Here is a 72,089-nt window from a genome sequence, read left to right on the forward strand (position 1 = left end):
TTTTTGAGGAATCTCCATATTGCTTTCCATAGTGGTTGCACCAATTTGCATTTCTACCAGCAATGTATGAGTGAACATTTTTCCCAACATCCTGGACAATATTTATTGTTAATTGTATTCTTGATAATAGCTATTTTGACTAGAGTAAGATGGAATCTCAGCGTAGTTTTAATTTGTATTTCTTTAATTTTTAGAGATGTTGAACATTTTTTCATATATTTGTTGGCTATGTGTATTTTTTCTGTGAAGTGTCTGTTCAGTTCCTTTTCCCATTTATTGATTGGGTTGTTTGTATTTTTACTGTTAAATTTTTTGAGTTCTTTATATATCATGGAGATTAATGCTCTATTTGAGGTGCAGGTGGCAAAGATTTTCTCCCATTCTGTAGACTCTCTCTCTGCAGTCTTGATTGTTTCCTTTGCTATGAAGAATCTTTTTAGTTTGATAACATTCCACTTATTGATTCTTGATTTTACTCCTTGTGCTTTAGGAGTCTTGTTGAGGAATTTGGTTCCTAAGTCAACATGATGGAGAGTTGGGCCTATATTTCTTTCTAGTAGGTGCAGGGTCTTTGGTCTAATGCCTAGGTCCTTGATCCACTTTGACATGATTTTTGTGCAGATTGAGAGATAGGGATTAAATTTTATTCTACTACATATGGATTTCCAGTTCTCCTAGCACAACCTGTTGAAGAAGCTATCTTTTCTCCAATATATATTTATCTATCTTTGTCTAGGACGAGATAATGTATTTATGTGGGTTTGTCTCAGTATCTTCTATTCTGTTCCATTGGTCTTTTTGCCTGTTTTTGTGCCAGTACCATACCATTTTTGTTAATATAGCCATGCAGAATAATTTATTGTCTGTTATTTTGATGTCTCCTGCTTTGCTTTTCCTAACAAGGATTGCTTTGGCTATTCTGGGCCTCCATGACTGCCTTTTCTGTACTAAGAAGAATGTCATTGGAATTTTAATGGGAATCACATTAAATCTGCATAGCACTTTTGGTAGTATGGCCATTTTGATTATATTAATTCTGTCTATCCAAGAACATGGGAGATCTTTTAATCTTCTAAGGTCTTCAATTTCTTTCTTTAGTGTTCTGTAGTTTTTGTTGTAGAGGTCTCTCACTTCTTTTGTTATTTTGATTCCCAAGTATTTTATATTTTTTGAGGCTATTGCGAATGGGTAGTTTTCCGAATTTCTCTTTCAGCTGATTCATCATCGGTAAATAGGAATGCAATTGATTTATGGGTGTTAATTTTATATTCTGCTACACTGCCTAATTCATTTAGGGGGTCTAGAAGTTTTTGGTGGAGGTTTTGGGGTCTTTTGAAAAATGTCAGCAAATAGGTATGGTTTTACCTTTTCTTTTCCTATTCATATCCCTTTAATTTTTATCTGTTGCCTAATTGCTTGGGCTAGGTTTTCAAGGACCTCATTGAATAGAAGTGGTGGAGATGGCACCCCTGTTCCAGAATCTAGAGGGAATGCTTCCAGTTTTTCTCCATGTAGAATGATGGGTCTAGCATATATAGCTTGTACAGTGTTGAGGTATGTTCCTACTTTCTCTAGTTTTTCTAGTATTTTGACCATGAATGGACACTGTATTTTGTCAAATGCTTTTTCTGCACCTTTCAAGATAATCATATGATTTTTGTCTTTAAGTCTGTTGATGTGATGAATTATGTTTTTGATTTATATACGTTGAACCAACCTTGCATCCCTGAAATGAACCCCACTTGATGATGGTACACTATCTTTTTGATATATTTTTGTTTGTGGTTTTTCAGTATTTTATTAAGAATTTTTCACCTGTGCTCATCAGGAATATTGGTCTGAAGTTTTCTTTCCTGAATGTGTCTTTGTCTGGTTTTAGTATCAGGGTGATAGTGACCTCATAGAGTGAGTTTATAAAAGGTTTCCCACCTTTTATAATTTCATGGAATGATTTGGAATAATTTGAGGCGTATTGGTGTAAGTTATTTGAAGTTTTGGTAAAATTCAGTTGAGAATCCATCTGGTACTGGACTTTTCTTTGTTTGCAGAACTTTGATGTCATTTTCAATTTCATTGCTTTACATCATTCTGTTTCAATTTTCTATGTTCTCCTGATTCAATTTGGGTAGGTCATATGTCTCTAGAAATTTGTCAATGTCTTCATGGTTTTCTATTTTGTGGGAGTGTAGATTTTCAAAATAGTTCCTGATTATCATCTATAGTTCAGTAGTGTTTGTCCTGATATTTCCTTTTTCATCACAAAAATTAGAAATTTGAGTTTTTCTTTTTTTTTTTTTTTAAGATTGGCTAAGGGTTACAATTATATTTATTTTTTCAAAGAATCAAGTTTTTGTTTCATTGAATTTTTTGAAAATTTTTTTGTTTCAATTTCATTGGTTTTGATTCTGATTTTAATTATTTCCTTTCTTCTACTGCTTTTGGTGTTGGTTTGTTATTCTTTTTCTATGACTGTGAGGTGTAATATTAGGTTATGTATTTGGTAACTTTTTATTATTTTAATGATTGCTCTCAGTGCAATGAACTTCCTTTTTAGAACCATCTTTGTAGTGTCCCAGAGACTTTGATATGTTGTGTCACTATTTTCATTTACCTGTATTTTTTGTTTCATACCTGAGTCTTCTGATATCCATTGGTCATTTAATAGCATATTATTTAGCCTCTAGATGTTAGAGTAGCTTCCATTTTTATTTTATCATTGATTTCTAATTTCATTCCATTATCATCTGATAAAAACCATGGTATCATTTCTATTTTTTTGTATTTGCTAAAAGCTGTTTTGTGGCCTAAGATATGTTCTATTTTAGAGAATGATCCATGTGCTTCTTAGAATAAAGTGTACTCAGTCATTGATGGATGAAATAGTATACATATATATATATATATATATATTTATGTGTGTTAAGTCTAAATTATTAATTGTATATTTTAGTTCGATAGTTTCTTTATTTATTTTATTTGTAGGATCTATCCAGTAGTGACAGAGGCATGTTAAGTCATCCAGTGTTATGATGTTGTGGTCTGTTTGATTCATGAAATTGAGAACAGTTTGTTTGATACATGTAGATGCTCCATTGTCTGAGGTATAAATATTTATGATTGTTATGTTTTGTTGACGAGTAATTCCCTTAAGCAGTATGCAATGGACTTCTTTGAACCTTCTGATTATCTTTGGTTTGAAGTCCACTTTATCTGATATGAGATATCCCTGCTTGTTTATGAGGTCCAGGTGAATATGTTTTTTCCCATCCTTTTACCTTCAGTCTGTGGATGCTTTTACCTATGAGGTAAGTTCCCTGGAGACAATATATTGCTGGCTTTTGTTTTTTAATTCAATCTTCTAGTCTATTTCTTTTTTTTTGTTTGATGAGCTTAGGCCATTTACATTCAATAGTATTGAGATATAATTCTTATTCCCTGTCATTTTGATTTATTTCTGGTTATCACTTTGAGTTAGTTTCTCCTTTGGTTGACTACTCTTCTAGTGTAGTTCTTCCCTTTTCTGTTTTTCTCTTCTATTTTTCATTTTTACTTCATAAAATATTTTATTAAGTATGCTTTGTAGTGAAGGCTTCTAGTTGTGAATTCTTTTAACTTTGTTTATCATGTAAGATTTTTATTTTATTGTCAATCCTGAAGTTTTTATTTTGCTGGGTATAGTATTCTTAGTTGGCATCCATTTTCTTTTAGTGTTGGGTATATAATATTCTAAGACCTCCTAACTTTGAGGGTTCAGGTTGAGAAATCAGCTGAGATCTGGATTGGTTTCTCTCTAAATGTAACCTGCCATTTTTCTCTGTCAGTCTTTAAAATTCTATCTTTCTGTATGTTAGGCATTTTCATGATAATGTGCCTTGGTGTGAGTCTGTTATAATTTTGTATATTTGGTGTCCTATGTGTCTCCTGTATTTGATTTTCCATTTCATTCTTTAGGTTTGGGGAATTTTCTGATATTACTTTATTGAAAAGATTGTTCATTTTTTTGGTTTGTGTCTCTAAGCCTTCATCTATCCTGATAAATCTTAAGTTGGTGTTTTAATGTTATTCCATATTTCTTGGAAGTTCTGTTCATGACTTATTAACATCTTTTCTCCATGGTCAACTTTATTTTCCAGACTATATATTTTGTCTTCATTACTTGAAATTGTAACTTCTAAGTGGTCTACTCTGATAGTAGACTATCTGCTGCTGATAATTTTGAATGAATTTTTAATTTGGTGTTTTGATTCCTTCATTTTGAGTATTCATGCTTGATTTTTTCAGAATCTCTGTCTTTTTATTGAAGTGATCTTTCACTTCCTGTATTTTCTCCCTGAAGTCACTTCCTACATCATCTTTTACCTTGCAGATCAATTTAACTATGAGAATTCTAAATTCCTTCTCTGACATTTATTCCACTGTGGTGTTGATGGATTTCTTTATTGAATTATTAAGTTTATTTGGGGGCAATTCGTTCCCTTGCTTTTTCATGTTGTCTGTGTGTCTACCCATTTAACAGTTGATGTGAGTCAGGAGAGTTTATGCCCTGTGGATTTATAGTGCCCCTGAAGGTTTTCAGTACCTCAGAATTTATGAATTCATGGGAAAACAGATAATAATAACAAATCCAAGCAATTTACAGCATTAAATGAAATAGTTTCTGATTTGGCATCTACACTATGTTAGTTTTCACAACAAACATAAATGATATGATCAATTTTTCCTCATTGTTAAAACAGTAAATTTACATAGGAATTTATATTTTAATATGGTGTATTAGAGAAAAAAGTAATGATGTAAGATTTTATGATTGTGATGGAGAAGGAGAGAAAATAGAAGTAAAAAATAAAGGAAGCATGAAAGTGAGATAAATTAAGTTTGGCTAGTAGAAGAGAAAAAGAGAAGAAGAATCAAGGGAAACAGATAAGGGAGAGAAAAATACATAAAATAAAAATGTAAAAAAAAAATAAAAATAAAAGAGTAGCCTGGTGTGGTGGCACATGCCAGTAATCCCAGTAGCTTGGGAGGCTGAGACAGGAGGATTGTGATTTCAAAGCTAGCCTCATCAACTTAGTTAAGTACTTAACAACCCAGTGAGACTTTATCTCTAAATAAAATATTTAAAAATGGTTGGAGATGTGGCTTAATGGTTAAATGCCCCACGTTCAATCCCTGTTGCCAAATTAAAAATAAATAAGTATAAAACAACACTGTTTTGTTGGAATACAGATTTTCAAAGTAGCCAGACAGATTGTCAGCCGAGTTCTACAAGACCTTCAAAGAAGAACTCATTCCAATACTTCTCAAAGTATTCCAGGAAATAGAAAAGGAGGGTACCCTATCGAACTCATTCTATGAAGTTAACATCACCCTCATACCCAAACCAGGAAAAGACACATCAAGGAAAGAAAATTTTAGACCAATATCCTTGATGAATATAGATGCTAAGATCCTTAACAAAATATTGGCAAACCATATCCAAAAACATATTAAGAAAATTGTGCACCACGATCAAGTGGGGTTCATCCCTGGAATGCAAGGATGGTTTAACATCCATAAATCAATAAACGTAATCCATCATGTCAACAGACTTAAGGATAAGAATCATATGGTTATTTCAATTGATGCAGAAAAAGCATTTGACAATATACAGCACCCCTTCATGCTGAAAACACTAGAAAAAATAGGGATAGTAGGAACATACCTGAACATTGTAAAGGCTATTTATGCTAAGCCCATGGCCAACATCATTCTTAATGGAGAAAAACTGAAACCATTCCCTTTAAAAATGGGAACAAGAGAGGGATGTCCTCTTTCACCACTTCTATTCAACATTGTCCTCGAAACTCTAGCCAGAGCAATTAGGCAGACTAAAGAAATTAAAGAGATACGAATAGGAAAAGAGGAAATTAAGCTGTCACTATTTGCGGATGACATGATTCTATATTTAGAGGATCCAAAAACCTCCTCCAGAAAACTTCTAGACCTCATCAATGAATTCAGCAAAATGGCAGGCTATAAAATCAACATGCATAAATCTACAGCATTTTTATACGCAAGTGATGAAAAATCTGAAAGGGAAATGAGGAAAACAACTCCATTTGCAATAGCCTCAAAAAAAAAAAAAAATACTTGGGTATCAATCTAACCAAAGAGGTAAAAGATCTCTACAATGAAAACTACAAAACATGGAAGAAAGAAATTAAGGAAGACCTTAGAAGATGGAAAGATCTCCCATGTTCCTGGATAGGCAGAATTAATATTGTCAAAATGGCCATACTACCAGAAGTGCTATACAGATTCAATGCAATTCCAATTAAAATTCCAATGACGTACCTCACAGAAATATAGCAAGCAATCATGAAATTCATCTGGAAGAATAAGAAATCCAGAATAGCTAAAGCAATCCTTAGCAGGAAGAATGAAACTGAACTTCAACTATACTACAAAGCAATAGTAACAAAAACATCATGGTATTGGAACCAAAATAGACAGGTAGATCAATGGTACAGAATAGAGGACACGGACACAAACCCAAATAAATACAATTTTCTAATACTAGACAAAGGTGCCAAAAATATGCAATGGAGAAAAGATAGCCTCTTCAACAAATGGTGCTGGGAAAACTGAAAATCCATATGCAACAGAATGAAACTAAATCCCTATCTCTCACCCTGTACAAAACTCAACTCAAAATGGATCAAGGACCTTGAAATCAGACCAGAGACCCTGCAGATTATAGAAGAAAAAGTAGGTCCAAATCTTCACTTTGTTGGCTTAGGATCAGCCTTCCTTAACTGGACTCCCATAGCACAAGAAATAAAAGCAAGAATCAATAACTGGGATAGATTCAAACAAAATAGCTTTCTCTCAGCAAAGGAAACTATCAGCAATGCTAAAAGAGAGCCTACAGAGTGGGAGAATATCTTTGCTTCTCATACTTCAGACAGAGCGCTAATTTCCAGAATATATAAGAAACTCAAAAAACTCCACACCAAGAATACAAATAACTCAATCAACAAATGGGCTAAGGAAATGAACAGACACTTCACAGAAGAAGATGTACAAGCAATCAACAGATATATGAAAAAATGTTCACCATCTTTAGTAATAAGAGAAATGCAAATCAAAACTACACTAAGATTCCATCTCACCCCAATTAGAATGGCGATTATCAAGAACACAAGCAACAATAGGTGTTGGAGAGTATGTGGGGAAAAAGGTACACTCATACATTGCTGGTGGGACTGCAAATTAGTGCAGCCACTCTGGAAAGCAATGTGGAGATTCCTTAGAAAACTTGGAATGGACCTACCATTTGACCCAGCTATCCCACTCCTCAGCCTATACCCAAAGGACTTAAAATCAGCACACTTCAGAGATATAGCCACATCAATGTTCATAGTGGCTCAATTCACAATAGCCAGACTGTGGAACCAACCTAGATGCCCTTCAATTGATGAATGGATAAAGAAACTGTGGTATATATATATATATATATATATATATATATACACAATGGAATATTACTCAGCTATAAAGAATAATAAAATTATGGCATTTGCAGGCAAATGGATGAAATTGGAGAGTATCATGTGAAGTGAGATAAGCCAATCTCAAAAATCCAAAAGAGGAATGTTCTCACTGATAAGCGGATGATGACACTTAATGGGGGGTGGGAGTGGGACAAGAATGGAGGAAGGAGGGACTGTATAGAGGGAAAAGAGAGGTGGGAGGGGTGGAGGGAAGGAAAAAAAACCAACACTGTTAAATTCAAATCAAACATTTTAGTCCTCAAAATACTGATCTATGAAAAATAACTGCCTTCAAAAAATGCTAGGAATGAGAAAAAAAGAAACATATGAATATGTATAAGTGTCCAGGAACTGTTCAGTTTACAATTGAACAGATAGAAGAAAAACAAAAAAAGGGATCTTGATGAAAATTTAAGGAATTGTTTCAGGTACATAATACCATCACAAACGACAAGATTTCCTTCTGTTTTAAGTTTGAATAGTATTTGATTGTTTTGGATACTAAAGTCCATCTATGTATTGGGCAGATCAGTAGTGCAAAGGTAAGAGACTGAGCAACAAGTTGAAGGGATGGGTAAGAGGAGGCAAAGTGAAAGTAATTCCTAAAAAATCATGTTACATGCATATATAAATATATTACAGGGAATTTCCCCTTTATGTAAAGTAAATAGAACCAGTCAAGTATAAAGAGATAAGAGAAAGGAAGTCCAGCGTAGTAGAAGAAGGGGAATGGGGGGAGGGGAGGGAAGATGGGAGAGGAAAAGGGGAGGTAAAAGGGGGAGTTTGTCAGGATGAAGCCAACTACTATGTATAACTATAAAGCTGCAATAAAAAATAAAGATATAATAAAGTCCATCTACATGTTGATGGACATTTGGGTTGTTGCCATAACTTGTCTATCATAATTAGAGCTGCAATAAATATAGGAGAGCAGATATCTCTTCAAGAAGCTGAATTCAATGTATTTGAATTGGTATTTCTGGATCATATTTTAGTTCTTTTTTATTTTGTGAGGAACACTATGCTCTATTGCACAGTGGCTGTAGCACCTTACAATATCATTACCAGTGTTGGGAATTTCCTACTTCTCCATATCTTTATCCACACTTGTTATTTATTTATTTATTTATTTATTTATCTATCTATCTATCTTGGGAATAAAAGATATCCTCACTGGTGTGAGCTGGTATCTCTTTGTGGTTTTGATTTGCATTTACTTGATGACTTGTGACGCTGAGCATCTATTTTTTATACATGTTGGTAATATGTGTGTGCTATTTGAAGTCATGCCTCTTTAAATTCTTTGCCCATTTGAATACTGGGTTATTTTTGATTTTTGCTTTAGATTATAAGGATGTCTTATGAATTTTGGGTATTAATCTCTTATCACATGTATGGTTTGTTTGCAACTATTTTCTCTGAATCTTTATGTTGATTTTTTATTTTGTTGATTATTTCTTTGGCTGTGCAGAGGATTTTTAGTCTGATATAATTCTAGTAGTGCATTTTTTACTTTTGTTACAGATGCTTTGTGCATTATAACCATGAAATTTTTGCCAAGATCAATGTCAAGAACTTTTCTCCAACTTTTCCTGAATTCTTTCCAGGAATTTTTTGGAATCAGATCTTATGCTTTATTCTGCAATTCATTTGGAGTTGGTTTTTGTGGATGGTGTAGGATAGAGCTCTAACTTTTTATTTTATTTTATTTTATTTTTTGCATATGGACATTCCAACATTTCATTTGTTTAAGAGACAAGTTAACATTATTTAATAGCATTATTTGTTGTTTTCCCATCATTACTTGTTTAAGAGACTCTTTCCCTCATTATATAGTTTTGGCAGTATTTTTGAATATCAATTGACTATATTTACATGGATTTAATTTTCCATTCCTTTACATTGGACTATATGTCTTATGCCAATACTATACATATTTATACACACATATACAAATACACACCTAATGTCAACATATATATTACATTTTCTTTATCTATTGATTCATAGACACTTAGGTTGTTTCCATGTGTCAGCTATTATGAACAGTGCTGTAATGAGCTTGGGGATGCAGATTTCTCTTTCAGATACCCAATTCTATTCTTTTAGACATATGCCCATGCTGGGGCCTCTCATGTCTCTGTTCAGCCTGACTACCATGGTCCTCTCATCTCTGCTCAGTCGTGGCCATTAATTAAGGGAAAGATACTAGACAAGGGGTGATGGGGAATGAAGAAAAGACAAACAAGACACACATAGAGAGAAAAAGGTGGGACCAGGTGGGTAGCCAAACTCTGATGAAGTTTAACCCAGAGATAGCTCAGTATGTTTATTATATGGGTTTCACCAAAAGGTTATTTGTGGGAAAGTTTCAACAAAGCAGGCAATCTGAAGGATGCAGGGTTGGCAAGATATTAGGGTTATCTTGTTGTGTTCAGAATTCTTTATGCTAGAAATTTCATGCCTGAACTCAAGGTTCCTACTGATAACTGCTGTGCGCCTTTGCACGTAGCCTCCATGGGCAGGGATCACCATAGCAACTGGGTTATCTTGATCTCCACTTTGCACATGCAGTTCCCAGTGCAAACGCAGCCACCAGAGAGTCAGATCATGATTCAAATTACCACTCTCCACATGCCCAGAAGTGAGATTTGCTAGATCATATTGCAGTTCTCCTTTTAAATTTTCAAGGAAATTCCATATAGTTTTCCATATAGCTGTCACAAGTCCCACTAATAAGCATTAAGTGATTCTAATCCTCATTTAAAGGTTCCTTTTTCTCTGCATCCTCATGGACAAATTTGGTTTCTTGTAGTTTTCATAGTATTCATCACAACAGGTGTGAGGTGATATCTCATAGTGGTTCTGTTTACATTTCCTTGCTGATTAAAGATGGTAGGTCCTACTATTATTGTGCAAAAGTCTACCTCTCCCTTCACATTTGCTTTTTTTTTTCAGTGCTCTGTTCTTCGGTGCATATATATTTACAATATAAAAATACATCTTTGTCTCATTGCAGCATTTGACCTAACAATTGTTTCATCTGATAAATATAGCCACTTGCTCTCTCTAGGTTTCCATTTGCATTCCATGTATTTTTCCATTCAGTCAGTTTCAGCTTATATGTGTCCTTAAAGTTGAAATATGTTTTGTAGGCAGTTTATGGTTGGGCCTTGTTTGTTAATTCAGGCAATATCTTTGGAGAATTTAACCCATTTATATTTAAAGTACTTATCAATGGGGAAGGATTTACTATTGCAACTTTGTTCAATATTTTTCTGACTATTTTCTGTTTCCTTCTCTTTCTGCTTTTATTTGTCACTTGATCATTTTCAATAGTCATGTGCTTTGACTTATTTCTATACCTTTTGAATATCTACAGCAGATTTTTGCTTTGTCATTTCTTGAAGTTTGTAGAAAGCCCTGTTATGATAACATTGGCTGATAGCAACTTTAATTATCTGAGAAAGTACACCTTAAAAGTCCTGCCACTTTGTTTTTATTATCACAATCTTCCTATATTGTGTATCCATTAAGTTACTATAATTAAAGTTACTGTCAGTACCTTTGTACTGACATTAAACTGATTTATGCACCACCACTATAGTATTATGTACTTACTTTACCAGTTAGTTTTATAACTACATATCTTCATATTAATTATCTTCCTTTTATTTCTGCTTGAATAAATCTCTTTAACATTTCTTGTAAGACAAGCCTAGAGGTGATAAACTCTTAGCTATTTTTGATCTGGGAAAGTCTTTATCTGTCCTTCAATTCTGAAGAGCAGGTTTGCCAGGTAAAATATTCTTACCTGGCATTATTTTTCTTTCATCACTTTGCATATATCACTCCATTCTCTTCTGACCTGTAAAGTTCCTGCTGAGAATCTGCTAAAAGTCTTATGGAAATTCTCTTACATCTGCTGTCAAAATTGTTCTTTGTCTTTGATTTTTGACAGCTTGTTTATAATATGATGGTGAAGCCCTATTTGGGTTGAATATTCAAATTTGGGAATTTGGAACTTTATGTATCTGGATGCCTGAATCTCTCCCCAGGTTGAGAAGTCTTCAACCTTTATTTCTTCAAGTAATTTTTCTTCCCTTATTTTTGTGTTTTCTCTTGAAACTCCCATAATCCATACAGTATTTCCATAGATCCCTTGAACTTTCTTGATTCCTTTTCATTCTTTTGTTTTTCCCTTCTGAGTACATTGTTTCAACTGACTTGTCTTTCAGTTTATGGGTTCTTCATTCTGCTTGATGAAGCCTACTATTGTACCTCATTGAAACCTTCATTTTATTCATTGTATTCTCTAGCTACAAAATTTTACTCAAGGACTTCATCATGCATTCAGTTATTCAATCCAGGCTTGCTGAAGAGCTCAATACATTTGAATCCTTTGCCTAAATATCTAGTTTTCTGAGGATTGTCCACACTGCTTTCCAGAATGGCTGCATCAATTTGCAAGTCCACCAGTAATGTAAAAGTGTGCCTTTTTCCCCACATCCACATCCACATCTATTATTGTTTGTGTTCTTGATAATAGCCATTCTAATTGGAGTAAGATGCAATCTTAGAGTTGTTTTAATTTCCATTGGATAGAGGAACTATAGTATATATACAGAATGGAATATTAATAAGCCATAAAGAAGAGTAATATTATGGCTTTTGCTGATAAATGGATGGAATTGAGAATATCATGCTAAGTGAAATAAATCAATTCCAAAAATCCAAAGGTCCCAAATGTTTTCCCTGATAAGTGGATGATGATATATAATGGGGGTGGAGGATGGGGTCTGAGGGAAGATTGGAGGCACTTTAGATTAAGTAGAGGGAAATGAGAGGGGGGTATGAAAAATAGTGGAATGAGACAGACATCATTACCCTACATACATGTATGATTACATGAATGGTATGAATCTACATCATGTACAACCATAGAAATGAAATGATGCACCCCATTTGTGTACAATGAATCAAAATGCAGTCTGTAAAAAGTAAAAAGAAAAGATAGGAAAAGTCCAAAGGGAGGGAAGAAGACTACACTGAGATTTCATCTCTCTCCAGTCAGAATGGCAACTATCAAGAATACAAGTGACAACAAACTGAGAGGACGTGGGGAAAAGGGAACACTCATACATTATTGGTAGGACTTCAAACCGGTGCAATCCCTCTGGAAAGCGGTATGGAGAGTCCTCAAAACACTAGGAATGAGACCACCATTTGATCCAGGTATCCCACTCCTTAGCATGGATCCAGAGGATTTAAAATCAGCATACTATAGCAACATATCCACTTCAGTGTTTACAGAAGCTCAATTCACAACAGTTAAACTATGGAACCAACCTAGGTGCCCTTCAACAGATGAATGGATTAAGAAACTGTGGTATATAAAGAATAATAAAATTATGGCATTTGAAGGCAAATGGATGAAATTGGAGAAAATCAGGCTAAGTGAGATAAACCATTCTCAAAAAGCCAAAGGGCGAATGATCTCACTGATAAGTGGATGATGATACATAATGGGGGGTGGGAGGGAGGCAAGAATGGAGGAAGGAGGAACTGTATAGAGGGAAAAGAGGGGTGGGAGGGGTGGGAGTGGTGGGGGATAGGAAAAAATAGCAGAATAAATCAAATAGCATTGCCCTATGTAAATGTATGATTACACAAATGGTACGCCTATACTTCATGTACAACCAGAGAAACAAGTTGTACTTCATTTGTTTACAATAATGAAAAAAAAAAAGCAGCCTTATCCCACTAAAAAAAAAGAAAAATGAACTGTGGTATATATATATGTAAATATATATATATATATTTATATATATATATATAAATATACAATGGAATATTACTTAGCCATACAGAAGAATGACTTTATAGCATTCGCCAGTAAATGGATGGAACTGGAGAATATCATGCTAAGTGAAATAAACCAATCTCCAAAAGCCAAAGGCCAAATGTTTTCTCTGATATGCAGATGCTAACACAGAATAAGGGGCGGGTGGAGAAGAGAAATTCAGTGGATTAGACAAAGGGGAATGAAGGGAAGGGAGAGGGGATAGAAATAGTAAAGACAGTAGAATGAATCTAACATAATTTTCCTATGTGCACATATGAAAATACCCAAGTGAAATTCCCCATCATGTACACCCTCAAGAGTGGGGTCCTAATTACAATGAGATGTATTCCATGCTTGTGAAATTTAATCATAATGGATTTCACTGTCATGTATAACTAAAAAAACATAATAAAAACAAAACTGAGGTAATAATGGGTTTCACTCCACTATGCTTCCTATAAATGCATTCTACTGTTATGCACAACTAATTAGAACAAATACAAAATTAAAAAAAAAACAAAATTGAACAAAAAGAAATATCATGATACATGTACACATCATGGGATAATTAAATCAGGGTGTTTAACATATCCATCGCTTCATATATTTATTTTCTTTGTTATGAAATATTTAAACTCTGATTTTAGCCATTTTAAAATTTCAGGCAAAAACTGCTACAAGCACAAAATGAACACCAATAAGAACGTTTATGAGAGCTTGTCATTTCAGGCACATCACTACAGGGTTTTATAGGCAGTGTCCTTGAGAAAAACACAAATTCAGTGATTGATGTTAGATGTTCTGCCATTTCAATAGCATTCAATGCTAATGCAGCGGATATGCCAACCAGGTAGTAGGCACCACTCTAGGTATCGTGAAGAGACAGGCGAACAGAAACAGGAATACGACTTTTATGGAATTTGGGTTCTAGTGGCTGTAGCAAAAGAGAATGCAAACAAGGGAAGCCTTGGGTAATCTCTAGGAATCATAAGCACTACGGGGAAGATAAAATCCTGCTGAAGAACAGTGACTGAGGGGAGGCTTAACCTCAGTCATACGAGGCCTTCCTGTAGAGGCTCCTCAGCAGGAAAATCAAAACCAAGTGAGGCAGAAGATGATAAAAATCTTTGAAGCAAGAAAGAGAAAGAGCTCAGTTTGTTGGTGTTTTCTGAGGATAAGAAAGCAGGCTAAAGGGACCAAAGGGGAATGAGTATGTTACATGTTGGATCTGAAACCCAGATAAGGGTTTTGATGAGGAGGCTGGATTTTGTTCTGTGTTTGACGGGAGGCATAATAGGACAACTGGGGACGAGATGTTGTACAAATCACTACAGGAGACACATCGTTCTTGTTGCGGGTTGAATGTAGATTATGAGAGCTAGAATTGATATCTGGGTGTCATTGGTGGGGTTTATGCAGCCATCCAATTGAGAGACAGCAGCAGCTGCAACGAGGGTGGTGTAAGTGAAATGCAGAGAGTGGAATTTGATTTCACTACTTTGAGAAACAAGAGTTTATGCTAATTGCTTTGGATTGAATTTAAGAAGTGAAAGAAATGAAAATTGACTCTTGATTCTTGTTATAATCAATTGTGTGGCTAGTGGCACCTTTTAACTGTGATAGAGAAGATGGAAGGAGTGGGTTGAAATAAGGTGCAGGAAAATCAGACATTAAAACACACACACACACACACACACACACACACCACCACCACCACCACCACCACCACCACCACCACCACCACCAGTAAATCCAAGTGTCAGTATAGTAGAAACATGAAATATATTATGATAGGCTTACAGAGGGACTTGCCCAACGTTTAAAATGGTGAAAACTGCTAATGGAGGCAAAGACTGGTTCTGCTTCCTTTTTGGGAATTCCTGAGTGGAGTAAACATTCCCATGGAACACCCCTCTGCCACGTGGTGACCCAGACAGCCTGATGCAAAGGCAAAGCTTTAGCCTACCGGGCCCTCTGCTTAAATAGCCTGAAGAAGACCTGCTGGAATCCGTCAGATTGAGGTTAGCTGGGCACTTGTCAGCCTCATGCAGGCAGGAACAGCTGCCCTGTAGTGAGTCCAACAGCTTTGAGACAGTGGGAGTAGCTGGTCCCTAGGAGCCTTCATCCCCGGAAATCTATGACCTATCATTGAGGCAATGTAAGTAAGATATATTGATCCTTTCCCCTGAAACATCCACTTCTTTTTTTTTTTTTTTTTTTGGGGGGGTGCTGGGAATCGAACCCAGGGCCTTGTGCTTACAAGGCAAGCACTCTACCGACTGAGCTATCTCCCCAGCCCCAAACGTCCACTTCTTATCACCACTTTATCCTGTTACACACAGCCCGAGAGGCTCCCCATGAGACGGGGCTCTGACACTTCTTCTCACCTTCTTTGTGTTACCTGACATTATGCTTTAGCTCTCGATTCCTGAAACATCTTCCGATGGGTCCATTTCTTGAGCTAATAATAGCTTCATGAACATTGAAGCAGTTCCATGAACAGAGAAAGGTGACATTTATAGTGATCTTTAGACAATTTTATGCAAGTTTTCTGGTATCCAAAAGGATGGATGCCTCATGATTTCTACAAGACCAAGACATTTTGTTACAAAAGGTGGAAGGTTCTCTATAATTCAGTCATGCAGCAGCTGCTTGTGGAGCACCTGACTTCGTCCCTGCCCTGCGCCACACTGAGGATCTGGCAGTGAACAAGAGACAGTTCTTGGGACTGAGGGTGTGGCTCAGTGGTTGAGCACTTGCCTAGCATGTGTGAGGCCTTGGGTTAGATTGCCAGTGCCACAAAAATGAAAATATAAATAAGACAGTTTACATGCTGGCAGGGAAGACATGTGAATACTATTAAAGTTATTAATAAAATGTGAGGACCTGTTGAAGATCTCCCAGATCTATTGGTATAAGATAAGCCATCTAGTTATGAGACCTAGTAGAATATTAGACCTAGATGAAAACTTAGGTATTTTCCTGTATAAGTGCCTTTTTAAATTTAGAGCATGAGAAAGATTTGCCTCCAGTGCTTACTCATTCTATAAAACGGCATTGACCCTTCCTTAGAATTTGTAGGGACTGTAATTCTTGCCACCATTATTTTTGATGCATCCAGAGACCATCGTCATTTTCTCTTTGTGTTTCATTCTGTGTTGGTCTTATCTCCTTAACAAAATGTCAACCCCTGAGGGCCGGACCATGGCATGCCCATATTCCACATGCTTGCAGTACGACTTAGCTGCCATATAGGATCTCTACAGTTTGCTGATTCTCTGAAGACAGGTGTCAGAAACGTTTCTTCAAGTATCACTCTATCTATACTCTAGGAACACTCCAGGAAGACCTGTCTGTGTACCTTTTCAGGGTCACCATAAGGTGCGTTTGTGTCTTAGAAAGGAAACAAATCAGAACAAATATTTATTAAGGACTCAACCTAGGTCAGCACTGGTGCTAGAAATATAAACAAATCTGTCAAACATCACTGCTCTCAAGGAGTAGACGTTATTGTCTTACTCTTATTTCCCCTTCTTAACGACAAGCATATACTGATGTTAATTAATTAATTAATTATAAATCATTTGTCAAACATTCTTCCAGGTTTATGTATTGGAATTTATATTCCAGTGAGATGAGATGACCATCAAATAATTTCCCATGGGGTTAAATATTACGAAGTGAATAAAATAAGTTACTGGGTAGGGAATGATGGGCCATCATGGTGGATGCCTTGATCCAATTTGTTTGCTGTAACAGGATTCATGAAACTGGGTAATTTATGAAGAATGGAAGTCTGTTTCTCTCAGTCTTTGAGCCTGAAGTTCAAGATCAAGGTGCCAGGAGGTTTGACATCTGGCAAGTAGCCCGTCTGTTTCTTAGGTAGTACTTCAGCACTGCGTCTTGCAGAGGGGAGGAACACTGGTAGGAGCAGAAGAGAGGGAAACTCACTCCCCTAAACCCTTTGTATCATGGTGTTAATCCACGAATGAGGAGGGAGCTCTTGTGGCCTAGACACCTCCCCAAAGGCCACGCCTCCAAACTCTATTGTATTGGGGGTTAAAATTTCAATTCTTGAATTTTGCGGAACACCTTTCAGATCTCAAGCCTTGTGGGAGGGCACAGGGGCTTGTGTCTAAATTAGAATGAATATTAGAGGATTGCTATTTATAGGAGGTATCTAAATAATAAAAAGAATCTTCTCATACAAATGTCTGGACTGTCCAGGGAGAGGCAACCATCGTACCAACGTTTCCACATTTTAAAAATTCAAAATAGTCCCTTGTATGTTATTCATCATCTGTAGACAAAGGAGATGGTTTCTGGAGAAGCAGCACCAAACTTGTGGCCACATGATGATTCAGGAGCATTAACTAATGTCACTACTAAGAGAATCCACTTTCAGGGTTCTGGTCACTGAACCCCGGTGGCTACAAACTCCCCATAGAGCAGCCTTGCTTTCCTGTCTCTTCCACCCTGCCAGGTTCTTCACTAATAAAGCAGATGTCAGGACACAAATTTCCTAGGTGTGAGTCAATGTTTGGGTTTTTCCCAAAGAAAAGGGAACCCAGATCTCTTTTGTGAACTACTTCTCAATTGACTGGGCAAAGGATCCAAATTACAGGCTTTCAAAATTCTGTACACTCAGGCATATTTTTGGTCCTGCGGAACACAGAGCTGAATTCTGGGAAGCAATTACCAGGAATTTTTGGAGTGCTTTATCATGAGGGAAAAAAAAAAAAAAAGATTATTGTTTTTCTCACTGTGTTTTGACATTTTGCAGTTTGGGTTTTTGCCTTTCATTAGGAGGTTTTGTAGGTTATGTTATGTGAAATGGTCAAGCTCTAATCATCCAAGACCTGGAGTTTAAATTTGATTTTTGATGGGATATTTTTCTTTGATAAATAAACTGCTTTCCCTGTACTTTAAATAGGAGCTAAAAGGTATGGAAAATTACCACCCATCCCTGTTCTTGGGCAGAATGGGGTGGAGGCTATCTTGGCAGAGGTCATGTTGTCAGGGAGCAGGATTTGTGGAACTTTGGGTAGTGACCATTTACCAACCGACATGGTAGTAGTTCAATATTTTAATAACTGATACAGGTGAACTTCAGAATATTCCTAGACATATCCGTGAAATCCAGACGTGTGCCTTTGCACTGGTGTGCAGACCAGAGGTGTGCAGCCAGTGTGTCGGGACATCTCATGAGCTGTGGTCCTGCTCCTCATGTCTTTCAGATGAGCTGGGTCAATGGAGCAGCATGGGTCCCAGACGATCTTCTAGGGGGTTGAGTGTCCTCTTCCACTTACCCTGATATTTCCTATGAACTCCACAATTTTGTGTTATTTTGTGTTTGGACCAAATACAGTATTTTCATCTATGCTTTCCAAAATGATGGCAAACTTCCAAACATTGACAAAATAATGACTTTATAGTACAGTACAACGTATGCAGTGCACAGTCCTCAACCTGGGTGTTTAGTCCTTTCTTGCTAGGAATCCTATTCAGCTTTCCTAAACTGAAGGGCGTTAGTCACACATGACAGGAAATGGATTGTCTCTCAGCATTTTTCTTTATTTATTACCTTTCTCGTCTTTTGCATTATTCACTCTTGCGTTTCCTGCTAAATCTCAGCTCATCTTCTTTATCTTTGCTGACCCTTTTTCTATCCTCCTCCTCCCTGAAGCAAAATTACCTTTTTTTTTTCCAGTGCTGGGCCTTGAACCAAGGGCCTCAGACTTGCTAGATTAAAGTGCTCTACCACTGAGCTAAGGCCCCAGACAACAGCAAAACATCCTTAAGATTCTCTTTCAAATCAAATCTTTTCCTCTCCTCTTTCTCTTGGTGAGTTCCTTGGACATTGCATCCAAGTTGGTGTACATCCAAGTTGGCAGTTTTTGTCCTTATTTCCTTCCAAGGTCCAGAGGACATTTTCTCCAATCACTTGCTAGCTATCTCCACTTAGGTTTTCTTTTCATACTGTAAACTGAGTGTGTTGAGAAGCAACCCTTTGCTTCTGCTCCCTTTGTTAATAGAACATGAATAATCCAGTCTTTGGATTCTATTTATGTTTCCCCCAGTGTTTAATCATTTACCATCTTCTGTGGGTCTAGGACCCACAAAGTGCCCCTGTTTGTTCCTTTTCTGTCTGCATTTGTGTCAGTGTCTTGTGGTTTCAAGATGGATCTCCCTAGAGCCCGGTTCCAATCATAACACTCCCAGCTCAGAGGTCTTTGCACTTGGTTCTGATGATCTAACCCATGAAGATTGCATGGGGGAGGTCCCTTCATGTTCTTCTGTGTGAATCCATGTGCTCTACTAAGCCGAGCACAGTCTAGCATTTTAGAATCATTTCAATATGAGCTCAATTTACTTTCCAGGTTAATCTACCACTGTTCCACACATATGGAACACCACTTTATGCCAAGCAGTGAACTGAGGCTGGTGATGAAAGGTCAAGCAGCAGCAGGCTGGTCACTGCCCTCACGGAGTTCTGGATCTAGTCAGTCTTGTTGGCAGAGATCAATCACGTGTCAGGAGCACCGGGCACAAAAACTTACAAAAGAGAGAATTAACCTGATTGGAATTTCTCTGGAATTCTTCCCAGAGAAAACGATGCAAATACAAGTGGTAGAAAATTACTTTGAAAGCTGTTGAATAGCCAAGGTGCATCGCTCTCATGAATACATGAAGTTTCAGTGATTTGAGGAAATGACCTTCGCGCCATCCCACAGTCACACAGGCTTCCCACTCTGGTCTTTGAACTAAAGCTTGTTCCTACCTCAGGGCCTTTGAACTTGTTTCTGAGGCTTCTGTTCATCAGAATATCATGATAGGCTGACTTCAATGTTTCTCTCAGATTTACCTTTTGCTGATTTCCTAAACTGCCCTGCTCATCATCACTTTATTTATTCTCATATCACTTTATTTATTTATTTATTTATTTATTTATTTATTTACTTATTTATATGTAATCATCTTGGATTTTATTCCATTTACTTGTCAACTGATAGAGTTCTCCACTAGAGTAAAAGCTACTGGAGTTTTCTGCCTCTCTTGTTCATATCACCTGGTCTGATCCTGACACATGGTGGGTGCTCACAAACATTTACAAATGAAAGACAGTGGTAATATAAAATGAAAGATGTGCATAAATGAAAAATAATAAAAGGCAAACATATGTGCACGTGTGTGTGCATATGTATACATGTGCATGGATAGATGGATTGTTGGATAGGTTGATCTGCTACCGATTTTTCAGAGAAGGTAACTACATTATATTTTCTTGGGTAAAGCAGCTACACAATTTTAACCAAGACTATTCAAAATGAGAAATGTACTTCGTTATCTGTATAATGTGAGGTTTATTTTTAAAATTAAACCCCTAGAAATTTACTTTTAGTAGATAGCAAAATCAAACAGATTAATGGGTAAGTAACTAGAGAGATGGTATTTTAGTCAGATTTTTTTCACTGCTGTGACTCAAAGACCTGTCAAAAACAATTTTAGAGGAGGAAAAGTTTATTCGGGGGCTTACAGTTTCAGAGGTCTCAGTCCATAGTTCAAAGTGAGACAGAATGTCATGGCAGAATGGTGTGGAGGAAGGAAGCATCTTACCTGGTGATCAGGAAGCAAGAGAAACATGTCTCCACTAGCCAGATACAAAATATATACCCCAAAGGCATGCTCCAGGGATCCACCTCTTCTAACCACATCCTACTTACCCTCCACTCAGTTAATTCCCATCAGGCTCTTATAACCCAATCATTTCACTTCTGAATGTTCTTGCATTGTCTCATACATGAGCTTTTTGGGGGACACATCACATCCATTGGGGGACACATCACATTGGGCATGTAAATAGAGGTGGGATGAAGCAAGATTACTAAAATATTGATTTTGGAATCAAGCGACAGTTAATGAATGTTATCTGTAAAATTCTTTCAAAGTTTCCATATGTTTGCAAAATTTGTAAACAAGGTTAGAAAATAAAATGTATATGGGAGCATTCTTTCTCTCAGTAGAGTTTAAGTTGAAGCTCCTATACTTTATGTAGTTCTAGGATTGACCCAGGAGAGTGGATGATTAGCAAGGAAATAGTCAAGGAAGTCCTTTGTTATATACGGATTAAGCAACAAATGGTATAATTATCTTTGGTAAGAATTTCTACAATAAGGCTCACATAGATAGCCAAAAGCTTGGGTAACTACTACCCAAACCTGGCTTTCTACTACCCCTCCAGGTTGAGATCTGGCTGCTGATGCCAGGGTATTTTAGTGCATTCAGGAGTGGAAGGTGACTCATGGGTGTTACTTGTTGCAACAGGAGAAGTCATTTTCTCTTTTGTGACTCATAAACCTCTCACCTGGGGAAAGGAGCCTTTGCCATTTTTAAAATGATTCAGTATATTTCCATTCTGTGGACATATGTGACTCTACGAATTTAAAAAAAAAAATTTTTGTGGGTCTGGAATGGGAGAAAGCCTACTCATCATCATCACTATCATCATCATCATCATCATCATCATCATCATCATTATCATCAGAATCTAAAAGGGTGCTCCCCATTAATGAAACCATTCCATTTGCCTTACTTCATTTGATTGTTCCATGATTGCATATAGGCCAGTAACATCATGCACTACGCCTATTTTACATTTGTGGAGACTGAGATGTGTAGTATGTTAGTGACCCGGTCAAGTTCATCAAAGGGTACAGAGTTAATGAGTTGAAATTAGAATCTAGGCTTCTGACTTCTAATTCAGTTTCCTTCACTTAGTGCCCAACTGCAAATTATCATTGCCTAATTATTATTGCTTAATTTTGTCAAGAAAGAAGAAACTTAGAGGAAAGGGAGTATCAGGGAAAACCATACAAAAGCAGGGGGAATATAAATTTTTCCTAGGTTGAATTCATATTATTCCATTGCAAACTATTAAATCAATATCTCCATCCTGTGCTTCCATATTTAATGCAATGTCTGTCCATTCTGAAAGTTTAAATCTAAGCTTGAGTCTCTCCACATGAAATCTTCCCCAAGTTGGGTACTCTTTAAGGATTAGTAAGTAGATGTTGGTCCCTAAAGACCCTTTCTTACGTCTATTGCATGCTCCTCTTGTGTTTTTTCCCAGGCACCTGTTAAGGTGTAACACCCTGGTGTGGAGGGTTAACTGCCATTACATCCATTTCATCAGCTCTGGGAAACTATGAGACACATTCTCCAAAATGCCAACTTCCAATGTCTTTCAATGACACTTGATTTCCTGGCAATTGGAATTAATGGGCATTGACTAGGGAGTTGGGTATTCCTAGGAATGAAGCCCTCCTCCACCAATTCCTACCTGTGAAATCTAGGAAAATTTTCAGCCTCCCTAGGCTTCAGGTCTTTCAACTATGTAGTGAAGTTAATTTTAAGAACCTGCACCTTGGGGCTGTTACCAGGATTAGATTGGACCGTGTTGATGAGGGGTGGAGCTCAGGGCTTAGTGCTTGGTAGAGGCTAACAAGAGTTGGTAAGAATTTTATCCAGCAGTTCCATTTCTGGGTATTTATTTATTTATTTTAGTGGTGCTGGGGATTGAACCCAGGGCCTCATGTATGTTAGACATACTGGGCAAGTGCTTTACTACTGAGTTACATTCAGTCCTCCACTTGTGAATATTTATACTAATGCATATTTTTTCATGTATTTATTAGCCATTTTTACTTATTTTGAGATGTGTCTGTTAAGCTCACTTGCCCATTTGTTGATTGAATTACTTGTTCTTCTGTTGTTGGCTTTTTTGAGTTCTTTACATATTCTGGATATTATTCCTCTCTCAGACGAATAATTCACAAAGATTTTCTGTCATTCTGTGGGTTGTTTCTTCACTCTGTTGGTTATTTCCTTTGGCGTGCAAAGCTTTTTAATTTGATATACTCCCATTTGTCAATCCTTGTTTTCATTTCTGGGACTATTGGAGTCCTATTCAGGAAATTGTGGCCCGTGCTAACGTGTGAAAGTGTTGCCCCTAAGTTTGCCTTTAATATTTTCACAGTTTTAGGTTTAAACTGTCTTTGATCCATTTTGAGTTGAGCTTTTGTACAGAGCGAAAGGTAGTGATTTATATTGAGTCCTCTATATGTGGTGATCCAGTTTTGTCATTGAAATTGAGATCTCAGAGAGTTGTTAGCACTCCCATCCTTGTTGCAGAAGTATTCATAATAGGCAAGATGTGGAAACAACCAGTTTGTTTGATTATTTATTTAATTTTTTAGATTTTATATGTTCTAATTAGTTGTATGTGACAGAATGCATTTATACATTTGATAGACCATACGTAAATAGAGCGTAATCTCTCCTTTTTCTGATTATATGTCAGTAGATGAATGGATGAAAATCTAGTATGTACATAGAAGAGAATATTATTCAACCTCAGGAAAGCAGGAAATCTTGCAGTATGCATAACATGAATCAAACCTGAAAATATTATGCTGAATTAAGTAAGAATATAGAAGTGCTTCTCAGATATTTGATAGAATTTATGTGTCTAATTGGATGAAATTACATTAACATATTTTTGTAATCAGGAAAATCTTGCAATAAGAGAACACCAAATGGTGTATAGTTAGGGAGTAAATCTTAATTTACATAGTAGGTTGCTAATCAATAAAATCATCATTTTCCTGAATTCACAATCTCCACTATTTTTCTCTCTCATTGGTGATGACTGGTATGTGCACTTATTGAGGTACTGACCGTATTCGTTTTGCTTTTTCAATGTGCAACAGAGGTTGGGAATCAAAGCCTGTTGCTTTCTTCACAACCTCACAGACCACTGAGCACTAGGTTGGAATTTAGGTGAATGTTTTTTCAGATCATTTTATTTCTGCCTTTCCTATCATAGGGTTCTCTATTCTGTGGGATTAAGGAGGGTCAATGACTCCTGAGAATTGTATTTCAGTCCCAATTGAAGCTCTTTGATGGACTCTCATGGTTCTTGAAATGAAGACCACACTCTAAGTGGTCCTATGCATCCTGTCTAACCTTGTACCACTCTGTCCCTTGCTCCCTCTGCTTCAGCCCCACTGATTTCTTCCATGTCTTCTCATTTCCTGTGTCAAGTCTGCTCCTGAGTCCAGTGTCTATCACCCCACTACCATCACCCCCACTACCATCACCCCACCTTACCTGGACAACCTGCCACTTACCATCATTCCTACCTATAGTCTTATTTTCCCATAGTACTTGATTTTGTGCTTATTATTCTCTTGGTTCCCTTTCAAGCATTACCACATGTTTGTGAATTCTCAGCACATTGTTCAGTTTGCATCATTTTGTAAACCATAGAACTACAAAAGATCATAAGAGATCACTACAGTTTTGCACCAACAAATTGAATGAACTATAAGAAAAGGATAACTTCCTAGAAATATGCAACCTACAAGTGTGAAAATCATCAAGAAATAGAAAATCTGAACAAACCAATAAAGAGTAAGGTGATAAAAGTTGTAATCAAAACTTCCCAACAAAGAAAGTCAAGGACTAGATAGCTGAGCACCTTTTTGGAACTGATTTCTTATTTCCCGTGCATATCTATTTGTATCTCCCAGATTTCTTCATAATTGCACAGTAACCAATTCTGGGAACTATGAGGTGAACTAATTTGACACTGAGTGAGAAATTTCCTTGGGGTAATCAAGTTTTCCCAGGAGAGATCTGGTTGCTCTTTCCAGTACCAGGAGAACAAGCAGTCTTGAGAATCCCTGGGAGCTGGACCAGTAAGACAGAGAAAGCCAACCACGCACCCCACCACCTCCTGCCACCCTGAGTTCAGGCAAGAGAAATCATCTGCAGATCCACCACCAGGAGGAATAAGCGCTCCTGACAGGACAGGAAGGAAGAATCATGAAGTCACTAGGGCCTTTCATCTTTTTAATCCCTGGCCTGACTTTCCTATTTGATATTATTACCCTTTTGACATTTCTTGCTCCAGGTGACCATTTCTTATTTTCTTAGCTATGTATGTCTAATTCTCTAGGAGCTGTGCATGATTTTGTATGTTACAGTCACTAGGGATTTAATTAAGAAAGACAACCAAAACTTTATTTGCATAGTGTGGAGGGGTGAATGCTTACTGGTAGAATTTCAGACAACAGATAAACCAATAATGCTGATTTTTTTGGAGCTGAGGAAGTAAGTTTGAGTGATTGTACTTTCCCTCCCTGCAGCTAAGGTCAGCTTTAACACATACCCTTGTGGACAGCTGAACAAAAACACAGACTCTAGAGACCAGTCGGGAACAGAGCGTGTCCACTCATTTCTGTAGCACTGGAACTCTCTCAGAGAAAACTCTCTTAAGACACGTTTAATTTGATGCCAAATCGAAGTGCTTTGACATGGCTCTTTCTTTCATCAGAGTGACCCACTAAGGGTGTGCAGTAGTTCTGCTCTGGTGACAAGGGAGGAGGCGATTGCATCTTGCACTTGAGGGACAATCTATTTTTCAACCCAATAGAAGATGCCTTTAAATGAACAGCTGCTTGATCAGTTGCTTTTGGACTGGATGTTGGAGGTGCTTGTAAGAGATCCTATAGAAATTCTAATTTCTCCATGTGGAAACATAACGTATGTGCACAAATAGGTGGGTGCAATGATGAAAGTCTGAAGTGAATATTGATAGATATTTTAATGTCAATTTTGATTAATTTTTAAAGAAAAAAGAAGTTCACATACTTGAAAAGAAACAAACAAAAATCTGTGCTTTAACTGGGAATTACATAAATGTTTCCTTTCCAAGAGCAATTGCACCTTTTCTAAAGTGCTCCATCAGATGTCTCTCCTTTGGCCCAGTTCTATGTTCACTTCATTTGTGAAACTTTTATCTGTTCCTGTACTTATTTCCCTTGACTGAGATGATCTGACTAAGGTCTATTGGTAGGACTCATCTCAAGATCCTAATTAAAAAGTAAAAACAGTGAGCTCCCATTTCCCTTTTGCTCCCCTGGTCAAAGTCATCTTGTTTCTTTTGCTTCCTGTTTGCTGAGAAGACCTTCAGGGAAGGGGTCAACATGCATCTTTGGGATTCACATTCCTGGCACATGCAGGTATCCCAATGCTGCTGTTACTTCCAGGTTAAGCAGGGAAGAGCTCTTGTATATCCACCACCCCACTTCAGAGATACAATCAGATGCATGATTCTGCATCATTCATAGTAAGCATCCACCCAGAGGGCTGCAGATTTCTTCAAGGCCCTGTGGAAGGAGGAAAAAACATCAGGAGGTAAAAGTGAAATGAAAAAGGAGCCTCTTCATGGAACATTTGCTCCTCTGCCTGGTTCAGGGCAATGTCATTTCCAGCTATATCTGATAAATGTCATTCTCTGTTGACCAGGGAAAAGAGTTAAATGCACTGAATTATTTTTAGCAGGTGATTCCACTTTTCCTTCATGGGAAAGATTTGAGTTTTGTTTTCATTTTATTCTATTTTGTCCCATACACTTACATACCAAAGAATTTATCTATCCTGTTTTTTAATGAGGAAGATATTTTCTAGACTCTGGGTGTATAGCAATGGAGAGGAAATATGTGAGAACTGTCTACATAGAGTTCCTGGTCCAGCTTAGGGAACATGTATTAAATAATTTATCATCCAATTAGTTATTTAATCATGTTTGGAATGAAGATCATCAATGAGTGGAATTAGGTGTTGTAAAAGCACCTGATGAACTTAGTCTTGGAGATCTGTGCAGACCAACATGAGGAAAAGGAATTTGAGATGAGCCTTTTAGAGTGAATGGGGATTGACAGGACGATATGAGGGGAGATGGTGATTTGCAAGGACATTCCAGGTGCAAATAAAAGGGACAAAGAAATGAGATGGTCAGAGGTGGGGAGTGCTGCCACAACTGAAGGTCTGCCAGATATGGGGGGAACAGAGAGAGAAGAGGGAATTGTGGAGAGTCTGAACTGGAGCTCAAATGAGATCAGACCTGGCCTTCATGGCCTTCTTCGAGGTACTTCCTCCCACCACCCAATTTTAAAAAGAAAAAGTTGCTAAACACAAACCAATCTGTGTCAATTTGACCAGCATTGTAGGAAACTCTGTGAAGGGCTCAGAATAAACATGGGTTTTTCATTTCCTCTGGCCTCACTACTCAGGGTAGTGTTTTGTCCATTGTGTCCCACTAGACCCTGCAGGTATCTGAGTTTGTAGCAGTGGACCAGAAGATTTGGGAGTCCCTCCTACCACCTAAATTCTAAAGCATGTACAAAGCTCTAGGGAGGATGCAAGCACAAGTGATGCAAAGCCCTGGTTTCAAGAAGCCTGAAATAGAGTAGGCTGGTGAGACATCTTCTCTAAAAAGAACCTAGAAGGCAACAGGACAATGGTAAATATTTCTATGATCATTATTGCTGTTGGTTTGGTTCCCTGCAGACTCTGGTATTAATGCTGGACTCACAGGTGCTCCTTAGTAAATGGATGTTGGATAAGAAGATGGTTCACAAGGTCGTGAACAGTCTAGGGACTGGCAGTGAAGGGAAATAGATCTCTGAGCAAGAGAAGTTATGTTATTACCTGACGATATCTCCAAATGCCTTCAACATGGGCTTATTCACATACTGCAATCCGTGCTTGGCACACAGTGACCTCACCAGTGGTGCCACTTTGTGATAATTATGGCGTGGCATTGTGGGGAAGAGACTAGGGAAGAGGAGATAAGAAGCTTAGGCATACATACAGAGAAACCCAAAGGAGTTTTCTTTCCTGTATTGCCAAATACAATTCTATTAGCAATGGAGACTCAACCCCAACCTTGCTCAATACTTCTGGGACGTTCAAGCACTCTTGCCAAGATGTTCTAATCTTATCTCTTAACACCTCTGTGAGCCATAGCCATGTGGGTGGCAATGTTTGGGAAATTCTAACAGAATAAATATTAGCTCCATCAAATATATTTATTTTGGGGTTGACTATCATTTTGAACTACCTGGGAGAGCTGAAGAACTCTCTCACCTCCTCTCTGTTTCTATCTCTGCCTGTCTCTCTATCCACCTAATTCCTACCCCATGAAGACGTGAGTACTCACTAAGATCTAATCCTAGTACATGCGGAAGAGTTTCAGGACAGATATAAGAAGTTAGGGGATCTGGGTCTTATCCATGGTTTACCACTCTTTAGCCAGTAACTTTCTTAGATTTTAACTTCCTCTTTGATGAAATATGAACAATAATCTTTTCTTGTTTTGCTGAGATTTTTAAGGACTACTGTAAAGGGAAGGATAAGAAAATCACATGAACAGGTGTTAAGATCTCTTTCCTTCTCTGCATCTCCTAGATCTGGTTTACATAAAGAAGATATGGAAAATGTCTTTTCTGAATATTCTGGGGAGGTGAACTCTCCAGGTATTAACATTTTCTCTTTCTTTATTGTTTGTTCACCTAACATACCCATTGGTAAAATATTTCCATATACCATCTGGAAATTCCATAAGGACTAGAATTCACTGTTGGTTATTTTGTAACTTTGGTTTGATAGAGATATTTAAATTAAATTGTGATTACATTTCAATACAACTTGTTTACTCAAGTGTCTGATTCATTTTTTTTTTTGGTTTCACCCACAAACCAAATGCACACACACATTATCACCAATTTCTAAGAATAAATATTATGTGGAAACTAAATTACTGACACCTTAGACTCCATTACTCTTTCTCATAATCGTTACATCTTCTTTTCTTTCTTCCCTCCCTCCCTCCCTACCACTGATGCTAACAGAAAGATGCCAGCCTTCAAAAAATCCTGGTTCATTTTTTTCCCTCTGAGACTTTCAGTTGAAGGACTGTGGACTATATTTTGGGCTGTTATGATAGTGCACTTTCATGAACTATTTCTATCACTCACTGGTGCTCGATTTGGAAGTTCAGATGCCCTGTGAACCAGTCATTGAAGAAGGACTGTTCAATATTACAGGTGGCCAAGACCTGCAGAGAAAAAGATTACATTAGATACAAATTAGTCCGAGTGTCAAATTAAGAAAATGTTTATTAATTCTGTCATTCGGTCAACCAACACCAAGGACTATTGAGTATCTATTTTCATAAGAAACTACGAGGGTTATAAAAGATACATAGTTCCAAGATTCAAGGAATTTACCATTTTAAAAGACAATGAATATTTAACCATGAAGTATAAATGAGGCAATAGATATGGAAGAGTTGGTAGAACTCTAGCAGGCAATCACTATTGATCTGCAGATGCAGAAGGTTAAGGTGTTTAAAGACTTTGGCAGATGGAGGTGTGATTGCAGGATTATGGTGGAGATTGTCCGGGTACATCACCATTTACACTGAGTGGACTTAAAACACTTCTAAATGAGAAATAAGGCAGTTAAGGGTCCTAACCCAGGCCTCTGCACAGAAGTGCTGTATAATATTAGCAGTTTTCTTCATAATCTCCTGTATTTTATTTTATGCATTAAAAAAAACATGATCCTGATAGAAAGAGCTTAGATGTTTCTTCAGGATGCCGAGATTAGGAATGCATATAAGTGTCATTTTATTCAATGCCTTTTAATTTTAGCTGGGGTTTTTGTCATTTTGAGTCTTAATCTGTGGTTGTTCTGTGTTAATCAAAATGTAGCTCAGGCAGTCTTCAGGAAACCAAGACATTTAAGGGGTCTGCAAGGTTGAAACTTTTTCTATAATGCTTATAAGACATTAGTTTTCTTTTTAAATTCTCATTCTTTCATGGTTATACAGTGGAATTCCCCAGAGGCTATTAAATGTAGGATGGCATTATCACTATGATGTTAACGTGCATTAGTTTGGTTATTATTTTAAACTAAATAACAAACAAGTATTTTAAAATTTCCCAGTTTAAACTTTAGATACACTACATGTCAATCTCTTTGTGATTTTCAAGAACTTTTAAAGGTATGGGGTGTTTTTCTTGTTTGTCTTCATTGTAACTGGGATGGAGGGCATTTGAAAGACCAGGAATATGAAATCTTGGAAGCTAACTTCATGTCCTAGTTATAAACATGGTATGGTAATATATTATGTTAATTAAATTTTTTAATAATATAGCTTCATGCCAGAATCACCACAAGGTGAAATGAGGAGACTAAATGTTTCATCATAATAGATATTATTTGGTACATTGCAAGCAAGACAAGGAATAATATTAATAAATCCCTTCCATAATAAAATTATGTGGCAAAGAACCAATGAAGAAAATGTTTATAACATATATTACAGATAATGGTCAATATCACTACTCTATCAAGAGTCATAGAACTTGGTAAGGAACATATGAATACTCAGATACAATACTTTGGGAAAACCTGTAATCCCAGCAGCTCAGGAGGCTGAGGCAGTAGGAACACAAGTTCAAGGCCAGCCTCAGCAATTTAGTGAGGCCCTAAGCAACTTAGGGAGACCTTGTCTCCATATAAAAATAGGAAAGGGCTGGTGTGTGTCAGTGATTAAGCACCTGTGGGTTCAATCCCTGGTATTAAAACAAAAAAACAAACAAACAAACAATAGGGAAACACAATAGGTTAAGGACACTGGTAAGCAATTTACTAAAAGAAATATAAAGATCCAATAAGTGTTTTAAATGTAGTCATCTTAACTAATGATTAAATAAATAAACTACATGCAAAAACTAAAAGACAAAAATTGATTCTGTGATCAGAAAGTTTGAGAACTACTCCTTTTTACCTTGTAAAGGAACTCCTGAATTTGGGTCCAAGTTTGGAAAAGAATGAGATAATGACTGGGGTCCCTTATTATCATAGCACGGCCAGTTGAAAGGGACCATGACAGGCAGGGAGGTTCTGTGTCAATCATAACTCTGTTAAGCATTAATGGCATATTTGGAGAACATATTCCTCCCTAGAATGCCCTATGCTTATAATGAAATGAGATGATTTCCAAAGGTCTTGCAAATACAAAATTCATTCTGTAATTTTATGAATTTCAGACTCACTTGAAAGCCTGTGTCATGTGGGAGATTAGAGCTGGGGCCAGCAAATATTTTCTATAAAGTGCCAGATAGTAAATCTTTTAATTCTCCTCAAGGTATGCTCACTTTTGCTACAGTAATATGAAATGTGTAAATGAATATGTAAGTGAATGAGTATGACTGTGTTCTAATAAAACTTTAATTACAAAACAAGGAGTAGGTTAGATATGGCTTCTGGGCTGTAGTAGATGGACCCTGGGTTTGGAGGCAAGACTCAATAATTAAACTGCTCTTATCACTTATGGTTGTGTGACCTATGAGTTACTGAAACTGTTTATCATCTTGTAAAATGATAATAATCATTGTGCTTAGCTTGTGTAGTTTTATGCAAAGCACTTCACAATGACCGGGGCCCCCAGAAAGCACTTTTTGAAGGTGAGCTATTGTCTGTTGAGAAAATCAGGTTCTAAGTCAGCCCGGCTGCAGGGATTCTTCCTCAGAAGCTCCATCATTACCTGAGTACTGAGCCAGTCCCGGTTCTCCTCTTTGCTCATTTTCATTGGTATGTGGCTCATCTGGGTAACGTATGCAATCCAGGGACTTTCAAGAAACCTTTTGGGGAATAAAAGGAGGAAGTGATGACTCTTTAAGTTGTTTCAGTTGCAATCACTGGCCTTACATACCCCTGGCACACCTGGTCAAGCATTGGAAGAAATGACACAGAGTCTAAAGTTCCCATAAAATGGTGGTCATTCGTTCTCCTCTTTGAATACCATTTAGAACTGACCCTCAGGCATTAGGCTCCAAGACCTACCCTGTCTCCTCACTTCTGGGAGCGGTGCAGAATTTCTGTAGCTCTGGTAAAAGGATAAACACACAAGGTTCTCTGGGGCAAATGTAAAGTGGTTGACAGTCTGGGCTTTGTCATCAGAGCTAGGTCTGAGTTTTGCCTTAGCACTGACCTTGGCCCTTCCTTGCTCTATTACCTTAGGCAAGTTGATATAATCTCTCCAAGCTTCACTTCCCTTAGCAGAAAGACAAGATGATACTATCTACATTGCAGGACTGCACAAGGATTACATCAAGCAAGATAATGCATGAAAGGACTTTGACAAGGTGTCTGATGCATAGTAGCTGTCTCTGTCCTTATAATTATTTAGGATTTAGATTAGTAATGCAACAGAATGAGGAAGGAATAAATTGAGGAGTTGGGGAGGGCTAGTTAGGCAGAAGGATGATTGGCAGTCATTTTAGTTTTGAGAAAGTCTCTAGTCATAAAAGAACTTTAAAAACCTTCTGCTCTATCTTTATTTTTTTCAGGGATTATGTCATCTACATCGATCAACTGAAATGCTTTACTTGGGAATAAAGAAAGTGGAGAAAAAATTGGAGATTGGGAAAATTGTGCCTGCAAGGAGCTTGTCTTGTTTAACTTCTTTAACTATTACTTTTTCACACTCACTTACAAATACCTCTGCTCCAGAGAATGGGGCAGGGTGTCACAGTCTTCTGCCAATGGCAAGTAGCTGTGGGAGGAAGGTCAGAGGAACATTTGGGTTATGGATATAAGAGAATATTCTTACTTGACCAAATAAATGAGCAACACAGTTCCAAAAATTCCATAGAAAGGGCCAAATGTGATGAAATACCGAATATAAAAGCTGCTGACCCAGGCAATGTCCTGCAGAGAAAAGCACTTAAAGTTAGATGCACTAAGTGTAATTGCATTTCCTCATTGGGCTAAGTCCCTCCGTTCCACGTACCGGCTAAGTCTTATGTCCCATTATTCAAGAAAGCTACATCTGGTGATCCCTGAGCAGTTTCACTTTCTCTTTTCTACCTGGACTAGTTTTAGACAACGAGACAAGTTACTCACCACCCAGTACCTTCGAAGGTACATCACTTGCATGGACTGCAGATTGAAATATACAGGCATGAGGAGGGGGAGCCCAACTGGAAAAGAAGAACAAAAAGACAGCCAGTAAATGAGTAGAATGTGACCCCAACGCGAGTTAGCAGGAGTCTCTTTACCATGCCACTCATAAGCACTTGGCCCTGAGAAGGACACAAAGTGGAGATCCGTGACCACAGCCAGGGCTCTGCTGGGCTTTCCACCTCTGTGAGGCTGAGCTAGGGATTTGTCATCAGTTCCAGGTTCAAGTTCCCTCAAAGCAGCTAGGAAAGCATTGACGATGTGGATCATTTTTGATGAGCACTTCCCTGAAAATCTGCTGTGAGCTTTGAAGGGTTTTCCATTTCCTGGGAGTCCTTTAGTCCCACTAGATCTATGGGAGTAAGTCATGTCAAAATGTGTTGATGCGGGGGAATAAGGAAGGAGTCCAGGACTGTGATGATCTCAGCCCTTTTAAAGTTCCTTTCTGACAAAGTCAATGCTGTTAAAAGAATTTACTACTTTTTCTAGCCAAAACTTGACTGTGGGCTCCTGACCTCCCTTTTTCTTAGAGAATTTGCTTTAGAAAAGTTAAGATTATAAATCCTTTTTCTGGTCCTTTGAGATTTATTTTCTACAACCAGAGACTTGGGAGCCATTTCTTTGAAATGTTATCATCAAAAAGCATAGGGCCTCTGTCTCCCAGTCTTAATGGAAGGGCTAGAACCTTACACAGGAGCCAGTTAGCAGACACAGATGGTCTAGTCTAATTGCATTGACCAACTCCCCACTCCAAGTGCATCTCTCAAAGTCTTTCTGTATTCCTTTAACATGCCCAGGCATTTTAAAAAGCCTCTCTTCCACTTCTTGTTTCTGCAGAGTTAATCTCAGTGTATACTTAAGTTTCTCTCCCCTATTGCTGTAGCCTGAATAAAATTTGCCTTTTGACCTTTGGCAAATGTCCAGCTCTGTTTCTCTGTGGCAGTTTGAGAATGACTCGCTTGTACCCAAGATGCTAAGCTGGGATGTGAAAAGAAGGAAATGATAAAAACAACTCAGGGGCGGGGAGGCAGTGTGTGGTTTGTGCCTTGGACATTCTGCAGTTAATCTACACCATTCTCTCGTTCCTCAAAAGCATCAGGGCTTAACTGCATCACTACTGAGAGGGGAGGGAAAGGCACATGTCTCAGAAAAGTTCTGAAAATAAACTTTTAATGCACAACTCCACGTCTAGTTAAGCTGGGGTCAGCTACTTTCAGAATAGGCATCAAAGTCCTCATTCCTCTTTATGGAACTACAGGAGAAGGGTCTGATGATGAGTGCAGGTTGAGAAACAGAATTCCAGCAGCGATGGGTGGCCCCACATGTCAAACAATTCACAGTGCTACCCTCTTCAGGCATGTTGCAGAGGGACTAGTGGCCTGCACATGGACGAGTCAGATCACAGGCTATAGGGTTTCTCCACCTCTGCACTGTTTGATTTGGTGTTGGATACATATTTGTTGTGAGAGGCTGTCTTGTGCACTCTAGAATGTTATCAGTATCCCTGCCCCTACCTACTGGATGCCTGTACCATCCCTCACTTCTATTTTGATAAGGAAAGTGTCCCTAGAGATTGTCAAACATGCCCTGGGGAGGAAAAATTGCCCCTGGTTGAACATCACTGGTTTACAGGCAATGTTTAGTTCTTTCCCTGATTTTGGTTTATTTCCCAAATGTAGAAGCATGTTGTGGACGAGCAGATTTGGGGGTTCCTTGAAAACATCCTTTGTGAGCAAAGGAAGAGTTTGAGTTTTATCTGGCTTGGAGCAAAGGCTCTTTGCTTATGATGTTCTCTTTTTTAAAATTTATTTTTATCGTAAACAAATGGGATACATACTGTTTCTCTGTTTGTACATGAAGTAGAGGCGTACCATTTGTGTAATCATACATTTACCTAAGGTAATAGTTTTTGATTCATTCTGTTATTTTTTTTCTCCCCCCCACCCCTCCCACCCCTCTTATCCCTCTATAGAGTCCCTTCTTCCTCCATTATTGATATTGGAATTGCTCAGCTGAACTTACTTGCTTTCAAGCCTGGCCAACATGCCCACATGCAGGTGTGTGTGTGTGTGTGTGTGTGTGTGTGTTTGTGTGCACGCACATATCTTGTGTATTCTATAACTCCATATAGGCTATGGGAACAGTGAGCTGTCTTGTGACTCTTATTCCAAGTTGTACTTTTTCTGGCATCTCACTGTAAATGCTTTGGTATTATTTCCACGCCTTTCTTTCATCTCTACACAAATCTCTTTTCTTTCAAGATGGGAGTCCTGCCTATAGGACTCCTTGATTGACATTCTGCCTTCCCACCCACCTCTGGAGGAATCTTCCTCCTTCCTGTCCAACACCTGAGTGATGAGAGGCCTATCAAAACTGCTTGCTTTTTGATTTTTCTTTTCAGATTTTCATGTCCATAAGTCTGAAATACGAATGCTGCTTTTCCCAGAAACAATAAGAGCGGCTGGTTTCAGTGAGAGGATCCTCACCTTGGCTTCTGGCTTGGCTAGTGCTTACTATTAGGAAATGGAGACTCACCCAGGTAGAAGTATAGGTGCTGCTTTTCATAGTCGATGTACTTGATTTTCTTCTTCCCGTACTGAATGGAGAGAGAATAAAACTAAAATAAGAGACAACACTTCTGATTACTGCATTCAAGGACACTTGTGTGCACATGTGCATGTGTGTGAAATTTCTATGGAAAGAGGCATAGTGTTTCATTGGCTGTCAAACATGAGACACTAGAAGAACCAGAATTGGGATGGGAGTCAGTATTCTGGCATCTTTTTTCTTTAATTGGGTAATTATTGCACATGTATTATTTCATTTTACTATGGAGATTGTGATCATTATTATTTTTTTTTTAATTCTCATGGCAATTATTTTTGAAAATTTTCTCCTTAGGGAAAGTAGCTTTCTACTTAAAGGGGACATTTCTGATGAGTTTTTCCAAGTCTTCTTCAACTGTAGTGTTTAGAATTCTGCTGAAACTCAGGCTCCATCGCAATTATTTCATCAAATGGACATTCATTAAATGATCATGTGATCAAAGATGAAGACGTGGCCCTTCCTATCTGCCTCATCGTCCTCTTTTGAATGCTCATCATGGATCTCACACTGTGATTTACTATTGGTAAGATATTATGATAGTGTATATATAATTTTATTAGATATATTTGTATAATTATTCATTATTAAGTGTGGGAAGCCATCCTTATTTAGCAGAATCAGACTAGGTTGAGCCATCTGACATAAAGGCCTGGCTTCTAGGAATTGCCGGGAAGAATGTGGCGCTGTGTGGGAGTGGTTCCCTGTCTCCTTCTGGAATTTTCTCCCTAAGAGGATGGCTCCCCTAACTCCATCCTATCCTTTCCATCACAGAAGAAGCTTCTCCTGGTCCTGGTCCCCTTTTACCTGCATATTATAAGTAAAGGAGAGTTGGGCAATTTGGTTGTAGAGGCCACAGATGGTACGGCCGGACCTGTCACACCCCCTCTCTCATAAAAAGAATATTGGCTTTGTGTGTTCATTGAGTAAATAAGTTTTTTGGGTAATAGATAGAAAAACAGCCAATATCCTCTTCCAACAGTTAACCCTTTCCTTCTCCATGCAGGACGTGGCAGAGAGGACCCTGACAATTAAGGTCATCTCGCTGCTGAGAACTGGGTTCATTTTCTAGGATTCTCTTCAGTTAGTTTGGCCTGTGCTCAGGGCACAAAACAGCAAATACTTTGAGAAGAGGATAGAAGTAATGGTTGCACCATTAGTACTTACGACACTCAGTAAATGAGTGAATGAGTGAATAAAAAATCATTCACATCCCTTCTACATGTTTTCTATGTTTACTCAGTTACAACCGGAGTGTTGGACTCTTGTTTCCTCCTTGGGCATCTTCCCTCCTATGTAGACTTCTTCCTCTATTTGGTCCTTCTGCCTCCTATTTTCACAAATCCAATGAAATATGATGAGGAGGCAATAACAGCAATTTGAAGTTACTCCCACATTCTGAATATCTAAGTAGTGACAGACAAGGACCAGGCACTAGGTGGAAATGTTTGGGAGCTGGTAGCCTAGATGAGTTGGCACTTGCCTGAAGGAGGATCCCACATCTTGCAGGACATGAGCATAGGACATGGAAGATTCAATTGATGTTTATTAAGAAATTGATGTTTGAAGAGAGTTGTAGAGAGGGAGAGCTCAGGACTCATCAGAAGTGTTTTAATGTGAAACTACTAAACTTCAGAATTTAAATAATTTTAAGTAATGTTTTGCATAGTGGGTTTAAAATGATAGTGTGCAGAACTAACTCTAAGTTTTCTAGGGATGTGTCCCAAAGGCAGATGGAGAAGTTGGAGGGATCGCCTTGGTCACCTATGAAGAGGGCCTTGTGCACTGTGTGAGGCTCTATAGAAGTTTTTTTTGGAGAGAGTCAGGCTGTTTCCTGAACTTCAGTGAGACAAACCTTCTTGCTTTGTGGGGACCATCAATCAACACATCACAATTCTAGTGCAAGCTCACAAACCTCAGGAAAGGCAAACTTGTTTATGTAGCATTGTCAAAAAAAGGAAAAAAAAAAAAAAAACAGATTTGTAATAACACCCAACAAGTTTTGAAAATATAAATATAATATACCCATTTCAGCTGGGGCAAAGTGAGTCTACCAAATCTGGGAAAATGTGTTTTTAAAAAGTTATACAAAATTTTTCATAGGTCCAGGCAACAACTGACAGAGCTCTCCTTTCTCATTTTTTGACAACCCTACATTTTTTTTTTTTTTTTTTTCTGGCAGGAGATAGCAGTCTCTGTGTATCTGACTCTCAGGATCCATTGTCTCCCCTTGAGGAGAGATACCCATGGTGGTGGTCCTTATATCTCCTTTGTTTAAGGAAAATTCCCTCCGACAACATTTGGTAATTTAAATAGCTTTTTGCATGATAGTTTTAAGTTGAGATTTTGAAAATATCAATGACTGAGAAATTCTAGAGACAACTTATCCCTTTGTTTCTCTGTTGCTTAAGAAGTCCAAATCAGAAGTGAATTCCCAGTATCTTACCAGGCATTTCAGCTGTGTGATTCACGTCTAAATGCTCCAAAATGAACATGCATTAAGAATAACAGCATATTCTCTTCTAACTGGGTGAGAATTCATTGAGATAACTGGATTTTTAGATGCTTATGGTCTGGTGCCTATTGAATGCACTGACCTCTCCATATCATCCCTAAACTTTGAAGAGTCAGGCCAGCCTCATTTATGTACTTTCTAATGATGACTCATATTGCCTCAGAGGTAGTGATAAGCACTGGGCAGGGACCCGGATGTCACTGGGATTGCTCAAGCTGGATGATGCAGGTTATCATATTTCCTGCTGTGGGAGGTTCAATGGGATGACCTTTAAGGTCAAAGAGTCATGACTCCAAATCTCCTAGTCTTATAAACCCAGATTTAGTTATTTCAAACCTACATCCTGGACCTAAAGAAGGAGAGATGATCTCTGATGGAGTGTGAAGCCCACACTTCCAGCTTGATCTTTCTATGACTAGGATGAAAGCCTTTCTAGGAACCACTCCCAGGAACATTTTTCTGGTGCTCAGAAAAATAATTCAACAAACCTTGACGGGTTGCGAATCTCCAAGCAGAAAAAGTGGGCCCATGTCGATATCCGGGTCTTTCGGGTAGATGTTTGGTTTTACATGATGTTGGAAGTGTCGGTAATTCCACCAGTTTGCTGACAGGCCCTAAGGAGAATAGAGGCCTTGAAGGTAAAAGAATTATCTCCTGAAATACCCTTCGCCATTACAGTTTTCTGCATGCATCCTCAAAGTCAAAATAAGATATTTGACTTTCTTGAGCTTTCCTCTGCTTCTGGGTCACAGGATGAATCACTGGACAAAGGCTCTCAGCTTATGAGTCAATCACCCTCTGATCCAGGAACACCACTTCAGGCTAAAATAACTCCTGAAAATAAAAATATATAAAAAGCCCTACTGAAACAAAATGCTTTTCCATCTTTCTCTTATTTGAACTGCATTTAAAAAAAATCTGAAGGTAGATGATGGAGCAGAGAGTATTATTTCTATTTTGCATATAAAGAAACCTCAGCTCCAGGACTAATTACTTCTGGGGAAAGAGTGGCCCCAGGAATCCTACTTCAATGAATATTTCAAAGAATTGTGGATCTGAAGTGATGTCCTTGGGGAGCTTGGCTCAGATCATTGTATGTCCTGGCTTCAACGCTCTCATATAAAAATAAAGGAGAATAAAAATATTTTAGCTAGTGCCAAGCTTGAATCACCTCTGATTGGGTTGTTTATGATTTCTTCCCTCTCGCTGAAAGTCAGGAGGTTTTAATAGCAAAGATTTGGAGGCACATCAAGCTAGTTTCAGATGCTAGATGTATAAACGCTGCTGTGTGGATTGGGCAAATCACTCTTCCTCTTTGAGACTCATCTGCATCCCCAGTAAACACAGAATAATGACATCTACCTCGGCAGGTGGCTCAGAGAGATAGGAGGTGCGGCATGCAAAGTGTCAGCACACTGACACGGGCAATTTTCCTTCATTTATGCTAATCATTTGCAGAAAAATAAGAAGAAGTCGTAGTTTCTTTATGGCATATTTTCCTTTTCTTAATAACTAGTCTACCCATGTTCTAGATCTGTCCTGCCCAAGATAGTAGTCATCTGCTATATGTGGCCAGTTGAATTAAGATGGGTTGTAAGTATAAAATACATCCTGGATTTTGGAGATTCAGTCTTAAAAAAGGAATATAGGATACACCATTAATTTTTACAATGATTACATTTTGAGATGACAATATTGTGAATACATGAACAGTAATAATGTCATCTTTTAAATGTGATTATTAGAAAATTTAAAATGGCACATTATTAATGTGGCTTATTTGTATTTCTGTTGGAGAATGGTGGTCTAGATACCATACATCTGTGGCAGAAGGGGACAGGCATGTGCGGAATCCTGTAAACATTAGCACTGTCTTTCCATAGTTCACGGAGTTAGCAAACCCCCTTCTACCCTCGCCGACAGGAGTGCCGTTCTCTTGTATTCTCTGATACTCCCTAAGATAGAGGGAGCATAGAGGGATCTCTCCCTCCAGCCCAGATCTTTCTGCTCTGTCTCATGCCCAAATAAACAATCACATATGGAATATTTCCTTTCAGATATCTTGTGATATTTCAAATTAGACCTCATCACCTTCTATTTCCCCTCCTGAGGCCTATTGCCCTCTGTACTTCTCCCATCAAATTGCTTATGACCCTTTGCTCTTGCAATTAATTATTTATTCATTCATTTATTCACTCTCTTGCTATTTACTTTGAAGTATACGTATGTTGAATACTAAGCCAGATATTTGCAATATCAAGATAAAAACAGGCTAAAATGAGGTTCCCAGACTAAGAAAAACACCACCTAATGGGAACAGTAGTCAACTAAACAAGGGCAGTGTGATAAGAATGACTCTCTTTTTAATTAAGTCCTCCCACAGCCAATATTTGGCCTCTTCCCCCATCTGTCTGTCATCTTTTAACTGATGTCTAGCTGTGGTAATTGGTAATATGGAGACACGTTTTGATTGGCAGTACATCGGGGAGTGGATCTTAATAGATGGGTTCTAGAACTTAGGACAGAAGCCGGTGTGAGGTTGGGTGTGATCTATACAACTGGCTCCTCTTGGGCCCCTCTCATGGGCAAGTGAGGAGGTTACCGAGATTATAGGAGGGAGCATGCTGACCCACCCCCTCCCTGGCTACCAAGTGTTTGGGAAAGTAGTCATGGAAAACAGCTTAAGACAGTTATTTTAGGATGGTCTTAATTTCAAATATTGTGCTCCATTATTCTTATAATCATATTTCATTCTTACTGTTCTCAGAATGTGCATACTGGGGGGCTTGAAAAATAAACTGCAGGGACTCACTCCATTTGGAGTTGAGTACGGTTCGAGGACCTCTTATCCGAAGTGCTTGGGACAGAAGTGTTTTGAATTTCAATTTTTTAAATATTTTAAAATATTTTCACATACATAAAAAGATATCTTGGAGATAAGACCCAAATCGAAACATGAATTCATTTATGCTTCGTATGTGCCTATAGACATAGCATGTGCACAATATTTTAAATAATTTTTCTTTTGCATGAAACAAGCTTTTATGATATGATGTTTTCCACTTGTGGCACCATATTGGTGCTCAAATATTTAAATTTTGGAGCATTCTGGATTTTCCAGGGAGGGGTGCTCAATCGTATTGCACAAAAGTCCAAAGTAAGTGTACACTTCTCATGGTTTATTTTCAGAAGGGCTCTTTTACTGTGACACACCACAAAAAAACAAAAAAAAAAACAAAAAAAAAAACATAAAATAGATGTGTTTGCACAGCTAATGAGTGAAAATCCCAAAGAATCTCAATAGCTGTGCCTTTTCCAAGGAGCGGGGAGGAACTGATATTAAGTGGAGTTTTGAAATTTGAAACCGTGTGCATGTAAAAGGCAGGAATGTTACTGCTTATAATTTTCTTTGACATCTGTTTCCTGCCTACCCTTCCTCCCTACAGGTAATTTTCTCTTCGGCACAGAGTTGAAACCTATATTGTTGGTGAATCACTGGCTTTACCTGTGAAATGGCAGAATACTCCGAATTCTCTTTCAGAGCCGTTTTCCATTTTAGTTCTGTTTGTGAGCCATCATGGTTATATTTATTTCAACTAGTGCGAAATTGTTTTTGAAGAAACTATATAGAAAGAACTGGGTACAAATTTGAACCAATGGGAAAGCACTGATTTTTTTTAAAAGTGCCAGCCAGGGTGGGGCTGGTCGGAAATATTCCAAATACTGGCACCAGATCAACTTCCAATTACCTCTGGGGCATATGAGTCTCTGACTCAGCACCCGGAACAGAAAATGAAAGGGCTCATTGCTTCAGTCTCATGAAGACATGAGAGACAACTTCTGCTTTTATTCTAGGGTAAGTATTTCTAAGTGGATTCAAAAACATGTCTATCTAGCAGTGGAAGACCCGGGTAGAACGGTGTGCCTTACAGGAAGCTTCTGATTAAATGAAACTTGTCACAAAAAATGACATTGTTTTTTTGGACAGACTTATAAAATATGAATCTAAAATCCAACTCTTTAATATGAATCCAAAATCCAATTAATTTACTTACACCTCACTCTGCTCAATGGGAAAGTTAATAGATAAGAAAGAGTAGGTAACTCCAAGTACCGTGCAGATCAATATTGCTATGATTTATGGTCTACTTTCCTATCTTCTTAATACCATCACATTAAACATTTTTATCAATGATTCTGGATCCTCATCTGGATTATGAAAAGATTGTTCCTAATATTAGTAACAGTGAATATTACTAAGCATTTGCAGACACCATGATGTACAAGGCATGTGAGTATTGCATATAATCTTAACAACATCTCTACCTGTCAAAGTTATTATCTATCCTCATTTTAAATTTCAATAACTGAAGTTCAAATGCAGAAATTAATTTTTCCAAGGTGACCAAGTAACTCACTAGCTGATTTTCTATGGAAGGCAGTTTTGTCAGTCTTGGTTGCAGGTTGGAATCAACTGAGAAGCTTTCAAAAAATATGCTGATGTCCAGACCACATTACAGACAGAGTTAATCAGAACATCTATAATGGTGCCTAGGCATTGGTATTTTTTTTTAAAAAAAAAGTTCTTTGGGTGCCTCTGAATAGCCAGGATTGAGAAGCACTGCAATGAAACTTCTACTATTTATATTTTTTTGTGGGGGAGTACCAAGGATTGAACTCAGGGACACTTGACCACTGAGCCACATCCCCAGTCCTATTTTGTATTTAGAGATAGGGTCTCACAGAGTTGCTTAGTGCCTTGCTTTTGCTGAGGCTGGCTTTGAACTCGTGATCCTCCTGCCTCAACCCTCAAGCTGCTGGGATTACTGGCATGTGCCACACATTGACCTGGCTTCTACTATGTTATATTGTGCCACAAACGTACCCACATCCCAGGTTGTGGAAGTTCACCTAAATAGTTAACCTTTTTGAAGATCCACCTCAACTGAAAATAAGGGTGCTACAAGCCCCACCTCAAGAGAATTATGTGAGACACCAGGTTGAAGGGAATGGTTCTGAACTTGGTGCTTGGCTGACTCAGGTCTGACGTGCCTTCTCATCTATCCTCCCTTATGATTTACTATGGCAGGTTACTGCTCCCTGATCCCTGTGAGCCTGGCTCCAGTAGCTTCTTTACCCTCTTATTAGTTGGCCACTTCCTCAATGCTGGAGGCTGGGGAACCAGACAGCCAGGTTTTTTTTTATAAGACAGAGACACTGTGTTAGGAAGGAACACAGGCTCAGAGTCAGGGCCTATGGAAATTTCCTAAGAGAAACTGGCTTAAATGCACGGATTTGGATTAGTGAAAGATTGAGAGGCTTTTGCCCTTCTTTTGGACCAGAGTACATAGTCACCGAATCCTAGAAAGTCATCGAGAAGAGACCTAGCTTAACTCCTGCTATTACAGATGGGAACATGGACGGCCAGAGAGGGAACAAGATTTAATCAAGGTCACACAGTGAGTGGTGACAGGGACAGGGATGAAAGCCACTCATAACAGTCCCCTGCGTTCTGCAAGCCTCCTCTGGAACAGAGCTGTCTGACCTTTCCTGACTTCGTTCTCCTCCTTTTAATGTGTCCCCTGTGTCATTTCCTTTACTTCTTCAGTGCTTTCCAAGGTGAATCATGTCTGCTGGATTCTCCTAGCAGCAAAACAAGATTTCACCTCCTTTCTAAGCATTTCCCCATTTATGATTTTGTAGTGCATCTCTTCGTTTTTAAGGACACAGACTTTCTTCTGGGTCATGGTTCCTTACGGCAATGGTTGCCAGGTTTTCAGACAAATAGCTTTTTAGGTTAATGAAAAATATAAGAGCTTCTTATATAAAAATCAACATTTTCCTCCTCAAATCTAAAAATCAAGTGTAGCACATATTTTGTAACACTATATTTCAAATCAGTGTGTATAATCTCCATGATTAGTACATTTACATTCATTTATGGGGCAACGTAAGCTTTACTGAGATGAGTATGGTTAAGCCTGGAAACTGCTGCTTTAGGAAATGATGATCAAGACTCCCCAGCATCCTTCCTGGCACCCTGTACCTTGAGATGACACATCACAAATTTGTGCATCAGGTGGTTCCACTTGGACTTCTTAAATATGGAAAGGTGTCCTATGTCGTGCTGCAGAAATGAACTCTGAGCCTAGGAGAGACAGAGTTGTTAGAGAGGTTGTGAAGTCAAAAAGAACTCGACAAGCCCATTTGTACCTCTGTGAGCCTGTCTGAGAACAATGGGGGGCCTCGTCTGACCTCCATCCAAGAGGAGTTTCTATTTCTCACATCTGTCACATTCTAACTCCACCCCTCTGTGCAAATGGTTCTGTCAGCTTGGAAGTCTCTTGTTATCACAAAGTCCTCCAGTGTGGAGTGGGAAGTCTGTGGACCTTGGCGTCAGGCAACATTTTGTTCTTCATGACTCACCAGCTAAGTGACTCTGGGCAAGTTACTCAGTAGCTCTCACCCTCAGTTACTTATCTGATACAAGGGGATAATAATACCTAGCGCAGGGAGGTGTTGTGCAATTTGCATAATATAGATTCACCCAGCTAATGCTAAGCACAAAACAAACTTTTGTTTCCAAAAGTTAATTTCCAAATAATAAAGCAAGTTGTCCTTTTCAAAAAAATAAAAAAATCAGAAAAATTCTGAAATTCAAAATTGTTATTGTTATTTCTTTAAGAAACCTTCTCTCTTGTTCCAATAAGAACTAAATGTCCCTTTCAGCTCCAACAGCACGTGCTTGTTCCTCCTGCTGGCATTCATTCCCTCTGCCCTGCACTATGTTCAGCAGAGGAATTATTGCCCATTTTGAATGACATTTTCTCAGGGACGGGGAGCCTGTGAATTTCTCTCCATATCCACACAGTCTTACGCTCACAGGAGGCCCTATTCAGAGATTCATCCCTAGTCAACAAGGGTTCAATAAATGCCCAGCTACAAATGGATGAGACTTGAGAACATTATGTAAGTAAAATAAGCCAAACTCAGAAGGTCAAGGGTCATTTGTTTTCTGTCATGTGGAAGCTAGAGAAGAAGAAAGGAAAGGGAAGGGGAATCTCATGAAAATCAAAGGGAGATCAGTAGAATAGAGGAAAGGGGTGGAGGGAGGGGAGAGAGGGGGGAAATGTGGGGGAGTGATATTGATCAAACTATATTGTTACATTGTGTGCATGCACAGATATGTAACAAATCCCACCACTATGCAAGCATAATGCATATATATATGCACATGCACAAATGGCCTGCTAAGCACCAGTTGTCATTATTTACAAAGGAACTCATATGTTTTTATTCTTTTATAATAAAATGTAATCTTTTCTCTTGGAGCATTCATGGTCTCCTGTGCTAATAAATGGTGGCAGATTAATAAATGAAAGATTAAGATGTGATGGGTGTTATATGGCCTAGGATGGAACTTTGGTTCCTGAAATTGTGGGAAAAGAACAGGTGAACAGTAGCCACTGTCATTAACTAAACCTTTACCCTCTGCTGGATGCTGTGCTGGGTAGTTTTACACATTAACTTGTTTAGTTCACTTCAGAATAATTCCGTATTTATTGTTATCCTCATTTCACATATGTAAGAGCTGGGGCCCAGAGTCATTTAGTAACTTGGAGATAAGTGTCGAACCTTGATGAGAAACTTGCCAAGAAGCGTAGGCTGCTGCTGACACTAAAGAGGGAGGAAGAAACCCAACCTTTACTGAGGCCTCCGCCTGGGCTCAGGACACCAGCTTACCTGAGACACTGTGAGAAGAAAGGAAATGAACAATGTAACAGTCCAGCCACTGCCAAAATGACACAATATCAGCCACGCCAGGACTTCCAAAATCAAGATCTGGGCCAGGTGGAGGAAGAAGAAGCACAGGTTGGCACTGAACATGTCTGAAGCTTCCAACGTCCTGCGCAATTCTTGGAAATCTTCCACCAGCTGGGACTGTGAAGTAAATATTGAAGGGAGGAATTAATTCCTTCAGGGGAAAGGGAACACAGAAGAACACAAGTAATAATCTGTTCTATTAATTTAGTAATAAATTATTTTATGAAGAGAATTTTATGTATAGAGATAAATGCCTAGAGTTTAAACAAAAACTAATGAACAGACAAATGAAATGTCTGAAAAAAAGGTGATGATCACTTTTTCTATATGGAGATGAGAAGAAGGAAGAGTGATGTATGAACTGTTCAACAGTCAGGGAACTCAGTCAAAAAAAGTTATTTTGTCAGGGCTAGGAGGGCAAGGAGAGCCCACTGAGAGATGTGTATGCCTGGCAGCTGTTTGTGAAAACATCAGTATTATCTCAGGTGTTGACTGAGATTTGTTTTTGTTTTAGGGATCTTGGCTATGTGGATCTGTATTACTGTAGCTATTGGTTTAGTTTACAAAATGCTTCCCCTGTCATTAATTGTCTAATGTGTTCAAAGGACTCTTTCATAGAAGAGGTGAGCATAGAACAATCTAGTTCACCTAAGTGAGCTCCACGAGACTCTCACTGGATACCCAGAAACAACACAGGTTTCCTCTGGCATGGTGTGTCTGCGGGTTAGTGTGGTCCTGTACAAGTGTACTGAGCAGGCGCATGTGTGTGCTCATGTATGATGCTAACATTAGTTTGCAAGTTTGATGCATCATACTGAGGAGCACGCAAAGGTTGGGAAGAATTATCACTTAGCCAGGACAGATGAGAAAGTGACTAGGGTATGAGAGAAAATAGCACAGCTATCTAGATATAAAAAAGGAAAGGATTTGGAAATGAAAAGAGCTATGAAAGTAATTCTAGAAGTCAAAATTCTCATTTCAAAATTCACTGGTACAACATTTAAAGGACACACTGCCTACTGAAAGTCTGGATAGTGACATCTCCTAAGCCTCCACCAACCTGGGGATTCTGGCATCCGTAGATAATTTTAATAATTGTCCGATGTTAATCCAGCATCTCTAGGATTACTCTCAGCCTGGTCATATTTTCCACCCATGGAGTGTACAGACTAGACAGTGTCATAATCCAGAAGAGTGACTGACTTGGAATCACCAGCAAGTCAATGACAGATGCTGGACTTCAGCCCACACCCATTTTCGTGTTCAGGCACCAACTTCCTGTTGATAGCCCCATAGATGTACTAAAGGAAATTTATGGTGGCCCTTTGCCTTCTGAGACTAACACTGTTTTAGAGAGTGGCTATCTTATCGCTCTTAGAAATTGTTAGGGTTTCACTTTCCTCATAGATTTTTGTTTGTTTGTTTGGAATAAATGTTAAGCTTTGCATCAGCTTTCCTTTTTAATCTAGGGCCACCTACCCCAAATGATGGGCACATACCTGGAAGATGGCCAATCATTAACACCATCATTGGGTTTGTGACAGTGAAAATATCTAAAATTTATTGAGTACATACTGTGTCCCAAACATGGTTCTAAGTACTTCAAATAATATTACATCTTTCATTCTTTTTTTCCAATAACTATTACATAGTTGGTGATATTATTGTCGCTCTCTTACATGGAGAAACACTGAGCTACAGAAAGGTTTGGGAGTGGCAGGGGTGGAGTATGAGGTCAGACGGTCCACCCTCAGAAACCAATCTCGTAAACAGAGCTATGTTTAGGGCAGTTATATTTATATCTTTCATTCAACAGCTATTTATGGAGTTCCTATTCCATGTCTGATCCTGGGCAGGCAGGTCTGAAGGACACAGGGATGACCGAGGTAGACATTTTCTTTGCTCTCATGGAACTCAGTTTAGCAGGGGAAGTAGTCACAGACATCAAAAACACAATTACAAACAGCCACTGGAAAAAAGGTGTAAGTTGCCTGGCATGAGGTAGGTGCTTAGAGATAGAAGTGCTCTGGGATGAAGGGCCCGAAGTTCCATTTCTTTTTGTCAGAGAGGTTTAAGACATCTATGCTTTCCAAGAGGATAAAATTGCTTTGAAATGTGCAGAATCCAGTCATTCATAGTACTCTCCCCTAATTCATGGTTTCATTTTCCATGGTCAAAAAATATTAAATAAAAACCCCAGAAATAAGCAGTCCATCAATATTAAAATTGTGCACCATTCTGAATAACATGTTGAAATCTCCACCATCCTGCTCCATCCTGCTCAGAACGTGAACCATCTCTTTGTCCCTTTACAAATGTTGTACACACTTCCCTCCTGTTAGTTACTTAGTCGCCATCTTGGCTACCAGTCAACCATCATGGTGTTGCATTGCTGGTGCACAGGGTTCAGGACTATCCACAGCACTCACCAGGGGTCTTGGCATGTATCCCCTGTAGACAGGGGGAACTACTGTACTCCATTGCAAGTTCGCTCAGACACAGCAACTGGTTTCTCACAGAAAATTCTAAATTGGCCTTTAAATATGGCTTGTTTCTATCCTTCCACATACGTGCATCCTGAGACTCACTTACGTTTTTGTTTCTCTCCTGGTTGGGCTCTCCCGGGGCAAGCTCTCCAATAAGCAGTGGTTTGAGGTACAGCTTTACAACATCAAGCTCCAGATGCATGGCCCTGAAGGCATCCTGTAAATCAGCGAGACCAGTCAGAACCTCGGAGATACACATTTATTCATAGATCAGCCCTTCTCCTCACCCAATCTACAAATGAGCATAAGAATCCATTATAGAAAATTAACTTTTAAGTCCAAGCTTATGGTTCAAGTTGATAGATCCAAATTATTCTTGAGACCCTTCTAAAAAAGCATAATGCTAGAGACCCACCTGTTGTATGCACTACTTTTCTAGGCATGACCAGTACAACCAGACTCTCCCAAAGCACTGATGAGATCACTGTTTATTTTACTCAACATCAGAAAAAATGGTTGTATGGGTTTATTGGCCATGATGGGTTTTTCAAGTCCAGTATTAGGTTTCTCATGGTAGAGGCTTACACTGTCTGAAGCATGTAGCAGCCAAGGTCAGCTATGCTACCACATCTCCAGTTGAGGGCTCCTTGGTGATTCTTGCCCAGGGCTCAGAAGAATGAAGTCCCTTGAATTGGTTATTTCCAGAGAAGGGCTGAATTTGATAACAGTGGTTTAAGATCATGAGAGCACACTTCTTGAGCCCTGGGTTATCTAAAGTAGTACACTCTTGGCTAAGCTTGTCACTGAAAGACTCCAATCACTCTATTTAAAATGTCGTTAGTAAGTGGCAACTCTACATGGCTTTGAGAAGAAGTGGGATCTGAGAGTCTGTTTATGCTTGGAAGCAAGGGATTTTTTCCTCTCAAGGATTTGTACAGTTTTTTTTTTTTTTTTTTTTTTTTAAGGATTCCACAGAAGGGAGATGCTGAACTTTTGCTCTTATGGCTTTGGGATGGTAATGATTAAAAATGAAGAAATATAATCAGTCATAATTTGAATAAATGGAAGTCATGCAAGCACTCTGGGTGGCTTTGCACAGTACTGACTCAGCAAGTGGTCTTCCTACACTTAAAATATGGCTTTGGCATTTACTATCTGTGTAACCATGGACACATCTGTTGATTCATTCATGGTGTTTTATATTCTCTTCCCTAAATGGGGGTGATGATAGTCTCTCAATTTCCAATGATTCTACATTGCCCATTCAACTTCTGCACACTTCTTATTACCCTCTTGGGAAATGACAGGTTATATTATTTCAAAGATGGTTTTAAATTTTCACATTCTAGATCCTAAAGCTAGTTCCCCTCACCGGGAAAAGAGTGATTCAGTAGTTAAGAAAGTGATTGATGTATCTCATGATGATCCACATTGAAAAAAAAATCATGTTCTTCTTTCTCTTTTGGAGTAAGGTTAGCATGGAAAACATCCTGATGGGTCAAGGTTAAGGTGTGGAAGAATGAAATCGATTGCAATTTCATCTTCCAGTATGCAGATAATAATGTTTCTAATCCCCATTGAGATTCACAGGTCAATTCTGTGACAATGGTTATTGAGGAACCCCAATTTTCCAGGACACCAAGCAATGATCTACTATGTGGAGCTTGATGCACTACATTAATTAGACTATGAAAAAAGGAGCATAGGTAGTTTTAGAATATTCAATAATTTTCTAACAGAATCCAGATACTGAGTAAGTGGTGAAATCTCTTCTTGAAAGTCCACAAGAAAAGGTTCAGTTACCAACATTCTTGGGCAAGTATGTTCCTGCTGAAGGAAGGAGAGGGAGTAAAATAAAGGAAAAGGGGATAATGCCAGTGTTTACAGAGTGTATCCTGTGTCCAAGGGGCTCTGTGGGCCACTCATGGCTATCACCTTACTTCTGTGGGGTTCCATTGCTTCTGTTCTACAGACAGACGCTAAGTCTCAGAGGGGTGAAACATCCTGCTCCCAAATGTCAGTCAATAGTAAAGTCAGGATTAGAACTCAGGGCTGTGTCACTCTAAAACAATGAAGCCATAAAGCTCCATGACAGTCTTGACACGTATAATTCTTTCTCTGAAGGCCACAATGGTAGATTGTTTTGAGGTGATGCTAAAATCAGTTTGGATCTTCTGGGAAGATCAGTTTCTCCACTGCAGGTTTCAGTCCCATAATGCACATTGCCTATGGCTCCAGGCTGCCTTCCTTGACTTAGCTTCCTTATACCTTCCATGTGCCATCTTCTCCACTGGAGCCTTCCCATTCAACAGCACTCGATGTTCTTCTGTAGTATTGAAGCTTTACACATAGGGTTCCCTTTGCCTTGACTTCCATCTTGCATTTACAGTAAAGATCCTTCCTCACCCTTCAAGACCTATGTAAAGTCAATCAGGAAAGTTATTCATGATCACCCTGGGCATCCATGACACTGTTCTTGATGGCTTTCCAACTACGTTGTAATGAAAGTGTGCGCCTGCCTCTTCTTCAGTGATTTGTGAGTTTTTGAAGACTGAGAATATGTACTATTATTGATCAATATATACCTCATACCCTCACTGTGCCTGGGATGTGGCAGGTGATGAATACATGTCCGATGGATGAGGAAGAGGGTCAGTGAATAGATGGAGACAGCGATTCTAGAATGAGGAGTTGGGATGACCCAAGTCATCAAAGGTTGCAGGCCTCTAACCTCAGCATCTTTATTTTCTGACACTTTTACAAGTTTTGTTTTCTTTTTGAGCCTGTCGACCCCCTTCTCCATCATCATCTTCACTCAAGGTGTCCATAAATTTTTAGCATGGATCCTTTTGAAAGTGAGGATTTCCAGAATAGTATTAACATGGGAAAGGTGTGGTTATTACTTTGCTTTCAAAAACACCTTGGAAAGATTGTTAATTTTTTGCCATTATTCAGTGGAAGATGGGGTGATGTGTTTTACTGTAAAAGCAGTATTATCCCTAGTAAAAGAGCAAAGTAAGTCAAGATCGCCCTACCTTTCAATCTATCCATTCTCCTGGAATTCTTATTCTGGATGCCACCACTAAGCTTCCAAACCAAATACCCATAAGTCAATCTAGACTCTGTCATCAGGCTTACTTATCCAGTTACTCATCTAATACTATAAATTAGGTCTCCTAAATATTCTTCCCACCTACCTCCTCCTCTCCACTCCTGTTGTCCATGCTTCGTCTGGACCTTGAACATGTTCCCTGGGCTCCCTCCTGGTCTTCCTTCATTTCCACTGGCCCTTCTTCTACTTCATCCTCTATCTAACTGCCAGGTTGACCTTGTGGAGAAATACCAGTTTCCCATGGTCCATTTCATCTATTAGAATTTGGATTCCCTTCTCTCTCTTTTCTCCTACATTTCTGTATAAGTAGAACCATGATTCAAGTGAGAGTCAGATTATAAAATTTGGACCACCCAAGAAAGATGAAAAGATAGATTCTCACTTTCCTTTCACCCATAGCTTGGAAATGATGGCTGTTAACTGCCCTGAAAAGGATGAGCGGGGATTCTGTGCTGAGGTACTGCTGTTGGTAGGGGGAGAAGAGGTACGTGCTGTGAGCATAACGGGTTAACTCCTTAGGTCGGCAGGCAAGCTCCTTTGTCTCCCTCCTGTTTCTTTCTTCCCTGCCTCTCCTTTCCCTTCTTCTCTCCATCTTTTTCTCTTCTCATCATCATATAATGACAGTCACTGACATTAATTGAGCACATACTTTTGGCTAATAGTGTGCTAAGGAAAGGAAGTGGCTAGTGTGGGAGGCTACTGGGGTGCCTGCTCACGACATGAGTTAAGTCTGCACGCCTCCTCTGTGAACAACTCTACTTCCCTCATGCCTCAGCCTCACTTCCATTGGCTTGGTTCACACCAAACCATGTGGGATTCTCTCTTTTGGAGTTGCACACAACTCTCCCTTTTTCTACGTAAGAGTCACCCAGATCATAGAAACACACTTGTCCCCTATTTTCTTTAAGCTTTTGTCATCCCTTCCTCATCAAGTTCACCTTTGACTCCCACAAGAAAGAACTTGAGTTTCTCAGAGTCCCTTCTAGAGTGTGATGTACAGAGAAGAGGAAAGGGAATGATCAGCACACAGGATAATAAGCCTGCTTTCTTTGTTCCAAACACGCTACCTCTGTACCCATGACAAGGTTGCATATATGTTTCTCACATAGCGTGGCGTGTACTATTGTCTCATAAAATTTATGGCTAAGCAGTTATTCATATGTATGTCTTGTCATCAAAATGGCTTTGTAATCCTCATTTTACTGATTGCAAAATAGCTCATCATGTTGTAATTACATACAATGTTTATAATAAATTCTCCTTGTAGGACTTAAAGAAGTTTTCTGGATATTCCTGGGTGAACTTATGTAACTGAAAGGACCTGGGCTCAAACTCTAGCACTGTGGCATTAATATAAAATCATATAACTGGAGTCAGGTAACTCGTGTAACAATTGGAGCTTATGTGCTAATTTTGTTTCAAAGGCTTTTTTTTTTTTTTTTTTTTTGGTAATATTCCTTGAAGAATACCTCATGGAAGAGCGAAGTAATAATAAAATACAAGAATGGCTACTTATTGAGCATTTACTCTATCTGAGAACCATAAGAAGTATTTCATTTTATCTGCACTGACTTTAAAATAAACTAAGATGAAGGTATTATCATTCCCATTTTCTAATTAAAAAAAAAAAATCTCCAAAGGCTTAAGCAACCTTCCTTAGGACCTTCCTAGTAATCATGGAATCTGGATGCAAATCAGTCTTGTGTTCTTCCCAAACCTGTGCTTTCAACCATTAGGCTGGATCCCTAACAAGGACTTTAGCACAATTGACTGCATGAATGAATGGACTAATGATCCATGGGACAGACCACTTAGGTATAATTATCTAAGGAGATCTGTATAAATAAAAGAAAGTTGTCCCATCTGGGGAGGTGCAACCACAGGTCCAGGACTGGCATGCGTGGACTTTGGTCCCCACTCTCAGCCAGGGCACAACCTGCAAATACCTCACATGTTATAGGGTGAATTTCTGACCTCAAGTACCACTGACTTGATGTTCTTCTGTCCTCCTTTACTAGAGAGAATGATGCTTCTTCCACCACATACTCTGTTCCCAAATTGAACGAAACATAATCAGCAGCCCAAGTTGATGGTGGACAAACATAATGATCACATTTCAGAATGTGGATGCTAGGTAATAATACAATATTAGCTAATTTACTCAACTTTTACCTAATGTCTGGTATTGTGCCAAATACTGTGCATGCATTGGTTCCATTTACCATAAGCCACGTAGGTCATGCCATTCCTACTTTGCAGATCTGACACTGAGGCTCAGAGCATTTCAGTAACTTTCTCACGTTCACATAACTAATTCGGACACTCAGGTTCCCGGTCCTCTGGGTAGCCAGCGAGTACTGAAATTGTCAGGACTCTTCTGGCAACATTCATTATTCTGGAGTCATTTTTCCTTGGGGAAACTTTTCTCTCAACACTTTTCTTTCCTAAAGTCTAAGGTACACAGTTGACAGACCATATGATTTTCTTCCTTGGCACATTTAAATCCTAAAGTGCTATGGGTATTTCTCCCTAAGTTTCTGGTGGTTTCTATTATGTTAATCAGTTCTTCTTTTTTGGCTAGAGTTGGATACAGAAGCATAATCATTTGCCAACTCCCAGGGAATAGAAGTTATTAGAAAATCACAAATTTATCATGGGCTGCTTCAAATTCCATAAAGTTATCCGTTATTTGTTTGGAAACCCATGTCCTTGCCAACACATCCCTTAATTCTGTGACTTGTGTTAGCAAACCCTCGTCTCTATTTTCTCTGAATTGTGGGTGTAGGGGATGGGCTAGAAAAGGGTATGTGGTCTTTTTTTCCCATTACCTATTAGTTAATATTTCTCCTGTTATTATCACTCAAATATTCTCCATCTCACATTTTTCTCTCTGTTGGATGTCTACACAGTGTGGATCTTCCCCATGTATATGATACTCCCATCCCTTGTCACAAGCTTATGCTCATTTTCCTAAGGAAAGGTTGAACTATGTTTAAAAAGTCATCATATCTGACAGGAATACTGGGGCTGTGGCAGAATAATTTCAGAAAGACATCCATCTGACTGTAAGTATATGACTAGGAGAATAAGATCTAGGCAGAGAAGACATGAGAAATTGGATAAAAGCTGAGAATTGAGGAAAAGAGAGGTTGATGGTATAAAAATTGAGAACGTCTATATTTTACAAAGTTTTCAAGTATCTACAAATTCTGTTATTATTCACACATACCATGTACCGTCTAGTATTTAGCAAAATGATATCTCCAATTGTATGTTTTGAAACCAGTTGGAGAAGTTATATGCTAATTAGTGACATCGAGGTGCAAAAAAGAGCCCAGGTTGAAATTTCTGTTCTGTCATATTGATTTTGTGACCTCAAATTAGTGGTTTTCCTCTCTAATCTTTTGTTTCTTCATCTGTACAATGGTGGGAAATAAAATTCCCAGTTGAGAGAAAACAAACAACCTTCTAGAATATTTTTAAAGGAATTCCTAAATGGACTTAAGAGGTTGGGAGACCTCCTTATCAATATTAAAGGGAAAATTAGTCTTTTAAGGAACCAGGTATACGAGAATTTGTGGTTAAGCCTTTTGGCACTATCACTAGCTGGCCGTGTGGCACATTTTTACCTCTTTGAACATCAACTTTCCATCTGTAACTTGGGAATAATATTCATCCCCCTCGTGGGGAGGTTTAAGTGAGTTGGTGCATTTTAGTGCATCCATAAAAGTAGATTGCATCGCGTTGTCACAGTGAATGAGCTCCTGGATGCAGTAGAGCTCTGCAAACTCTAGACATCCTGGTAACTGTTGTTTTTCATCATTATTAATGCTTTCATGCCCACTGGATGAACTGCTTTCTTTCTTTTAGACACTCCAATTATGCGAGTCTTAGAACTATCTACTTAGGGGAAGACATTCTTTTTTCCAGACTTTATCCATTTAGTTGTAACTTCTTATAGTGATTCTACTTCAAAACAAGCAAAAGGGGGCAGGGGAGGAAAGATCAACACCAAACAAAATAAAACACAACACTAAGAACAAAATGAAATCCAGAATACACGAATAGAGTATCCAGTGTGTACATATGAGTTCATCCCAAACTGGGATCAGATGACAGGTAGCCCATGATCCTAATTTGCTTCCAATTGCTTGCTAGATAGGAATCCTGAAAAATTGGTTTGGGAGGAGATGAGTGATGGTAGAGCCTGAACACGTAATTGAATGCTTTCGGGAAGAGAGCCAAGCTCTTCACCACCCAGCAACTCCGCGGGAGGGAGAGGAAGGGAGAGAAAGGGAAGGAGAGAGAGAGACTTGGAGTCTTGGCGTTTCTTACCGTGGCGTCTTCCCCAGCATAGTGGTTGAGGACCCGGTGCCCACCCGGATGCCTTTTGGCCCAGTCAGTAACATTGTAAACTTTTCGATTGATTACCAGCCACTGGTCTGTCTCCTGATTGTGTCTCTGGATCTCTTGCCAGGTGTATGTGTTGAGACTTTTTCTGAGCAGGTTGCTCTTGCCATTTGCCGCCTGCTTTTCATAGGTATCAGTTTTCCCATTGGCTATTGGTTTCCCATTCGCCTGGTGCATCTCACCGAGGTGCAGCTGACTCCTTCCTGCCAGCCTCCCTTTGTCCTCAAGCTTTTCTTCAAACTTCATGGTCAGTAGATCCTTGGGTTTATCTGAGTGGGCTCCTAAGACTTCTTATCCTCTGCTTGGACCGTAAAATGACTGCTTTTCTTCCCTCTCATTCCATTGCAGTGTGATGCCTACACGGAAAATTTTATAGCCTCGTTGGCTCTTCACAAATCTGATAGTGTGCACTTTCCCAGCCTGTCCTTACTCTTGCCTGTTGTTACTCTTTTCTGCCCTGAGGTAGGCTAGGTTACCCTTCTTTCTTCACATCTCTCCCTGCTGACTGGTCTCTGAGCAGCATCCTTCTTCATCCTTAAATGTCCCTGAGACAAGAGCCCCAGCCAATGGCAGACGGCAGAATGTTGAGTCCCGCCCCAGGGGGAGGGGCTAGATTCTGGAGGATGATCCTCCCGCGCTGAATCCAGGTGGGTTGGATTTGCCTGTTCTCTGATGTGCCTGCTAATGCAGACCTTTAAGTTTGTTAATTCCACATGTGAGCAAAAGCTTTCAAAATCACCGGGATGACACAATGCTTGGCGGACTTGGGAAATGTTCTTTTGACAGCTGTTATTTCAATCAAGAGCTTTTAAATACTTTAAAACTTTTTTTTTAAAGTTTTATTTTATAAAAACAACAATAGCAACAGAAAACAAAATAGCAACAATAGCAACAAAAACCCAACCATTAAAAACCCAAGTTGACATAAACCAGTTTTTTTTTTTTTTTCTTTTCCTTTTCATTTCTCTTTGAAAATTGCCTAAATCTTTCAACCCATCTGAAGGTAATAGCAAGGGATGTTTGGTAAAACACATGATGGTTTACAAAGTCCCTGTCACATGTTTTAGCTCTTTTAATCCCACATCAATCTCTTGATTGATGGGGCTGTTGTTGCCCCATTTTCAAGTCAGAAAACAAGGGCTGAAGTTCTCAGGTAACGTGCCAGAATCACCTCGTGAGTGAGGACTAAACTGGAGAATGAATCCAGGTTTTCTGATTGTACATTCCAACCTGTTTCATCCTGTTTTCCATACTTAGGGTTAGGCATTTGTAAAAATAACTTGCCTTGGTGGTTTAGAAATAAGGCAGAAGAGAAGCCAGAGTACAGAGGGATTTATTCTAACAGTAAGGGACAAAGGGACCTGTTCCAGTATTATTTATAATTCTGAAAAATCAGAAGTGGTCTCAGTGTTCATCAATAAGGAAGAAGGGCTATATTAGTTATGTATACATTGAATATTAGGGAGATATTAAAAATAAATTTTTACAGAATTTTTAATGGTACAGACTCATGCTTGCAGTACAACAAAGGAAAAATTAGTCAATAAATTGTGTTTACTGAATGGTATATGATTGGAAGAAAATAGACCCAATTATTGTCATTAATTTTCTTTGGATTTTATTCAAAATTTTGTTCTTTTGTATTTTTTGCGGTACTTCCCAAGTTTCTTTCAAATAAGTATGTTATTTTTAAAATTTAGAAAATAGATTTTTTTATTGGTGCACAGTAATAGTACACAAGGGTGGGATTAATTTGATGTATTTGTACATGCATTTAATATAATTTGATCAGTTTCATTCTCCAGTACTTTCCCTTTCCCTTCCCCAATCTCCTTCCTCTACTCTACTGGTCTCCCTTCATTTTCATGAGATCTTGTTTTTTTCCTTTTCTCTCCAGATTCCACATATGAGAGAAAACATGACCCTTGACTTTCTCAGTCTGGCTTATTTTGCCTAACATGATGCTCTCCAGTTCCACACATTTTTCTGTAATTGACATGATTTTGTTCTTCTCTATAGCTGAATAAAACTCCTTTGTGCTTATAGGCCACATTTCCTTTATCCATTCATCAGTTCATGGTAGGGAACCAAAGAAAGAAGGAAAGATAAATCATAGATATTGAAGATAGATGGATCTGGAGTTATATTTTAGCTTGATCAGTTATTAACTGTAGAACATCAACCAAAGTACTTCTTTGGGCTTTAGTTTTCCACCAAAAAAGAAAGTGAAAGAATAAGTACAATTTTCAAGATTTTAATGAATTAGCATAAATTCCATGGCATTTACAAAAAAAATCTCAGTTTTCAGGATTTCTGAATTGGAGTTACCTAAATCCAACATGCATGCATTCAGTATAGGTAGGTTACATGCATAAATTCATGGAAGTTTAAGAATAGCAATATGTTTGGGACTTTGGTGGGGGCAGCTCAGGGGCTTGGCTAGGGTAGTTTTCTAGAACTTCCCGTAATGTGATTTTACTGTGTCATACCATGCAGATACACTGGCAGGAGAGGTGTGTATGCATGTGGGGTGGCTAGAGACCTTTATGTCACTCATATTCAAGCATAGCAAGGATAGCTTTGTCTCCCTCTTCATGTGCAAAGTGTCCAGATTGTTCAGAAAGTATTGGTAATGGGGTTTTCCTAGCAAAAGTCCTCAGTATCCTTGGCCCCTGTTAAATCTTCTTTCCAAATAGATGCAAGTCTGTCAGAATGTGGCTGGGTATATGTGGGCTGTTCAAATCTTTCCAAAACATGGAGGGGACTGTGTCAGACCCACAGAGAGCTGAGTCCTCCTCAGGTACTGCTCCTGGCTTCCTCTCAAGGCTCCATCTTGTCCATGGGGACTCGTAAAAGTTAATGCCTCTCTTTAGATGTATCATTCAAGATTGTTACGATTACAAAAGATGTGTTTAACCTAAACCTTCTTTTAAAGATAAGATTCTGAGATATTAATCCCTTACAGAGTCTTTTGTAAAGGTGACACATTTTTCCAGGGCAGGGTGAGCCATCCAGTCATTTATCTACAACTCCATTCTTGTAACCTGTGTTGAGTGACTTCCAAAGGCAGGGGCTTCTGTGGGCTGGCACTGTGCCTCCAGGCCCTTTCGTTATTTTAAAAACAGTTGGGTCTCACTCAACAGGATATCAGAGTGGGACTTACTCTGACACTACCATGCCAACTATTTAGATTCCAGAGAGAATCAGACCAGTTCAACCTTCAGAATGCCGGTGTGCCCACCACATCAGCCTGGAAGTGGTTGGAGACATTATGGAAGTTTATCCGCCATCGAGGACCTTCTTCCTTTCCCTTAATTTAGTGAAAATTTACCCATAACTTTGTATTTTTTGCTTTCCATGCTAGATAACCTGGTGATGAAAGACGGACAAAACTTTCTTTTCTCTGTATGAAAAACTGCAGAAAAGAAACAAAATGAATAAAGAAAATGCACTCCCGTCCCTGTGTATTCTGTTTCTTTGGAGAGAGCTAGATAGGCAGGGTTCAAAATCAAGGATCAAGTCTTCCTGTGCCATGAACTTGGACAAGCACCTTAACCTCTATGTTCTTCTGAGATCTCATTTTAAAACCATGATAAAGCTAATAATACTAGTGCCCTATAGATTTTCCTCTGTAACAAGTAAAATACAATATTTCTTTTATTTTTCTTTGTGACAAGTAAATATGCTGAATTCTGTACAGTGCTTAAGAAAATACCTGAAAGTTCTCTAGAAATGTTAGCTACTGGTATTACTCTTTTAATTGACATAGTAGCTGTACCTATTATGGGTATGGTGCATATTTCAGTACACATATATAATGTATAATAATAAAGTCAGGATGACTGGTATATTCATTAAACTTTTTTTGGGGTCAACAAAATTAAAATTTCTCATGCTCAATGAAATAAGCCAATCCCAAAAAACCAAAGGCAGAATGTTTTACCTGATAAGTGGGTGATGATATAAAATGGAGGTGGAGGGGTTGGGGGTGAGAGAAGAATGGAGGAAATTTCAATTACATAGAGGGAAATGAGAGGAAGGAGGGAGTGTGGGTATGAAAGATAATGAACTGAGACAGACATCATTACCCTATATACTTGTATGATTACATGAATGGTGTGAATCTACATTGTGCACAATCATAGAAATAAAAAGTTGTACCCCATTTGTGTGCAATGAATCAAAATGCAGTCTGTAAAAATAAAAAATTCTCTCTAGTAGCTATTTTGAAATACACAACTAATTGCTGTCAACTGTAGTTATCCTACTGTGCAATAGAGCATTAGAAGTTATCCCTCTTACCTAACTGTAACCTGTGCCTGTCAACCATCCTCTCCGTGACTCTCCCAGTCTCTGGTAAGCACTGTGCTATTTATTTCAGTGAGATGAGTGTTTTAGCTTCCACGTAGAAGTGAGGGTGAGTGGTATTTGACATCTGTGCTTCAGGCATTTGACAACACAATATCCTTCAGTTTCATCCACAAAGCCACAAATGACAGGACTATATTCTATTTTATGATTGAATGATCCTTCATTGTGTACATCTACCACATTGTAAACTCCATTTTTCTGTTGATGGATGCTTTGGTTAATCCCACTTTGGGGTTATGGGAACTGGTCTGCAGTGAACACCAGTGTGCAGATGTCTCTTTGAAATCCAGGTTTCATTTCCTTTGGATATTTAACCAGTAATAGAATTGTTGGATCATAGGGTAGTTGTATTTCTAGTTTTTGAGAAATCCCCACACTGTTTTCCATGATGGCTGTACTAATTTTCACTTCCACCAACAGTGTGTGAGAGTTCCCCTTTCTCCCACATCCTCACCAGCACGTGTTACAGAGTCAACAAAATATTCATTGTCAGTAACATTCCATGAGCAATTCCTATTGTTGGGTACTAAATCCCTGTTCTCTTTTCCTAGAGGAAATGGGAAGATCGGCAGTCAGGTGGCAGGAAAAGTGACAAACATATATCAGAGAAAAAAATGGAAACAAAGTATCAGGCATAAATCACAGGTGGTAGAAGCAGGCTGATTTCTTCCTCCCACTGACCGAAGCCTGGCTTTCTGAACTTCATGAGTACCACTTTGGATCTGTTTTCTAGGTTCTTTGTTTTCTAAATCAATAAGTGACCATTCTTCAGCTGTGCAATGTCACACCAAGCCAAACAGGTCAAACTTAAACGCATAATTCTGTTGCCATGCCCTTAAAACCAGAGTATTGGGGCTGGGGAGATAGCTCAGTTTATAGAGTGCTTGCCTTGCAAGCACAAGGCCCTGGGTTCAATTCCCTAGCGCTGCAAAAAACAAAAACAAAAACAAAAACCAGAGTATTGCTCCTTTAGGTAAAAATGAGAACTATTCAAAAGGTTGATCTGTGGCAGGCTCAGTTGCCAGTCTATGCCACTTTTTGGTCCTGATGATTCAAACACTATAGCTAATGGAGAAGGAAGATCTTTGAGGATGAAAGAGTTCTGGTCTTAGCACCAACAGAGTAGCTCAAACCTCTTGCATATTCCTTCTTAAAAGCTGCGCATCTTCACATATCACACTCTCAGAACCTGAGTTTTATTTTCTGTCAAATTGAGTCTAATACCCATTCCGCCTATCTCTAAAGAGCTGTTGCGACTTAAAAGAGGTAATGGAGGTAGAAATATGGTTTTAATGTAGAAACCTATTATTATGATAATTGTAATTTTATAATGAGGGCAAAGATATCCATGTTCTCCATGGGAACTGTTTCAATTGGATGTACTATGTCGTAGACAGAAAAATTTAACTATTCTTCTTAACCAGAGAACCATGTAGAAAACTGGCTTGAGAAAAAGGGGATTCAATTCTTTTGTTGACTCACACTCTACTCCCATGTCTGTTTAAAAAGTACTCTGAGCTCCCTGAGGTCTGACATTATGTACGTGTGTGAGCACGGCTATCATTATAACTGGCCAATCTGCTTTCCAAATGGGTTCTTTTAACTCGGGCACACCCTGGCTTTGTGTATATGAGCCACTGTGCAAACTGCACACCCATTTTTTCTCAGGGCAATTGTTCTGAAGCACTGCTTTATCATTTCAACAAAATTTGTTTGAAAAACACTGCAATTAGCTGTTGGTGCCTGAGGCCAAAAGAGTCTCATTGTTTTGAGGCGGACATTCCGGAAGGACTGCTTCAGCTGGTCCTCTATCAGCCTGCGACTGGCTGGCCCAGGTGCTGCCATGGGCAGGATTCAAATGGGGCCGCTCAACTTGGTTTCTCAGAGGCTCAACACTACCCTTTCCTCTTGTGGTCTCAGCTGCTGCTCTATCTCGTGGGGAGAAAATACAAATGGAGGTATATTCCCTGGAACACCCAAGACTGCTTACCCAGCCAAAAAAAGGAAGAAGGCTAGAAGAAAGGGAGGGATTAAATTCTAGCTTCCAGAAGGCAGTCTTCCTTCCTTCCCTCCTTCCTTCCTTCCCTCCTTCCTTCCTTCCTTCCTTCCTTCCTTCCTTCCTTCCTTCCTTCCTTCCTTCCTTCCTTCCTTCCTTCCTTCCTTTCTTTCTTTCTTTCTTTCTTTCTTTCTTTCTTTCTTTTTCTTTCTTTGCTTGTTTCATTCATTACTCTATTTGTAGAGTTTGGAATACTATTAGGTCCTCACCAAGTAGTCGTTAAGTTAACAAATAAATGCACTAATGAATGAGTAAGGCGTTCATCCCTAAATTCACGTTTTATGGTGACCTTTAGTTGGTCTCTCAGTGAGAAAGAAAGAAGAGATACTTGACAAGCATTTCCCTGGCATCCCTCATATTTCCTTATTTCATTTTACTTACTTTTCAGAATAGTGGTGTGTGAGGAATGTGAGCACTATTTCTCCTTAAGGAAAAAAAAAAAAAAAAAAAAAAAAAAAAACTGGCTCAAAAGGATTAAATATGCCAGAGGATAGAAAAGTTAAAAGCAGGAGGGATGGTTCTCTCATATTTAGTTTTTAAAGATTCTCTAATGTTTAAGAAAAATATATGCATGTCCTAAGGGTTATGCTTCAGGTGGCTTCAAGAGAGTGGTTATGAGATTTTACTTGAAAATTTTATGGTAATTTTATTTCCTGCTCACCTCAGAAGTGCTGTAGGTTTATCCTGTGGTTATGAGGTCTTTGGCCTAAAGTCTTGATTTGATGAAATTTGTGTGATATTAGTTGTCCTCCAGGATGCCAGAGTCATGTATTTACCCACCATTCCTACCCATCCATGTGGAAGCATAAGGTAGAGTTTGTGGGAAAATAAGAATGTAACCTGACTCACTGAAACAGGCCCCACGGCTGATGCTGGCTCCTTCTTCTCTCCTTCTCTACCCCTCCTTCTTCACCTCTCCTAATTGCTTCCTTTTACCATCTCTCTTCTTCCTTTTATGTCCTTTCTGTGAAACTTTGAAAGAGTAATGAATTCTCTCTCTTCTGTATGTCTCTTAAAAGAATGGAAAATAAACATTACATTTCTCAAGATCTTGATGCTATTTCCCTTGAGCCCATGTGTACAGGTGCGTGTGTGTGTAGGCATGAACACACACACATACTTCTTGGTGTACAAGGACAATTGCACTGGCCTGGGTAAGCTGCTCTTTAGGCAAAATCTAGGTAAATGTTTGTGTGTGAAGGTTGGAATCCACTTACTGATTCACGTGGTTCGAGAATAGGGAGGTTGTGAAATTTGTTTTAAAATACACATTAAAGTATACTTATTATCTATTTTGAATATGAGTGTATTTTAACCTTATTTTTAGTAGGGTTAATATACATACCATGCATCTTATAATTATATCAAAACAATTTACCTTTTATAGGAATGATGGATAATAAAATTAACATTCTGATGAAATGAGAGCATACAGTTGTCTGCATAAAACTGCTCATCAAATTAAATGTATACTGTGTATGATCAGGGTGAGATCTTTATTAATCAGTGATCATTGTATTTCTTCATTTTAAAGAGAGATGAACTTTTCTATTTCTAGAGAGTTTTCAGAATCCATGAGTTATAGTCATTTAAGGACCAAGTGATTTGGTTTACTATTTTCCATTTCTTTATTTCTAAAAATTTCAAACCTACAGAAAAGTTACAAGACTAGAGAATGAAAGCAGATTGAATGTCCCTGATCTGAAAATCCAAAATTCAAATCTTCCCAAATATGAATTTAGGGAAAAAAAAAAAAAAAACAAACAGTAGTTTTACCATCTTGCTTTACAAGAGAAAACTGGTCAGAGAAGCAGATGTCAAGCTTTAGATCACACAGTTAGTGAGCAAGAAATGAGATCATTGAGCACCTTTCTTACAGAGATACTGAGAGAAGAAAAAAGATGCGTTTAACATAATACCTGACATAATGGAAGAATCGATTAATGTTAGCCACAAAAAAAGTTCTGCATAACAGAAGGATCAACCACAGAATGAGGCTGAGGCATCTTCCATCATTTCATTTCTGTAGTACCCCAGGTTCTGAAGCCCACGGGGGCAGGAGGGGGATGTCAAAATCACCTGTCTGGGACATTAATGCCAACATTTGGGGTCTAGGGCTACTTTTAATATGACTTACAAAAATGGAGAATGTACTCACTTAAGCTGGTGAAAGAAGGTGAAATTTTCAGGGAATTTAGAATTAAATGTTCATATGTAGACAGTGCATAAACATGGGCTTCATTTATGGAATGGAATTTTCCTTTCTCCTTTTTTCTTATAGGAAATTTAGAATAAAGGTGAGTTGAACAGCTGAGGGACCTGGAAAAGTTTGGATTAAGAAATAGTAAGTGTGTTTTAGAGAGCTAGTACCATAGAGTTAAAAGAAAAAAATGACTCTTTTACCCTTCTTCTCAGCCTGTCTCCCCAGGCAACCACTGAATAGCTTTCTGTCATTTTTCTAGATTTCATGTATGTGTAATTATGCTTGATTTTTTTGGTATGGTTTCTTTCAATCAATATATTCATTTTGAGATTCATCCATGTTGCAGCACGAACCTCAAGAAATACCCTAGTTTTCTCAGTCCTATAATTAGACAGATTTTAAAAATATGTGTATGTAGGTAAATAATACAAGCTGGTGAGGATGTGTGGAAAAAAGTACACTCATACATTGTAGGTGGGTCTAAAAATTAGTACAACCCATCTGGAAAGCAGTATGGAGATTCTTCAAAAACTAGGAATTAAACCACCCTAAGATCCAGCTATCCCACTTCTCGGTATTTATCCAAAAGATCTAAAACCAGTATACTATAATGAGACAGTAACTTCAATGTTTATAGCAGCACAATTCACAATAGCCAAATTATGTAGTCAACCCAGATGCCTGTGAACAGATGAATGGATCAAGAAAATGTGATCTACATATACAATGCAGTTTTATTCAGACATAAAGAAGAATGTGATAATGGCATTTGCCTGGTTAATAGATGAAAATGCAGAAAATCATGCTAAGCAAAAGAAGCCAAACCCACAAAAAAATCAAAGGCCAAATGTTTTCTCTCGTATGTGGAAGCTAGAACAAAGTAAGGGAAAGAAGGTGGGGAAGAGGTCAGATATCATAAAGATATAGGGAAGATCAGTGAGCTGGGAGAACAGGAGGGAGGGAGGAAGGGAAAGAAGAAAGGGGAAGAAATATGGAATAGATTTAACAAAATCATGTTATATTCATATACATAAAGGTACCAAAGGGATTTTCACCTTAGGTGTATATAGAAAGTACTAATGAAAAACCAATAAATAAAGGAGTGAAAGGAAGGTCAGTACATTTGAGGAAGAAGAATGGGGAGGGAGGAGGGAAGGAAAAGAGGAGGATGTGGATCAAAATCAAATTCCTTGCCTGTATGATTTTGTCAAAATGCACCCAAATACTATGTGTAATTATAGTGCTTTAATAAAAAAATACATGTGTAGAATAAATCAATACAGAAGACTGAAGACCAGGAAATTCACCAGTGGAAGGCTTGGAAGGTGGAAAAGAAGGGTGAAGGAGAGTGGGAAAGGGAAACCCTCACTTTACTCTTTTATTAGACACAACTCTTCACTAAGACATTTTCCCGGGAGGATGATTTTCAACAGATCATGCCCTTATTAAAAACCATTAGTGGCTCTTTCATTGTTTATAAAATAATTTCTAAACTCATTAACTTGGTAAAGTTTTGGCTCACTCCCTTACTTCATGTTTCCTAAAACAAATTCTCTACTTTTATCTTTTCCAAGCACCTCACATGCACACCTCTATGAGCCCCAGCTTACTTCCGGTTTTAATGCTGACCCTCTCTCTTCCTCCAAGCCCTGGCTGCTCTGAGGGGCAGGACGTAACCTCTTTCCTGATTCAAAAACTTGCCCTATACCCTTGAAAGATGTCATATGCATCAGCAATGACTCTGAGAGTTGAAAGGAAAAAAATGCGAGTCAGAATGATTAAAGGAAAAATTGAATTTTTTGTTTCAAAAATTAGGGTTAAAAAAGAAGTTATTAGCTATAAGATAGAAAAGTCTAGAACAATACATGTCTTCAAGCATGGCTAGATTTAGGGGGCAAAAATAACTTTTCAAGATTTGGTCAGGTCATTCTTAACATTCATCAGTTCTTTTCCAGTGTTGGCTTGGTTCTCAAGCATATTATTTCCTAGGTAAATATGGACAGCCGTGACTTGGATCATGATCTCTGACTGCCTCCTTACTGCGTTTGTGTTGGGAACTTCCTGTGCAAAGATGCGGATCGAGATTGCCCACTTGTGGGGCTGGAGTTGTGGCTCAGTGGTAGGGCTCTTGCCTAGCATGGGTGAGGTACTGGGTTTGATTCTTAGCACAACATATAAATAAATGAATAAAATAAAGGCCTATCAACATTTAAAATAATATTTAAAAAAAGAAAAAAATAAGATTGCCCAGTTGATATGATGATGTCCAGCCTGAGGGAACTCTGTGCAAAGGCATGGAGTTATATCAGTCTGGACCATGAGCTCAGGTACCAGCTCCTGGGGTTAGAGAATTCTGAGCATTCTGAGCATAACAAGGTCACCCTAATGTCTCACCAGTGCTGCATCCTTTAGTCTGCCTGCTTTGCAGAAACTTTCCCACAAATAATCTTTTAATGATAAAACCTATATGATAAATGTGCTGAGCTAGCTCTGGGTCGCTGTTCCTACATCAGAGAATGGTGTCCTACCTGGTCCCAGCTTTCTCTCTCTATGTCTTTGTTTGTCTTTTCTCAATTCCCCATAGCCCCTTACCAGTTTCTGAATTAACTGCCATACTGGATGCAGCAGGTAAATGCTAGAAGCTTGAACTTTAGATTCTTACAAGAGCCTCTTTTTTGCAATAATGCAAATAAAGAGACCCAAATTGGCTCTCATTCTGTGACTCAGAGAGAGATGCTGGGTTATCTGGCCTGGGTCATGGACCTGACTCATGAACTGAGCCCCAAAAGTTGAAAGTCCCTCAAATGAGGTGAGCTGCCTGGAATCACATTTGTGTTGATCAGGAGAAGCAATACCCCAAGGGAAAACATGGAAGAACAGAGAATGAGTTGGCATATGCCTACTTCCCATATTCTGTTTAATACTGTCACTGTTTTGAGTAAACTGTATCTTCTCTGCTGGGCTCACACTTTTGGGGGGGCGGTGCGAGGGATTGAACTCAGGGGCACTGGACCACTGAGTCTCATCCCCAGCCCTATTTTTATTTTATTTAGAGACAGGGTCTCACTGAGTTGCTTAGTACCTCACTTTTGCTGAGGTTGGCTTTGAACTCATGATCCTCCTACCTCAGCCTCCTGAGCCACTAGAATTACAGCCACTGCACCCAGCTGGGCTCACTCTTTTTGACAAAGGAATCTATTAGTTGCTCTGATTCAATAGAAAGTATTTGAAAGAAAATATTTTACAATGATCTGTAAGACTACCACACATCAATGGCCCCTTCCCTTTAGGAAGATCATTAGACACACACGCAGACATAAATATTCACACACATATATTCATCTTTCAAATAACACTGCACACATTAAATCACATATACTTTTCCATACCCAGTTTTGATCCACCTAGCAACTTTTTCCCTAACAGTTTTTCTATTGCTGTGACCCTCTCATCTCTCTTGGCCACGGCTATTGATTCTGGAGATACCTAACAAGGGGTGATGGGGGATAAAGAAAAGACAAACAGACACACATAGGGAGAAAAATCTGGGGTCCAGTGGGTAACCAATCCCTGGTGAGACTTGACTGACTCCAAGCTAGCTTAGAAAGTTTATTATATAGATTTCATCATCTAAAGGTTATTTGTGGGAAAGTTTTAGCAAAGGAGGCAATCTGAAGGATGCAGGACTGGCAAGACATTACAGTCATTTTGTTTTGCTCAGAATTCACTATCCTTCAAGGCCTTGACTAATAACATCTCTGAACTTTGGCATGGAGCCTTCTCAGGCCAATATTACCATAGCCACTAGGACTTTTTGACCTGGACCTTCACACAGGCAGCTCCTAGCACAGAAGTAGCCATGAGAGAGTCAGAGGCCATGAATTGATTCAAATCACTGCTCTCTACACTCTATGTAAAATATTCTTTGAAAAAAACCAAACTTTTAAAGTACTACATAATTTTCCACACTAAGGATGTACTATCCTTTATTTAGAAATACCTCAATCAGCCTGGAGCAATCCCAGTGGCTCAGGAGGCTGAGGCAGGAGGATGGCAAGTTCAAAGTCTGCCTCAGCAAATTAGCAAGGGCCTAAGCAACTCAGCAAGACTCTGTCTCTAAATAAAAAATAAAGTATTGCTGAGGATGTGGCTCAGTGGTTAAACACCCGTTGGTTCAATCCCCAGTACCACAAAAAAGGAAAAGATAAATAGTCCTCTTATTAGCTAGGTGCTACTCAGATTGTTTCCATTATTAAAAATGCAGTAATACAATTAATTATTTTAGATAAATATTTATTTGCATTATTTCTGTAGGAAAAATGCTTGAATGGGAACTGCTAGGTCAAATAGTTTGTTTTTGAAGTTATTGACACCTACTGTAAATTACTTTTGATATTTACATTATCTTTCTTTTTATTAATATTTTAATAGTTACAAAGGTAAAGGAGTGTACTTTTCTAAGGGTCTTAATTCATATTGCCATATATCTGCTACTGAGTTACTTTCCAGAATTTACTACACCCTTTCTGTGAAGCTGAACTTCTAGTAGGAGTTCATGAGATGCTTGTGGATTTATTTCTGCTGATCCTGTTTAAATTGCTTGAACCAGGGAAGATCTTAAATAAAGAGTGAACAAATGTTTGTTTTATAGGAAGATATGTGCTGAGCAATTTTTCTTTTTTCTTTCTTTCTTTTTTTTTTTTCTGTTGCAGTGTTGGGGTTTGATCTTGGGTCCTTAGACATTCTAGGCAAGGGATATATCACTGCGCTACATCCTTAGCCCTCCTGAACAAGATTTCTAATAGTGCTTTAATCAAGATGATTCAAAAAGTACCTCATAATTTCAAAAGGATACCCAAGAAGCTGTGAGTAGGTCTTGGGTGTGTATAAGAATCATCTTTTACTTTCAATTTCTAACTTGGTTTACCATTTGAAAACTTTTCCATGAGCCAGTGTTGCTTTTACAATATGTATTATTAGATAATTATTATAGTGTACTTACTTAATAATAGTAATTATAATTATTTTGTTATAAGCAATTATAACAAAAATACTAGAGAAGCATGATGATTAGTCTATCTAAAATCTTTATGGTCTTGGAAGGGACAAAGGATTCCAAGGCATTGAGGGGAAAATCAGGGAAATCTTAAACTATCTGCCACCCCTCCCTTTTAATTGTATATCATGTGTACTTCCTGGACTAAGCACCAAAGCAACGAATACACTCCACTAACATTTATGAGGTTTCTACTATGGATTTGTTCTTCATACTAGTTATTATTTCTTTTTGCAAGAGACAGGTAGATATTTTCATTCCTTTCCATAATCAAGGAAATTGGAGTAAATATTTACTGTATCTTTGTGTTAAATGCTGTACACACTTCATCAAATTTAATAAAAAGTCTGAAGTTAGAATTGCTGATTGACATAATTTCCAATAGATTGGAGAGCTTATGTCACTTACTTGATATTGTATCTATGTCATTAATGGACAAAATCAGTTGCTTCTGGGTTTCTTAAAATTATCAATTTTTCTTTTCTTTCTTTTTTTCTTCAGTCCATTTTTAAAATTATTTTTTATTTTTATAGACTGCATTTTGATTCATTGTACACAAATGGGGTACAATTTTTCATTTCTATGGTTGTGCATGAGGTCGATTCATACCATTCGTGTAATTATACATATACATAGGGTAATGATGTCTGTCTCAGTCTACGCTTTTTTATTCCACCGCCCCCTCCTCCCTCTCATTTCCCTCTATATAATCTCAAGTTCCTCCATTCTTCTATCACCCTGTCTCCCCCACCCCCATTATATGTCATCATCCACTTATCAGGGAAAACATTCAGCCTTTGGTTTTTTTGGGATTGGCCTATTTCACTTAGCATGGTATTCTCCAATTCCATCCATTTATCTGCAAGTGCCATAATAATATTCTTCTTTATGGCTGAATAATATTCCATTGTGTATATATACCACAGTTTCTTTATCCATTCACCTGTTGAAGGGCATCTAGGTTGGTTCCACAATCTAACTATTGTGAATTGAGCTGCTATAAACATTGATGTGGCTGTGTTACTGTAGTATGCTAATTTTAAGTCCTTTGGGTATAAACGGAGAAGTGGGATAACTGGGTCAAAATGTGGGTCCATTCCCAGTTTTCTGAGGAATCTCCACACTGCTTTCCAGAGGGGCTACACCAATTTGCAACTCCACCAGCAATGTATGAGTGTGCCTTTTCCCCACATCCACACCAACATCTATTATTGTTTGTGTTCTTTAGTTCATTCGTTCTTTCTCTCTTTCCTTCCTCCCTTCTTCCCTCACTTCTTCCCTCACTTCTTCCCTCCCTCCCTCCCTCCCTCCCTCCCTCCCTCCCTCCCTCCCTCCCTCCCTCTTCCTTCCTTCCTTCCTTCCTTCCTTCCTTCCTTCCTTCCTTCCTTCCTTCCTTCCTTCCTTCCTTCCTTCCTTCCTTCCTTCTTTGCTTCCCTGGTTCTGGGAGTGGAACCAAGGACCTCACACATGCTTAGTAAGTCCTCTACCACTGAGATACATCTGGTTCTAATTTTTCATATAAGGTCAACTGGACTCACTTAGAAGTCATGCTCTTTGCACTTGACTGTAATTAGCATATCTCAGGGAGATGTCTTGAGTTATTATATGGTGATCAGAAACTTCAATGGCAGTGACCTATGTCCTTAAGAGATAAAAATTAGAAAGAGAAATTTGACTTTCAAACATAGTGACATTTTAATTATGTAATAGGTTTGATTGAGAAGTCTCTGCTGGTTGAGGTACAGCAATACTTGGCTTTATTTTCTTTAATAACTGTTACTTTTTATGATCTTTGGTATCTTCTTTTCCTGGTTGGCAGAGGGATCCATTAATATGATTGCAGTCAACAGTCAGATGTCATAGCTATGCAGTCATTTTCGTTATTAAAATAACCTCATTTGATTATTTAGAGACATTAATTTCCATTTTAAAGCACCAACCTGATAAGTGGTTCTCTCGTGCACTGTTGATGGGAATGGAAGAGGGGACAGACCTTCTGGAAAATAGTTGGATATTTTCTGATTAAGTAATTATAGCCTTAACATCAGTTAGAAGGAATGAGCTATTCATACAAGCAGCAATTTGGGTAACACTTAAGTGCATTATGCTGAGTGAAGAATAGGAAAAAAAAAATCATCTTAAAGGGGCATATGCTCTGTACAATTTAAACTATTTAAAAATAAATAGGTTATTT

The 72,089-nt window shown here is 38.5% G+C and overlaps 1 protein-coding gene across 1 annotated transcript; it reads right to left on the minus strand.

The window, feature by feature from the left end:
* Positions 1 to 26,024: 26,024 nt before the first annotated feature.
* Positions 26,025 to 56,731, minus strand: LOC306638878 (fatty acid desaturase 2-like protein FADS2B). The gene is made up of 12 exons (XM_079102323.1): positions 56,135 to 56,731; positions 48,794 to 48,904; positions 46,121 to 46,318; positions 44,424 to 44,525; positions 38,866 to 38,991; positions 35,794 to 35,854; positions 33,202 to 33,278; positions 32,909 to 33,006; positions 31,841 to 31,937; positions 29,262 to 29,341; positions 27,934 to 28,059; positions 26,025 to 26,609 (listed from the first exon to the last, which is right to left on the minus strand). Exons 1-12 carry the CDS (start codon positions 56,453 to 56,455, stop codon positions 26,561 to 26,563), a joined length of 1,446 nt encoding a protein of 481 aa, XP_078958449.1. The 5' UTR covers positions 56,456 to 56,731; the 3' UTR covers positions 26,025 to 26,560.
* Between the last annotated feature and the right edge of the window lie 15,358 nt (positions 56,732 to 72,089).

The sequence above is a fragment of the Sciurus vulgaris genome (assembly GCF_902686455.1).
Source record: "Sciurus vulgaris genome assembly, chromosome: 11".
NCBI classification, from domain to species: domain Eukaryota; kingdom Metazoa; phylum Chordata; class Mammalia; order Rodentia; family Sciuridae; genus Sciurus; species Sciurus vulgaris.

Bases quoted from the DNA above. Each gene is read 5' to 3' on its own strand.
- LOC306638878 (XM_079102323.1), bottom strand. From the start codon at position 56,455: ATGAAGTTTGAAGAAAAGCTTGAGGACAAAGGGAGGCTGGCAGGAAGG. The intron at 44,526-46,120 runs GTAAGCTGGTGT...TGTCTCTCCTAG, and splicing joins TTCTTCTCACAGTGTCTCAG to GCTCAGAGTTCATTTCTGCA. The intron at 33,279-35,793 runs GTGAGTCTCCAT...CTTCTTTTCCAG, and splicing joins GCACCTATACTTCTACCTGG to TTGGGCTCCCCCTCCTCATG.